This window comes from Triticum dicoccoides, chromosome 1B (assembly GCF_002162155.2).
Source record: "Triticum dicoccoides isolate Atlit2015 ecotype Zavitan chromosome 1B, WEW_v2.0, whole genome shotgun sequence".
Classification (NCBI taxonomy): domain Eukaryota; kingdom Viridiplantae; phylum Streptophyta; class Magnoliopsida; order Poales; family Poaceae; genus Triticum; species Triticum dicoccoides.
Window position 1 is genome coordinate 386,795,411 of NC_041381.1, and position 72,089 is coordinate 386,867,499.

General features: G+C 47.7%; 1 protein-coding gene across 1 annotated transcript; it reads left to right on the top strand.

Annotated features, from left to right (window-relative positions):
* Positions 1-20,760: 20,760 nt before the first annotated feature.
* Positions 20,761-25,534, top strand: LOC119336901 (U1 small nuclear ribonucleoprotein 70 kDa-like). The gene is made up of 10 exons (XM_037608990.1): positions 20,761-20,923; positions 21,031-21,145; positions 21,294-21,373; positions 21,897-21,972; positions 22,060-22,124; positions 22,236-22,298; positions 23,846-23,927; positions 24,011-24,173; positions 24,479-24,547; positions 24,634-25,534. Exons 1-10 carry the CDS (start codon positions 20,825-20,827, stop codon positions 25,265-25,267), a joined length of 1,446 nt encoding a protein of 481 aa, XP_037464887.1. The 5' UTR covers positions 20,761-20,824; the 3' UTR covers positions 25,268-25,534.
* Positions 25,535-72,089: the final 46,555 nt, after the last annotated feature.

Consider the following 72,089-nt stretch of genomic DNA (forward strand, 5'->3'; position numbering starts at 1 on the left):
ACCCCTGGCCGTGAAATATGCGAGGATCGCTCCCTCTTGCCCGGAGACGAGGCGTCGGACGGGTGGATTATGTACTTCGATGGTGCATTAGCGTGTCAGGGCGCGGGGGCTGGAGCAGTGCTCATCTCACCCACCAAGGACAAGCTTTGCTATGTTGTACAACTCTGCTTCCAGCAGGGCGAAAAGGTCTCCAACAACATTGCAGAGTATGAGGGCCTGATTGCCGGCCTCAGAGCTACATCGGTGCTGGGGGTGAAGCGCCTCACCATCAGGGGTGATTCTCAGCTCCTTGTCAACTTCTCCAACAAAGAGTACACCCCGAAGGATGAGCACATGGAGGCGTACCTGGAAGAGGGACGCAAGATGGAAAAACAATTCTTGGTCTTGGAATTACAACACGTGCCACGAGGCACAAACAAGGAGGTGGACGACATCGCCAAAAGGGCATCTCGGCGCCTGCCTCAGGAGCCAGGCATCTTTGAGGAGTGGCTCTTCAAGCCGTCATTAGCTCCCCCTGCTATGGAACCAGCACCGCCTTAGGAGGATCTTTCCCGAGCCCCTGCGGTAGGTGCCCCTGCTTGCGGCCCAACCTTAGGGGCCCATCTGCTCCTCGCGCTCGAGCCTCGGGAGGGGTGCTGGACCGAGGAGTTCAGGGTGTACTTGCTTCAGGGGACCCTGTCGAAGAAGGAGGAAGATGCAGAGCGCGTGGCTGGCCAGGCCACCGCATAATGCATCCGGGACGGTGAGTTGTACTATAAGCGGCCCAACGATGTTTCTTTGGGGTGCATCTCCAGGGAGCAGGGGCTCGAGCTGCTGGTCGACATACACAGCGGGGATTGTGGACACCACTCTTCATCACGCACCCTCATGGGCAAGGCGTTCTGCAGTGGGTTCTATTAGCCCACGGCACTCAGCGACGCCACCGAGCTCGTAAGATCCTGCGAAGCCTGCCAGTTCCATGCCAAGAAGATCCACCAGCCCGCGTAGGGCCTCCAAACTATCCCGCTCATAGGGTCATTCATGGTCTAGGGGCTGGACATCTTGGGACCATTCCCTCGAGCGCTAGGGGGCTACCGCTACCTCTACGTCGCCATCTACAAGTTCACCAAGTGGGCAGAACTGGAAGTTGTTTGCACCATCCCGGACGGCTCAGCTGTCAAGTTCATCAAGGCCATCGTGAGCCGGTTTGGGGTTCCTAATCGCATCATCATCGGCAATGGCTCGCAATTCACCAGCAATCTTTTCAAAAATATTGTGCTAACCTTGGAAGGCAGATATGCTACACTTTGGTGGCACACCCCAGGAGCAACAGCCAGGCCGAGCGCGCCAACGCAGAGGTCCTGAGAGGCCTCAAGGCAAGGACCTTCAAGAAGAAGCTCGAGGCCTGCGGCAGGGGATGGCTTGACGAGCTCCAGTCAGTGTTGTGGTCCATCCACACCACCGCAACCAAGCCGATGGGTGAGACCCCATTCTTCCTCATCTATGGAGCTGAAGCGGTTCTCCCACACGAGGTCAAGCATCACTCCAGGCGGGTCTTGGTTCGACGAGGCACGCCAGGACGCCACGCGGGGTGGATCTCATGTTGAGGGAGGAATGTCGCCGTCAAGCCTCGCTTCGAGTGGCAAGGTACCAGCAGGCGCTGCGGCAGTACCACTGTCGCAGGATCCGCCCCAGGATGCTCGAGGTGGGTGATCTCGTCTTGAGGCGGGTGCTCTCCAGGGAAGGGCTGCACAAGCTCTCTCTCATGAGGGAGGGCCCGTTCAGGATTGCCCGTGTCTCCAGGCCTGGCGCCATGCGCCTGGAAACACGGGACGGGATCCCCATCCAGAACGCCTGGAACATCCAGCACCTCCAGAAGTTCTACCCATGAAGCAAGGCTCACGCCTATGAAGGTCTCCGCTCGTGACAGAGTGGGGATGTACATGCCCCAGAGTCTCCTGAGTGTCGCCCGTGGGCCTCACGGGGGCTCCCTCCCACGTCCTAGTGGCAGCACTTAGCTCCGCGCTAGTGAGAAGGCTAGACTAGGTGCCGGACACGGCTATTCATTTGCTTGCTTTCTGTAGTTGGTTCGCAGTTTCTTAATGAATTTGGAATTTGCGTGTTTTGGTTTGCCAAGTTGGGTTTTCTCTCCTCTCGCTTCACTCGTTCTTAGCCTTGGCCAGGAAAGGGCGGCAGTTGCCCATCGCTCTTCCTCGCGCGTCCCGCGTGTGGGGGCTAGGCAGGCGTGTGCGCTCAGGTCCACCCGCATGCAAGCACGCCTCGCTGAAACCCCGTTGCCCTGGTGCTTTGGCTTTCTTAATCCTCGTGAGACACCCTCGATCGAGCTTGTGAGCATGCGTGCCCCCTCATGTATGTGCCCCTGGGGCAGCGCGACGCGGTGCATTAAGCCACTGCTAAACCCGTGGCAGGGGGCTCGCACAAGGAAGAATGAGATGCCCCGTTAAGGTTTTTTAACAACTCTGCATCAGCTCTACGGCGCCTCCGAGGTCTGCATCGCCTTCCGAGATCAACGGCTCCCAAGTCATTATGAAAGGGGGCTTTGCCAGGCATCAAGGGTCGTGCCCTCGCGAGGTGGGAAGCTACCGTGAGCATGTCAAGTCAAGTTACCCTACCCGTGCCCACTTGGAATACAAATATCACGGCATAGCATCAAGATAATAAGCATAGGATAAGGGCATAACTGCCACAGTTCATTACACACCCCAGCGGGGCACTCTACTTTTTTCAAATTGCAAAAGAAAGGAAAGGTTAAACAGAAGTGGCCTGCGAGACCGCAGTGGATCCTGAAGCCAAGCTCAACAGCCCCGAGGTCAGTTCGGTCCCTCCTCCTGCTTCACCGGGGCACGGTGGCGAGACGACCCGCCCCTTCCTTGATGCGAGCTCGACAACGTGGAGATTGGTCGTAGCCTCCGCTGCTGGAGCTCTCGCCTGAAGAGGAGCCGCCGCTGCTGGAGTAAGTGCGGACATCGTCAAGGGCAAGCTCACCCTCGTCGCCAACGCGGCTGACGTGAAGGCCAAGCTCATCGTCGCCGATGTCGTCTTCTGGGAAGCACCCCGCGTGGCGGCCGTCCTCCCCGAACACCCTCACGAAGAGGGTCGCAAGGCCATCGTACTTGAAGTGGAGGGTGCACCTCCCGCTCAGGCCTCGCGCGTGGGCAAAGAGCTTGCCAGCCGTGGGCCAAGACCACACTGTCTGCCATGGTGACCTTGATCCCGACCCACGAGGCCCTGCTGCAGCAGCCGTCAGCCTGCATCCAGAGGTCGTCGAGCCCCAAGGCTGGCAGCTCGCCGGTGAAGAAGCATGGAAGCCGGAGCAAGGTGCCGGCGGGCTTCTCCGACAACACGACGAACTCAGGGAGGGTGTCCACCGAGGGGAAGCGCGACCGAGGAGGACAGGTGACCATGGCGCGCCTCCCCTCATCGCAGGGGCTGCCCCGTGGCCGGTGGCCCCTGCCACAAGAAGAAGCACCACTGCGGACGCCAAGGGAGACACCAGCTCCGGGAAAAGCATGCATGCGCCCCCTGAAGGCCACCGCTGGGGTTGCAGCATGATTGCGGGGACGGTCGCGGCCCCTCTTGGGCGGTAGCAAAGATGGCCCCTCCTTAGGGGCCTTCCCTTTCTCAGCGGTCGTGAACCTCCTCGTCGGTGCCATGAGCTTTGCAACTACGGCAAGGCAAAGAAGAAGAAGGAACGAGCAACAAGAAGATGAAGATAGAGACGGGCAGGGAGGGCGCTGCCCCTCCCACCTCATTTATAGCCAGAGGGAGGCCAACCGCCGGCCTCCATGATCCCGCGCAATGATGGTTCTCTCTGCATGCACCAGCGACTCGTCAAGTCGGGCAGTTGCCGAGGCAGCGTGAGAAAGCGGAGACGCCCACGTCCCATTAATTGCCACGCGTCTCCCAAGGCCGCATGCGGTTAGGGCCTGCGGCGCTCCGCACTTGCCCTTTGGCTTCGCCGAGAAGCCAAGTCCGAGCGCGCCTTGGGCCCGGGGGCTACTATCGGTGTTCTGGATACGGGGGTACCCAGACTTGCCTGCCTACGGCCCGCAGCGTGGATCCATCGACAGCCTGGTATGGCCCAGTTTCGACATCGACAACCCAAGACCCTCGCGAGGGGCCAAGCCTCGTGAGGCGGACGACACCAAGACCTCCAAGAGGATCAGCCTCCTCAGGCTGGCTCTCGAGGAGCGGAGATTTCTATGCAAGGCTCACCTCATGAGGTTTGGGTGACGTGAGCCATGACGATCGAGGCCAGGCGGGCGCTAGCGGGCGCAGTGTACCGGTTTCTTCTTTGGTGCAAAGGAGGCAAGCAGCGGGCGCGGAGTCCCGAGGAAGCAGCCAAAGGTTTCCATTCCCGTGCAACAAGACCAAGACCGCTAGGACGGCAGGACAGAGGTCATCGCCGAGCCCACCGCAGCGTCACGACCAGAGGCTTTTGTAGGCGAAGACCACTTTAGTGAGGATAAGATGTACTTGTTGTCTCCCTTCAAATTTGGCCATTATGGGATCCCTTCCCGTCTTCATTTGGGAAGAGGACCAAGGCCACTATAAATAGGACCTAGCCACCACCATGGACGAGGGAGGAACAACATCCACTCCACCCCCACCAGCTCACTTGAGCCCAAGAACACACCTCCTGAGGTTGTTCTCCACTGTACTAGTTCATCCTCACCCCCTCGTGGCAAATCCACCACAAAGCAGGAGTAGGGTTTTACACCACAAGGTGGCCCAAACCTAGGTAAATTGCCATATCCCATTTCCTTCGAGCTCGACACGCTAGGTTGTGAGATTGTCGAGTCGGCAGACAGGGGAGTGAGATCTTCGCACGCACCCCAGAGTTCGAACCTCTCAAGGGTTTGCGAAACCCAAAATCCAACACACTAGCACGGAAGTGCGCCGCTCCACGGATGGGGAGTGGCTCGACGTCAAGGGGGGCCTCCTGAAGCCAGGCCGAATCGTGTTGACGAAATCCACCACCAAGAGGAAATGGGACAAGGACAATCCACCACCAAGAACGAAATCCACCACCAAGTGTCACCGAAAAGTGAGCACGCCGAGACGGATCTCGCGGCCCAAGGACAATCCACCACCGGAAACCATGTTGACAAAAATCGAAGATTGCAACCTCACCGGAAGTCGCTAAGACGCCTGCCCCATGGTGGGCGCCAACTGTCGTGGGAACAGACCTGACAGTAGAGAGAGGGGTACGTAGGAGAGGGAAGAGTCCTAGCTACGGCAAGGTTGTACACTCAGTTTTACGACTTTAGGCCCCTCACAGAGAAGGTAACAACCCTATGTCTTGGTGCCTCTGAGGCTTGTCGATTGGAGTGTGAAGTTACAGGGGGTGTGAACCCTTGTGCCAGAGGGGAGGAGTGGCTTATATAGAGTGTGCCCCCTGGCTGTCCTCCATTACGCAAGGGTTCAATGAGGAAGTAAAGTCCTGAACGTTACTGGTAACGCCCGTATTTAATTATCTTTATGGTGGCAGAGTGAATGACCGACCGTTGCTATCTACAAGTGACCTTAGGCCTTCTGTCTTCTGAGTGGATTCCTGTCTTCCAAGTGAGGTAACGATGGTCGAGTGGAATTGGGGTATCCAAGTGGAATCGTCTGTCGAGTGGATTGCACTTCAAGAGGACTTTAGTCGGTATCTTCTGTTTAACTTTGTAGGCCTTGGCCTCTTGTGTGATGTCCTTGGGAAGGGCATATAGGTCAGGCCTAAGACCCTACCCTAGGTACATGCATGTCATTGTCAATGACCGATGCCATTCAAAATATGTTGAATAGACCAATTCATAGAAAAAATTGGTGAGTGGGTTTATGCTTTGATTTAGTATATATGATTTGGCCTATGAATCATTCATGTCTATGAGAGGCCAAATCATTGATGCTTTATTATTGAACATCGGATTTATGACATGCATAATATTGATATTAACCTTGTCTTTCTAGTAATATGGAGATTATGTTTTGATGGTTAAACTCATAACAATAGCCAAGGTGTTGGTGTTGTTTATATATCTCCTTATGGTGCTATTTTGTGAAGTCTCATGCCGCTTAAAATATTTTTTGCACAATAATCAAACCCGAATATGCAATGTTATTAGGTTTGGAGCTTTTTGGTGCCATAGGTGCTACACACATTGAGGCTTTCGATGATTCGTTATGAGTAATGCAACAAATATCCAAGGGTTATCAATGTTTTGATGAATCACTTATTGTTTGCCTTGAGGTATGTCTAGATATAGAATTTACCTTGTGTTGCTTTAGTATTGCTCATATATTTCGACATGCAATTGAAGAGCAAATGAGTTGGCACAGTAAGCATCCGGCTACCATGTTGATCATGGTGCATTGCATATCTATCAATAGCTGATGCTTGGTCTCACCGACATAGGTAAGGCCGAACCAAAGCCCACCGCTTCAGCCACTAATGAATTTTTTTTATGCAAGCGAAAGCAAGGATTAGAGAAAGTTCATTATTGGCTATCCGTAAAATCCTAGCAAAGGGTGAACAATATGGTTTGGTGGATGGCTTTGAGATACGTATCTATGAAACTTTATCACCGGATTGTTAATGAAGTTGAGAAGATTTTGCCCAAGTTTGCATCAAGATGTTCACACAAGCAATGGTCAATATATACTTATCTCCCTAAGCAGACATGGCCGATGGAGTGTTGACATCGTCCTTAGAACCAACACGGTACAAGTTATTTTCGGCACGCTAGCTTTGCTGAAAAACAGGGGGGCATGTATTGACGCTCAAAAGTGGCACGATCATAAAGAGTAGCTTGAAGCTATGTCAAGATTAATTCAGACTTATTATTGAAAGTCACCATGAGATGGCTCTCTTCGAGAAGATCAAGATGGATATGAAGATGATCTAAAACGGAGCTCGGATGCAAAGGTTATTACAAGTTCAGAAATGCTCATGTTGACACGAGATTAAAGAATGGCATAAAACTCAAAGAAGATGGCTTCTGATAGAAAATGCTTCAACACTAAAGTTGTGCGTCTCCTCGAGACTGTTAACTTTGGTATAAAAATTGTCTTAATCTGAGGTCTTGGCCGGTGGAGGCAAAACAAGATCAGAAACAGAAGCTACAGAGTCATTTCGGAAATTACAGAAGGATACAGAGAGTTGGGAACGCTCACTCGGTGGCTCCGAGTTGATCCGGAAAATTACCAAAGATTCCTATCCGAGTTAGGTTAGGGTTTTTGATGTTTTGGACGGAATTTTTAGTCATTTTTTTGTACAGGAAGTCCATCCGCCTCATAAATAGATGAGAGATGACGGCCGATTGAACAACACACAATCGATCAATTCATTTACCACTTTTTACCTTTATTTTATCCCTCTCCCTTGTTCTTCTTCCTTCTCGTTCTTCGTTTGTACGGCGGCGAACCTCGAGGCCCTAGGGCGATCAAGTTGACCTAGGGCAGCCCATAGTCGTCGCGCGTCCTGACGGGGTCCCTCCCGGGCGTGTGGGGTTTCGGGTGCTTACAAGCGTCCGACGGAGCTCGCGTACCGCGCTTCCGGATGGGTCCCCTTTGACGTGAGTTACGATGCATCACCCTCGGCGTTGGAGGTACACGGTGACGTGTTCGTGTGCGAACACATGCACATACGTAGCCTAAATATACTGCCTAATAAGACAAAACCTATGAAAACTAACCAAGCAATTAGCCGCATGCACGGTCACGATCGCCTTTCAATTCTTCGCTTAGTCACTACTCGTAGATGCCTCCTTCTCCTGCCAATGGCAGCATCAATCACTATTTGCCACCTTCTCGGCAGCACGGATAGCTCAGCTGGGCCTTTGGCTCAGCCTTGATTAGCCGCCACACATGTGGCTCTTCCCAGACCAAGCATCAGGCGCGGCAAGGACCTTTTTTTTACTGTATCATCAGCCCCGACTAAAAGCAGGAAAAGAACGGAGTTTACGGCCACGCGGGCCCCTGAACGCACGAGCCTCAGAAAAGGAAGCCATTTATTTTCCTTTCTCACGTAGAGGGAGATGGAGAGAGGTGAAGGTGACTGATTGAGGTCGAGAGATCTCTGCCTCGGTATCTCAGACACCTGTTACAGAGACCGGATTGGTCCGTCGCTGAACGGCTGAGCGTCACAATGTGATTTGTGACAGAAGGCCAAAGCTTCAGTCAGTCCATGCCACGTCCAACGAAGGCAATCTTCCAGTTTCTGGGTGACTTTGTTGTTTCAGCACTTAAGCCTGAAATGTTTTCAGATGAAAGACGGTACCGCAACAAGTGCAGGGAACATGAGATGCGAGGTTGGTTCAGTCAGTTAGAGCGAGGCCTGCACCTGGCCTGCTGTTCGTTTCTAATAGTGCGGCTGGTATTAAAAACGGCGAGGTGCCAAGGACGTAACCATCAAGAAATCCCCCTCGTAGTACGTTTCTGAGAAAAGAGAGGTGATCAGTGCCGGAAGTCCCAGGTCGATCCGCGCCAAATGTTTCGGTTCTTCACGCAAGCAAAGGTGGTCAGCTCGATGGATGGGACCGGACTGGCGTTGTTGTTTACTTGTGACTGCGAGCTTGTTTAGTTTTGACGTGTGTGGACTCTGCAGTCGGATTGTCCGGAGTCAAAGATGAACAGCGCCACGTTTTGATGTGGTTGATTGCTACTAAGGCAATAGGGTAATTAATGACTTGGGGCTCGTGGTAACTGGTAAGGACCGTAGGACTGGATCGTGGAAGAAAAGATTAGGTGTTGCCGCGTAGTTGATCTCCCCCTGATTCAAGGTCTTCAGATGCACGTTTATATTATTTTTGTTGGTCTCTGTACGCAACGCTGTGCAAACGAGTCACTTTGCTTGCTGAATCCGTGTTCTGAAATTACTTTGCTACTAGGAGTACTACAGTAGTATATTTTGTGCTTACCTCTCAGTGGCAGCGATCCTCTAACAAGTATGCGTGACGTACTGACGTGAGAGTGGTATATTAAACGTGCAGTGACTGATTGAAGCCCAAGAGAAAATGACGTACGTGCGCGTGCAAACGGTGGATTGCTAGACAGCTTTGGCCAAGGCGGGAAGGAAAGAACAGGTCGACAGGATCTGCCATGACACTTGCATGACTCGACGGAGTAGTAACATGTTCCGCTACAGTGCCCACATCCACGACTCTGGAGCAAAAGTTAAGCGCAAGGGTCACCGTTCGTGTCCATGACCAGGGCTCGTCCTACACATAAGAAGGCACCTGCTGGTTCTCGCCATCCGGCATGGACCGCATTCTGCATTGGGATTAAGCAGCCAAGAAGCAACGGAGTTGCATGCCATATGCAGCCCATCATCTTACGTGCAAGTAAGTAGGGTAATTTGGCCTCTGCCAACTGCATGCCAAGGTTTTCCACGTTTGGAAGTGTTGACAGAGCTTTCGGTGAAGCTCAAACAGGCCGGCTACGTTGTCCACCGCATGGACGATACGGAACGCGGCCACGCGTTTCCTTTGCAGTCACGCATGTCAGTTCCAACCGCCTCGCCTCGTCTTCACACAAAACAGATGCGCACCTGCACACCTCTCTGCAGTAGATTCTTACCAAGCCGAGCGAGCTGTTTCGTGTAAAATCCTCGCGTCCGTCACCAGCCGTCTGTCTATTCTTCTCCGAATAAAGTCTCGGCGTGCCGGTAAACTCCACACCGAAGCGCAGCCGGCTCCGGATGTCAAACCAAATTCTACTGGTTGGCCGTCACCGTATCTGACAGTAACATCGCCCGGTCACCCTGCTCTGCTCCCCGGCCGGCCGCACGCAACGAAAAATATTTTTAACTCCTTTCATCCAAAATAAGTATTTTTTTTTTTGAATTTTCACCGGGGGCCACCACCTGAATTATATTCATTTGCCTATAAGGCTTTGCAGCCTTTTTGCATGATGGGTTCAAATGAACCAGAATTACAGGGGGACACGGAAAAAGAGATAAAGCAAAAACAGAATACTCCAAACATACAAACAAGGGAGAACAAAGAGGAAAGACACATCCCAGCACAACACAAAGCACCACCAATGTGATCGAACGGCATTGGCCAGCCGACCAAGCCAAGACACTGCACCATCGACGCAATCGAAAGGCTTCACGCATCCGAGAGTGCACAACGCCACAACATCACCTGTGCCGGGGGTGCATTCGAAAGGTCACGCGAGGCCGAGACGACGCCACGGCGCCTATGTGCCATAGGCGAAGTCAGCATCGCCAAGCAAACAAGACCATGACACTGCACCGTCGACGCAATCGAAAGGCTCCGCGCATCCGAGACTGCACAACGCCGCAACACCACCTGTGCCGTGGGGCACATTCGAAAGGTCACGCGAGGCCGAGACAACGCCACGGCACCTGTGCGCCACCGCCGCTGTCGCTTGGCATCACCTAGCAGAGAACACACTCAGGAGTGCAGGAGCAAGAACACGAGAAGAACACCCCCGAAGAAGAGCTTAAACCACCGTCGACCCCAACCCGGCCGCACCACCACCATCCAACCGCCAACACAAACACCTCAACGCGGCCAAAGGCATGGCCGAGCCAAGATTACGAAGACAGAGCACCACCTCTCCACTGCTAACGCCCACACGGACCGCCAACGGGACCACCTCGAGCCACTGGTCACCCTAGCCAAGGCAAGCTCAAAGACGAAGCCCCAAGTGGGAGTGTGACGTTGAGCGCCACCATCGTCCGATCCGGGAGACCCAAGATCCAAAGTTTCCTCCGGAGCAATTTAGGAGGGAAGACGAACACCAGCAGCACGACGCCTTCAGCAAGGATACAGCGCCCACAGGCACCGCCGTCGTTGGCTCCAACCGAAACCGGAGCCCGGCTTTACGCCGGCAGTGTCACGCCCCCCAACCTGCAGCCTGCTAGCCAAACCAACACACCAGCAAGAGCACTCGCAGCCTGACCACGGAACAGAGGCCGCCGCACCATGCGAAGCCTCCAGATCGGGAGAGCGAGCAGAGCTCGATCTAAGAGGCAGCGAGAGCTGCACCTGCATCACGCCGAGTCCGCCGCACACCTCGTGCGTAGAAGCCCAGCGCACTCACCCCACCCATCCCGAGGGCCAGCTCACCGGAGAGAGCAGGAATCGGCAGATCCGTCGCAGAAGACAGCAGACGCCCAGGCCCGCCGCGACCGTCCAAGCCGAGGCAGATGGCTCCGCCGCAGCCCCACGCCGCCCTCACGGCCGGGGAACGACCAGCCGCCACGAACGCCGTGAGGCACCGCAGGCAGCGGCCCAACCTGCCGGATTGGGAGGCGAAGCGCATCGCGCGGGCCAAAGATGGCCGGAGCACGGGACGCCCACCCCCCGCCGCAAGCACCGCCGCCCTCCCACCGCCACTGAGCACGAACGGCGCGCGCGGAGGAGCGCCGCGCCGCCGCTGCGGCACGAGTCCCCGCTCGCAGTCGGGCCGCTCCGGCGCGCCAGAGCCCCGCCGCCGCCGGATCCGCGCGGGGCTTTGCCCGGCGGAGGCTAACGGGCGGCGGCGAGGAGGGGGGAAGCAGGGGGGGCGGCCGCTGTGGTGGCGAGATGCGCCGCCGCCCGAGTCGCCCTGGGGAGGACGACGCGGGGGCCAGGTTGCTTGGTCCACGCATTCATCCAAAAATAAGTATCTTAATCTTAATACAACTTTGTACTGTACAACATTCGAACAGTTACCTGCTAGGGCGAAACAGCATGCGGAAGGTGAGTTGGAGACGACTCCGAAACGATAGCAAAATGGCAGCATCTATCACCAGGCTGCAAATCCCCGGAAGGAACACGAGGGGAAAAAAAATCCATACACAGACACGACCCCTATGTGGTCCTCTGATCAAGATTTTAGGTTCTGTCCAGGGGCAGCGCTAGGGGTATTCTTGGGTCTTCATGTGAATACTTATGAGTTTTACAATAGAGTGTCGATTTTGGCAGAACAGTGACAATTTTCAAAAAACAACAATGATTTTGGCAACACCACTGTTCTGTCTAGCTCGCGACGGTATCGAATAACTCGCCACGTAATAGCGTGATCTCGGAGGATTTGGTGTTGGTGGCAGCAGAACTTGGTTGGCATGCAAATGTTGTTCCAAAAAGGATGGCATGAGCTTTGCATGTATTCCCTGAAGAGGGATAAGGGTTAAGGTACATCATCAGCTCGCCGCTCCGTTGGTACAAGCCCTGAAGCTCGCCTTTCTTTCAAATCATATCCAAAATGAAAAATAAATATAGCTACTACTCTAGAAGCCAAAGCTGCCCAGGCTCAAGTTGCATGGAGCATTGGCACAGTAGCTTTGGGAATTTGTTAGGGAGTACCTAGAATTCATTTAGATGAGATATAATTTGGTCTCATTCACTTTTAAAACAAAAACAGATACAACCCACGTCAGCACACACGCATCTTATAACATCACATTCAATGGCTATAAAAGGTGAATGAGATCAAATTATATCTTATCTAGATGAGTTCTAGCAAAACTGAATTTGTTATGTCCCTTATCAAATCGACAAATAGATTTTAGCCGAGACGCAACTTCAGCAATCTGATAGCATTCAAAGGTATACAATGGCATGCTTTGGCTGGAAATGTATACTCGTACATAGAGAAATTCAGCGAAATCACTAATTAAGGAGTACTTCTTGCGGAGATCACTCCAACTCCCTCAGGTTGTGATAAGTGGCGCGTTGCATGTGCGCCACTTGTCGCAATCTGGGAGTTTTCCTTTTTTTGTAGATCCGTTTATTCAAAATGTTTATCTCTTAAACCGTGCATCCAAATCTCGAACCGCTTTCGCCGTTGGATTCCACGTGTCGAGATCTTCAAAACTAGATCCCATGTTGATAGGTTTTGACAAACTTTTTTTTCATGAAAAAAAAAATTGGACGAGAAAAATCGGATGAAAAAACCGAACCGGGAGCATGGGTTTTTTCCCTTTCCGAAAGAGGCACGGCCGTGCCTCTGACAAAATCACAACCGTGCCTCTCGCAGAAGAAAAAAAATAAAAAATGCGTTTTTTTTTCGTTTCCGAGGAGGCACGGCCGTGACTCTCGCGAAAGCACAACCATGCCTCTCGCAGAAGCAAAACCGTGCCTCTCGTGAAAAGAGAAAAATACAGAAAATCTTGTTTTTTTGTTTCCAAGAGGCACGGCCATGACTCTCGCGAAAGCACAACTGTGCCTCTCGCGGAATCAAAACCGTGCCTCTCGCGAAAGAAAAAAAAACAAAAAATGTGTTTTTTTCTGTTTCCAAGAGGCACGACCATGCCTCTCGCAAAAACAAAACCGTAACTCTCAGGAAAAAAATGTGTTTTTTTATGGAATTTTTTTTTGAATTTTTTTGTCAAAAAGCTAGGAAAGACCGGTGGGAAACCAAAACGTAAAAAAAAGCCGGAAAAAAACTGTTTAGAAAGCCAAAAACGCGTGCGAAAAAATAAAAAAATAAAATCTGAAGGGAGCGCCCAGAGCGCGATACGTGGCGAATGACTGAGAGCGCGACACGTGACGAATGGCTGAGAGCGCGACACGTGACGAATGGCGAGACTCCCGAAGGAGCGCTCGTTAATTAGTTGCTCCCGAAATTCAGAATATTAACCATGAAAAAGACTAGTCCACACTAGGGCCAAATTCTTATGCAATCATGGGCCAAGTTCTTTTCGAAAAAACAATTTCGGAAAAAGTCATGGGCCATATCTGAAGCCAAGGAAATTTCGGTGCTATTATCCAGGAGATCAAGGCTAGAGCATCTACCTTCATTTCATGTTCCTTTAGTCATGAGTATAGGACCACCAATACGGAGGCCCATAATCTCGCAAAGTATGATTTATCTTTAGTTTGGCCGTCACATCTGGCTCGGCCAGTCCGGTGATCTTGTATTTGTACCCATGCACATTATTGAGTAATAAAGCTTTGCGAGATTCTCAAAAAAAAAAATCTGAAGCCATCAAGGAAATGTCAAGCATCTACAAATATATATGAACTGAACTAGGTGGGCCACGATGGGCCTCAAACATTGGGAGATGAATAATCTGGCAGACCCTAATCTACGCCAAATCCTATTCGGCGCCATGGCGCCGAATACGGCCTTTTCTATTTGACGCATTTTGCGTCAAGTAGTCAATCCTTTGCACACACCAGATCAAAGTTAGCGACCGAACTGGGCCGGCCCATCGGAGACGCTAACGAGCACAGGCATCCGGTTTTGGGAACATTCTAGAAGGTTCCAAACTGGTTTTTCTTGTTTTGTGAAGATTCTAGAATGTTCCTGAACTATTTTTTGCTGGTGTTTTGTTTTCTTATGTTTTTTACTAATCTTTCTTTTTCGGTTTCTATTTATTTTTATTTCTTGTTCAATTTTCTTTTCTTTATGTTTCTGTTCAAAAAATTTAAAACGTCTTCAAAAAAATTTGGGGATTCCAATTAATAATATGTTCTTCGCTAATTTCAAAGAATATTCATGTTTCCAAATTTTGTTTGGAATATTAAAAAATGTTCTCATTTCAAAAAACTGTTCACAAATTACAAAAGAAATCATAAATTTCAAAAATTGTTCATGTCTTAAATTGTGTTCTGGAGTTTTAAAAAATGTTTCGTTTCAAAAATTATGTGCATTTTCCAAGAAATGTTCATGTTTTGAAATTTTGTTCTAAAGTTTAAAAAAAACTCCAGTTTTCGAAAAATGTTCTCTTTCCAAATTTAGTTTTGGAATTTCGAAAAAATGTTCTGTTTTTGAAAAAATGTTTGTGTTTTCAAATTTTGTTCCAGAGTTTCATAAAATGTTCATGTTTTCCCAAAAATTAAGAATTTTAAAAAATGTTCAGGTTTTATAAAAATGTTCACGTATTCTTTTTATCCCAGAGTTTCAAAAAATTGTTCAGTATTTTCAAAAAATGTTCCCATTTTTGAAAATGTTTGAGTTTTTTAAAATTTTGTTCACAGATTTAAAAAGTGTCCTCGTTTCATTAACATTTCCTTTTTAAAAAACGAAAATACTCGGATCTGCGATGGTTTTGGTTCTTGATTTATTCGCACAGCCCATTAATCAGATATGGTCGTCAGTTGAAGTGGTAATAGTATGTCTTGGCGAACTGGAGCTCTTGAGTTTGATACCTACAGAACACGACATGTGCTATTATTGTTCTTTTCTTTCTTTATAAAATGCGGAAAAGGCAACTGTTTTGCCTGTTCCCTTTTCTTTCCTTTTTTCTATCTTGTGTTTTTCTCTTTCTTAAAGTGCGTGAACTATTGCAAAGGCAACCAAATTTTCCCAAAATCGGTGAACTTTTTTTCAAATTTGATGAACTTTTTTTAAATCGATGAACATTTTTTCCAAACTTGTCGTACTTTTTTCAAACTTGATGAACTTTTTGTACAATTCGATGAACTTTTTTCATTTTTGTGATTTTTCATCAAAATTGATATACTTTTTTTTAGGGATTTCGCAAAAATAACTTTTTTGAGAGGAGTTCGATCAAGAGAACGTACCTGTGCTGCGAATCGAGGGAGCGATGCTGTCCTTTTTTAATGGGTCGGCCCAATCGCTCATGCGTGTAGGCGCCAGCAACGAAATCGGGCGCCGAGAGCGCTGATGAGGGGGTCTCCTAATCTAGTCCCTACAGTGTTTCATGGGCTTTATGCATATTTTCTGCCGAGGTGAAATGATTACCTTGCAGTAGTACAAGGCACACCTGATCAGTTGCAGCCTTCAAGATTTGAATGTTGGAGATAGTATCTGAACTAGATTTTCCATTCCATAGCCGTCAAAACTTCAAGTAAGAAATGGAAATATTACCTTGGGTGTCTGGCTCAACGAACTAAGGAGCTGAGATAGTACCTTAGTGCTTGTTTATCAACCTGTGAAGAGTAAGAAGTTTCATGTGAAACTTACCATGCCCCTGTCGAAGTCCAGAAGATACACAAATTGTAAACTTGCTTAAAAAAGTTGTTAACATAACTAAGATGGCAAAAAGGGTATTTTTATTGGCAAAATTACTCTTCAACATCATATACATTAATACATGTTTGTTGATATGGCATTTGTTTCTTATACTGTGTAAGTGTGATCTTTTCGGTTATTTCCGACTCTATGAGCATGATGTTGTCGATTTTATGGTTGCAAAAATGCACGGTACCGTAATAATATTATTGCTATGACCCCATCAGACACTATTCCTTTTTTTCTTTCAAAAAGATCATACACTCTTCAGAATTAGGATGATATATGCCTCTCAATCTTAATGGTGTAGCAAAATGATCTTTTTGGTTTGTCCTCTAGATGTGTACTGCAGGTCTACAGCCAACTTTAAATCCAGCTCATAATGCTCACCAACCATATATGTCTTCTTTATAAATATACTTTCCAGTTCTCATATTGCTTCTACCTGGTTCAAGAAAACCCTTTTACCAAGGAGAGCCTCAATAGCCTGCAATACATGCCCCATAAGCATAAATGTGGAAATAATAGTGTATAGTCATGCGAATTTCACAACTTTTAATCGTCAAATTGAAAATAAATTACATACTAAAACTGGTGATAATAATGTCAGTCTAAATATGAACAGACTTGAGTGAGCCATAATTCAGAATAAAAAGCACCAAATGGAAACGGACCACCCCTCCCCGCCCTTTTTTTGGACAAAGCACTACACACGTAAAATATCAATTGGAGTAAACTAACATACTGAACTTCCTGAATAATGACAGCCTAATGACCGATTAACTAGTGAATATATAAGACAAGGTATACCACAATCAGCGACTATTGAATTGATCAACAGTTTGTAAAGAAAGGAGAGCTTATGTCAAAACAAGAGAGTGGTGGGCTACTAGCAGAGGGTTTTGGGGACCATCCTTGGCCACCGCTCAGTTTTCCATACTAAAACCTAGATTTTTGAGCTTTTGGCCCCATTAAAATTAGTAAATGTTGTCCCAAGGTAGACAAGTTCCTTTTTCGGCCTATGCTAGCACTTTGCTTTGAGCAATCGGCCCCTCCTAGCTTTGTTGTCATGCTCTGCCACCAGGTTTGGGAGGGAGGGGGGCGCTAACTACCAATTTACCTCTATTTAATTTTCAATTCAACTTGTTTGGATGGTCAAATAAGTGAGAGCAATGTTAACTGTATTTAATGATGTTCACTAAAATAGATGGAAGGTCCTGGTTCATGTAGGAGCTTGTATGGAAGAGGAGGGACTGAAAGAGTTCACCACATAACAACCAAACAGAGAGACTTGATTGGGAAGCAAAGAAGGATCTGGAACCAAGGCACATACGATCACAACTCCTATGCATCTGAACATTAGAAACACGCATGAACAAGTAGATAAACCAAGTTAAGAAATTGTTTTTCACACTACTGCAATACAATATAAACACCTGGGATAGACTATACGAACAAGCAGTAAAAAGAAATTTCCGCACATGCGGATATGAAAATTCCTCATGAGTTGCATTAGGAAATGCCTTTCGCTTCCGTTTCCCTTTTCCCCCGATGGAAAGTTTTCGTTGTATATACCTAATTGCACAAAAAGTGATGATAGAAGGGTATAACCAGGCAAGAAACTTTTATACTAAAATTCTAAAAGAATCGACTTAATCAGACATCTTCACACAGGCATCCAAAAGCATTTCAGAACACAAGTTAATAATATTGAACTGTCAATAGTTTTTGCTAGCAAAAGAGCCCGCGCGTTGCAACTGGTATAAAGGAATGCATTTCACTACGAAGGAAACATCACAGAGCTAATTGTAACGTTTTTTGGCAATATTGAATAATCTCATAATACCTATGCATATGCATCAATAACAACAACTCGAGCGGTGAAAGGTGGCATTTGTTTTAGTCATGGAACTCCATTTCATTTATGTTTCCATCATCAACGAAAATAAATATGGACAATCTCAAGATACTGTTTCCCAACCTGAAGACATCAGGATCCTGAGTTGGAGTTATCTGTATACAGGGCGAGATAATGATTCACAAACTGAAATGAGCCCCCCTAACAGAGTTCACACGTACTTCCATACAAAAGTGTTTTATGCTATATCATCAAAAACATGAGCATCACTACTCAGCGTGTTAAACAGTTGGATAGCATGATTGCTGTTCCTAATCTTATATGGTTAAGTATCGCATATGTCACATGATTGGGAAGAATACCAACTTTACCCATCAATTGCAAGAGACTGTAAGCATCGTCCATCTTGCTTGCTCTACAAAGGCCATTGAGCATCCAATTATAGATGTGCAAATCCGGCATCATCCCATTTTCTGCAAAATCCTGTACTATACTTAGAGCAAACTCAATTGTTTTCTTCTGTAGACATGTGCTTGCTCCTCTCTTTCCCCTTGTGCTAAAAGTTATTTGGAGCAGCAGTCTAAACAACATATACCTTGCTCCCTACAGTTGTGTAGCCAAAAATGGCCTAATGTCTCGATGATTTATAGTTCATCGAATGCCATTAACTAGTGCCCCATAGTAATCATGTCCGGTTCAACGTGGTTTTCCATCATCATTTCAACAAGATCTAAACCTAACCTTAGCTCTCCTTTCCTAAAGAACTGACTTATAAGCATTGTATAAATAACAGTTTGGGTTGCAAAACCTTCCTCCAGTATTCTTTCCAGATAATAGAGAGCCTTGCTTTTTTTTTGTGTTATTTAATCAACCCATTTATTAGGGCACCATAAGCATGGGAACCAGGTTGCAAACCTCGCTCTAGCATTTCAGCAAAGACACCGCAGGCGTCCTTTGTTTGCCCCATAACAAAATGTCCATAAGTGATGTGTTAACCTCATCAGGTATCAGTCCAGCCTTAATAATTTGGCGTAGAGTAAATTCTGCTTCTTTAAGGCGCCTCACTCTACAAAGGCATGTTATGATGGAAACATAACTGCCATAGAATGATCTAGCCTGTCATTGCCATACCGTCAATTAGACCACGCACACTGTCATCACCAATCTTACAGTATGTGGTTACCACAATTGAATTCATGGACATACCAGATCTGACACCTCTGCTATGCATAAAACTAATTAGTGTCCTAGCATCATCCTCGCGCTTTTGTCTACACAGACATTTCATCACAATGTTATATGTTAAGACTGCAGGTTTACAGTCATAAGCCACCAACTTGTCCAATAGATAGTACGACACATCCAGTCCACCCTCTGAGCACATGTCAATTATCATCATATTGGAAACATCATCAATAGGGAGAAGATTACTTCTCACCATCTCATTGAGAAGGCCCTTGGCCTCCTACTGCAAACTCATGTTTGAGCAACCACTGGCCTGGGAAGAAATTTCCAGTAGCCAGCCGCTACAATCCAACTTGGCAACATCTTTCAATGCTTTCCACACATAGAACCTTCAAGCCCTTGGGTAAGAACTTTGCTACTGAAATGAACATCACATGATAAGGGAAAACACCTCTCTCCAGTATCTTATCGAACATCTGCTCATCTTCTACAAAGTTTCTTTCCTTGCAAAGCGATGCTATCAGAATAGTGTAAGACCTCAAGTACAACGGCTAACCATTGCATAGAGTGCCATTGCAGCACCAACCCACTTGCTCTTGCAATACCACTGCATCATCACGCTGTACATCACCGGGCTTGGCTCATGCCCATGGGCCATGTTCTTCATCTGCTCATACAGCTCCCAACCATGGTCTGCATACCCATGCTCAGATAAACCACCGTTCAGTGTTGTATAAGCATATCCATCCAACCCGACAACTTCATCCACCCGCATCCTATGAAACACACCCAATGCCAGTTCCAGCCGCCCCTCGCGGCAGAAGGCCCTGACAAGCGCGGTGCCCGGCACGTCTCGTCTGTCTGAGGCGAGCGCCTTGCCTTGCAGTGCGCGAACCCAAGTGACTTAGAGCATAATTGGTTTGCTACCAATATTTGGCTTGCCAAATGTTGGCACTGCCAACTATTGGCAATACCGAGAATTGCCAACTATTGGCAACTTTATGTGAGAGAGGCAAAACAACTCGTAGCCAACCAAGTAGTTGCCAATATTTGGCACAATGCCAAACATTGGCATGCCAATTTTTGGCAGCAAACCAATTATGCTCTTAGACGCGAACCGGCGGTGTCAACCCCGAACCCTGCATTGCATCGAACAGGAAGCGGGCCTTGTCGATTGCGACATTTGAACAAAGCCCCGAAACGAAACTACTGGGCGGACGACGAGCACCAGCCGAACTATCACGATGCATGATTGAACGACCCTACCTGATGCATGGACGGCTTGATGTGTACGGTCGTCTGAAAATCATCCAACATATATCGTGTGTGTAGTAGCACTCGCCCCGGAACGAGGACGTGGAACTTTGGCACTGGCAGCGGCGCGGGAGCGCCCCTCCAGAGCACAAATAGGTCCGCCGCTTCGGAGTACATGGAAGCGGCGCTCATTGCACGGAGGAGGGCCGCACTGGAGGTGACCGAGGCGATGGAAGTAAGAGAGGAAACGAACTTGTGGCAGCTGGCGAAGAGGCGGAGCGACGAGTGTAGCATGCGGCGGGCATGGCCGAGAGGAAGCAAATTTGTGCGGAGTGCGGACTCCAGCAGCGGCGAGCACACGAGACGAGACCACCGGTGGAGGGAGAGGCAACCGACAGGGTCGTCCGCCCCACGAGTGTGGGTCCCACAGGTCAGGGTTGGGAAGCAGAAGCTGACATGTAGGCCGCTCACGACTACGGGTCCATCGAATCAGTGACGGAGCCGGCCCACGCCCACAGGCTCCGTTAAAAACTGACCAAACCCTCTCCCCACAATCCCTCGAACAATCTCCTCCGAGCTCGCGAATCAGCCGCCGCCGCCGCCGCCGCCATGGGCGACTACGGGAACGCGATGATGCGGAACCAGGATGCGGGCGTGCAGTCCCGCGTGAAGGCGCAGAGCCGCGCCAACCTCCTCCAGCTCAAGCTGGTAAGCCTTCGCCCCGCCCCCTCTAGACCTAACCCTAGCCTCTCGCCTTCTCCGTTCGATCCGTCTTTCTATCTGAGATTTGATTCTGTGTTGCGGTTTGGTGGCAGATCGGGCAGAGCCATCCGACGGGGCTGACGACGAACCTGCTGAAGCTGTTCGAGCCACGGCCCCCGCTCGAGCACAAGCCGCCGCTCGAGAAGCGCAAGTTGCCGGCTTACTCAGGTAATTCCCATCGGGCATCTTATCAATTTCAGTACTCCGTAATGAAATTGGGGGCCAACCCCTTAATTCAAAAAATCCCCATCGTGCAACTCTATTTGTGCTTGATGCCAGCGGCCCTGCTGATGGACTGTTTTTGATCGGTTTGCAGGGATGTCGCAATTTGTATCGCGGTTCGCAGAGCCTGGTGACCCGGAGTATGCTCCGCCTGTCCCCACGTGCGAGACTAGGGTATGTTTTTGGCCTTGTTGCTGCAGTTTGCGCTGAATCAGCGGGCATGGACATTCTGCGGCGGTATCGTTGTCCCAAGTTGTGTAGTCAGTAATCATATAGATATAGTACCTCTTGTGTGCAGGCATTCTGTAGTGGCACTGGTATCCTTCCCCCCAAGTTGTGTGCTCATGATCATATAGTACCTCGTGATGTGCAATTATGCCAGTAGGAGTTTGCAGGGTGGAGGGGGGGGGGGGTGGGTGGTACTTGGGCTTTTTAGTGCACCTGAAATAATCAAATAAAAAATAAATTACAGTGGTGAGCTCCCAGTAATTAAGTTGTCAATGCTGTCATGTGAATTTTGATAATAAGGCTTTCTAAACAGCATGGACTTTGTGATTGATCCAATGAAATAATGCGAAGTTAATTTCTTGCATGACTACATATAAATTAGCGAGCTATAGATTCAAATATTACTCAAGTTTTATACTTATTTATTGCTAGTCTATGTATATTTTAGTATTAAATTTTATGTAAATAGGCTGAAAAGAAGGATAGAATCCATCAACTTAAGCTTGAGGAAGGTGCAGCTAAGGTTGCTGAAGAGCTCCAGAAGTGTAAGTTGTTTCTGAAGCCACACTGCCCTTTTCGTGTTATATATATATGTACTACTAACATTGTTATTTTTAAACTATTTTATGTAGATGACCCACAAAATGACCCCAATGTCACTGGAGATCCATACAAAACACTCTTTATTGCACGACTTGTGAGTATTTTTACCCCATCATTCAAATTTTCTTAATTCCTGTGAAAACAGTGCAATCAATAAGTTTTGTTTTGTAACTTAATTGTCACTGAATTTGTGAAACTGTTGCAGGGCTATGAGACATCCGAGCAGAAGGTTAAAAGGGACTTTGAAGCTTATGGGCCTATTAAAAGGGTAAGTGTACATGGTAAATCCCAGTACAGGTGATGTTATTCCTCATTGGTAAGGTTTTCAGTTATTCTGGTTGCTAAACTATCGTCGGTGAAATCTGGGGAAAATTTGCTTTTGCTGCCTTATATAGCTTCTTGGCAGTTGCTGTCACAAAGTGCTACTTGGAAATGAGGTCATTCTGCATGTTCTCTTGTTGCTTTCCACCAAGTTGGGAACCTTTCATACCAAGATAGAAAGAACCTTCGAAACACAAAACATAATATAAAGCTGTTAGTTAGCTTTGTTCTGTTTAGTGTTTTTTCGGAAGTATAGCATGTGTTCTTTGGAACTTTTTCCAAAGAACGTTGAAAAACTATCTTTCCATGTTTTATTTCCTTCCTCTTTCTTGTTCTTAGCAAATTTAGTAATGCGAGCCGACATTATATTTTCTCTTTGCTGCGTATTGGTGTACGTTTTTTTGGGTAATATATCGAATAGGCATCTTTTAATTTTGGGGGTCATGATACCATTTCTCCCTGTGAGCCATAGATGTCCATATGGAAATCGATGCATTCCTTGGTAGATAATTAAACAGAGTTCAGACGAGGCAGCAATCAGTTTGGTATACTGTATGAATCCTTGGCAAGCCATTTAATCTGTGCACTGTTAGTAGAACATTTGAAGACTGTAAATTTCTCTGGTAAAAGAAATGTGCACGCAAAGGTAATTTTGATGCTTGATTTCTTGAGAAAAATCGTGAGGAACAGAGCAAACAATTTGCTTTTGCCATGGCACCACAAGGTAGTGTTGCTTTCATGATTGGTTCTTTCCTGCCCCACAAAATCTCCCATATTGATTAACTGGAGCTGACAAAGCATGAAGATTCTTACAATGGCAGAAGTGTAGATCACTTTTGTCTTAAAGAGCAGCTTATCTGCAGGCGATTTCTATGCCCTGAGACCTAATTGGCTAGGTCCACTGGTGAGTAGTATTTGTAGTTACTTTCCATGAGCTGTTATGGTACTAGCGCTGCTGCCAAGTTCTGCTTCTCATGGAGGAAACAACACAAAAGTATAATGCATATGGCATCTCTCAACTCCTAGAGTTGAAGAGTATTCCATTTCCATATGTGTAAGGAATACTTACCTACCCTGCACTATTATCACCTTGATTCATGTAATTGCTTTGGCTATTTTGTTTTCTTCGCCACAAAGGTTGAACAAATTATAAGCAACAACGGTGAGGGCAACTTGGTATAGTATTTAGTCTCTGCAGTACATTTTTTCCCTTTGTTAAGCAAGTTCCCTGGTAAGGGGGTGTGGGATGTATTTTCCAACGTGCGCGAATCGGCGAGACTTCATGTTCATGTGTGCTGGATTTCAATCCTTATGCGGAAGCTCTACATATGCAAGGTTAGCACGGCTAGTTAGGCTAGTGCCTTCCTGTCGTGCAACAATGAAATATGTTTTTAGCAACAAACTAGTGTATGTATTGATAGCCAGTAGTATTTCTTAATTTGAATGCAGGTTCATTTCTAAAAAATCTTTAATTACTGTTTTTGAGCTTTGCAGGTACGGCTCATTACTGACAAGGTAACAAATAAACCTAGAGGATATGCATTTGTAGAGTATGCGCACACTCGGGACATGAAAAGTAAGTTCATTGGTCATTCAAACTCAATGTAGGCTTGCATGGCTTGTTGATGCCTGACCCATTTCATGCTTTGTTGTCACCAGGTGCTTATAAGCAAGCTGATGGGAGAAAAGTGGATAACAAAAGGGTGCTTGTTGACGTAGAGCGTGGTAGAACTGTTCCAAATTGGCGTCCTAGGAGATTGGGTGGTGGACTTGGATCAAGCAGGATTGGTGGTGAAGATGCTGCCCAGAAGCATTCTGCTAGGTAAGAATACTTAATTTTCTTGTTACTGCATTTCTCTACTGTCTGATATACCTTTATATGTATTAATGGTCTGTAATGAGTTTGACATTGTTCATCCACACTGATGTTTGATACTGCATTATTGTTGATATATCAGGGTATAACACGGTATTAACATGCGTATGATAATAACCTTGGTTCTGTTTCTGTGTATAGCTGGTGGTGCAGAACGTTTTGGGGGGCTTTAGGGTATTATGGATGTTGTCCGTATGTTACATGATGTAATTAGTATCTTGTGCTAATATGTTTTGGTTACCACTTATCAGAGAGCAACAGAACGCTGCTGGGCGACCCAGATCAGAAGAGCCTAGGAGGGATGATCGTCCTGCAGATCGGTAAGCATTTTATATCCTTATATATTGCTCACTGTTACCTTGATGATTATATTATTTGCTTCAGTGACATAATACTTTTGCTGCAGGGATCGTGAGAAATCTCGTGATAGGGTACGGGAAAGAGATCGTGACGAGAAAACTCGTGAACGCTCGCATGACAGGACCCGTGATCGTGATCCAAGGGAAGATAGACACCACCATAGAGATCGTGAGAGAACTCGTGATAGGGACCGAGAACGGGACCAGGAGAGAGACCGTGGGCGTGACCGGCGGGATAGGGATAGGCACAAGGATCATGGCCGGGATAGAGACCAGGATAGAGACAGGAAACGTGAGCGCTCTCATGGCAGGGGTAGAGACCGTGACAGAGATTACGAGCGTGCAAGTCACGAACAGGACCCTGGCAGGGACCGAGATTACAAGCGTGCGCGCCATGAACATGATCGTGGTCATTTGCAGGAGAGTGAGGCTGATTATGGTAATGGTGAGCTTGGCTATAACCAGCATGAGCACCACAGAAGTCATGAACAGTATGGTTATGGCCTAGATGGACATGAGCGCTCAAAGCGACATGAGCATTACCGGGATGATCCACACAGTAAAATGGCAACCAACCATCAGGGGCAACCTGAAAATGCAGAACCTGCAGTCCCTGAGGAAGGGGAGGCATATGAAGAAGGGGACTACCAGCATATCCAAGTGGGTGAATACAGGAACTAAAACTTGATAGTTGTGGTAAGGCTTTGTTAACGCAGTAATATTCGTATCATTTCAGCTGTTCCCAGTGGTTCTCTCGCCTTTTTCTTGTTGGCACTTCCAGTCTTATCCTACTTATTTTTGGTGTGTTTGTTTGTTGTATGCTATTTGTAATAATTTGCTGGATAATGCTTGTGGTTTGCGTTCACTTGTTAGTGATGTTCTATGTAATTTTGAAGCCAATGGCCAATCAATGTGAACTTGTTACTTGCCTAATGTGGATTAAGTTTATGCATTTTTGTGGGTTTCGACAGTTCCTGTAGATGCAAGCGTAACATGGGCGTGGTTGCTGGTTATAAAGTGGACTGTGGATCAAGTTAATCATTTCTTTTACTTTGTTTCTCATTTCCTTGTAAATGATTTTGTTGATCATCTGAGGAATGAAGTTTTTGCTGTTGAAAAAAAGGCTATGGACTTTTACTATACTAAATGTTCTTTTTTTTTGCTGTTGCGTTTTTGCAGTTTGCTCCTGTAAACATTGTAAATAATTACAGGCCTCTGAGAAGTCAGAGGCCTTGAAATGGCAAACGGAGCTTAGAGCATCTGCAACTCCTTTTGAATCCTATAATAGGCTAAGCAGTGTAGCCTGATTTCTCTACTGTTTTGCTGAACTTGCCTTTTGGGGCCTTTAGGGGGAACTTGTCAAGCCTTTGGGCCTTCGCTGTTTTTTTTTTGAAGAAAATGGTAGTAGTTGTAGCCCGATTTCTATGGTTTTGCTGAACTTCAAGCCTTTGGGGCCATTTAGGGAATTTTGATGGATGGTGGCACTAAGAGCACAAAATTGTGGTTGGAGTAAATTTTGGGGCACAAAAATGTGGTTTTTAAGGTACTCCCTCCGTCATAATTTAGAAGGCACAGTTAAATTTACGTGCGTTTCCACAATAGACAAGGTTTAGGGCGCATTGCATTTATTTCTAGTAGCTAAGCAATATTCCGATATACTATTCTTATATGTATGTGTAGTGCGAATGCTATTTTTTAATCCATCTCACAACTAATAGATAACCACTAGGTCCCAGAGAATTTCCAAGTGCGTCTTCTAAACCGTGACGGAGGGAGTATAGGAAAATGTACATCTCCAACACAGCCCGAAAATTGGTGCCCCAAAATGCGCTGTTAGAGCAATGTAAACACAAATAACCGTTTTCTCGTGGTCCTACGTGATCCTCCGCAACAAGCAAAGTTTTTATATTTGTAGCATTAATTGTTGCATTTCAGGGCTGTTTCACAAATAGAACAACATTTGGATCTCCTTTTTGGCTCGAAAAGTGGGAAACCATGACTACTGGGTACTTTGGGCCCTTCGAACTAAGTTATTTATAATGAGGGATTTATGGGTTTCTCCTGCTAATTACTTCAAATCATGAACAGAGGAAAACAAGTGCCTGCGATCCGTTATCTGTGGTCTCTGAGCTTGATTGCACATCTTTTCGCTTGAGACCTTCTCTTGTGCTTGGCCATCCGAGGAAAGATGTCTTACGAGGTGGTTAGACAACATACGTAATTTTCAGGATTGTGTGTGTGTGTGTGCGCTCTTGTTCTTAAGGAAATGTGCAAATCACCCAATCATATTAGGATGGATCCAATGGGTGTGATTTGGCTGTATTGATCTCTTTTACCCATGCTATAAGAAGGGCGCCATGGAAGAGTTTGGGGGGTCCAAAGCCACACCTACTTTCTCCCATAGGAATATAGGTCAGGAGCTGCCGGCAGGGTGCTACATTCAATCTGACTGATGGCTCAAGATAAGTGAAAGTGCAACTAATCCGCTAAAGATAAGTGAAAGTGCAACTAATCCATGAGTGTTTTTAGTAATTCATAATAACATATATGTCAGTGAACTAATGCTTATTCAAGATAGATTTCAGAAAAGTTTAATGATTGACATGGCAAGGACATGTGGACCCCTCAAAATACTAAGCACATGGATTGGCAAAGCTTCCACACTTTATATTTTTGGTTAAGTTATCCAAGATCACATTGAGTTTATAGGAAAGTCAATACTATTAAAAGGGGATGCGGTTTTGATCATGACTCAAACTCAATTGCTAAGTACTTGATGATGTTGCTTCAAAAAACCCTCTACCACTTTCTCCAAATCATATATGTCCAAAACCCTAAATAGCCAACTCGGTGCCATCAAAAACATCTACTCCGGACCCACCAAGTTGATCCTATACACTGCCAGAGCCAAACCCTAGAATTTTGGTCTCACCAAGATTGCGATCGGTCTCACCAAGTTGCAGTGACCAAGTTTCTGTAAGCCAGTTCGTTCACTTCGCAATCATCGAGTTGAACTGACAGGAACTACCGAAACCAAGTCTTGCCTAGGTCATCGCATTTCGGTCTATCCGAGATTTCCACTTCGGTGCCACCAAAAATCCCAACATTCATATCTTTTACACAGGTTGGTCTCACCGAGTTTTTGGATCGGTGTCACCGAGTTTAGTCAAAAGTGTGTAACGGTTGAATTTTCGGTGAAGGCTATAAATACCCCTGCACCGCCTCCTACTCTCTAAGAGAGCCATCCGAACGTATCTACACTTTCACCATTGATTTTTCGAGAGAGAACGCCCTACTCACGTGTTGAGATCAAGAGATTCCAATCCAATCATTTGAACCTTGATTTCTAGCCTCCTCAAGTTGCTTTCCACTCCAATCCTTCTCCTACCCAAGCCAAATCTATGAGAGAGTGATTAAGTGTTGTGGAGACTATCATTTGAAGTACAAGAGCAAGGCGTTCATTGTCAACACCACCATCTATTACCTTTTGGAGAGTGATGTCTCATAGGTTGGTTAGGTGTCACTTGGGAGCCTCCAAGATCTTGTGGAGTTAAACCAAGGAGTTTGTAAGGGCAAGGAGATCGCCTTCTTCATGAAAATCTACCCCGAGTGAGGTGTAAGTGCATCAAGTGCCCCCTTAGTGGTTTTGGAGTACTGAAGACAAATAGGTTGAGGGACTAACGTGTTTGTGAGTGTACACAGGAGATGTAGTCCCTGAAGATTTGGTTTGACCCATGGAAGACGACCCCTAAAAATGGATTTCTTCAAGTGAAGAATTTGGTGATGAAATTGGTACGACCTTTGAGGAAATTGATGTGAAGACTTGAAGCTTGGAGACTTTTGTTTTTGTAGTTTCTTTCTTCTTATTTTGAGTCATAGGAAAAACCGTACTGTTAAAGGGGGTCTAGGTGAATCATAGTTCACATTTTGAAAGTGATGCTCAAACCTATACATACACAAGCCGTTTCAAGTGAAGCCTTTGGAAATCTCTGGAACAGCTGATGCATTTTCTAGCAACAGTGACAAAGTTCATCTGGTCGTTGATGAATTTGGCCAGGCTGAGGAGTTAGGATTTCGCCAGTGTGGTCTGCCTAAAAGTGAGGAAATTGAGTGCCCCGATAAATTTTAGAGTTCAAATTTTGACCGTTGCTACGTCACGGGCCATCTGTCGAGTGGATTCTTATCCTGATAACGGTCATATCAGAGAAGGGCATTTATGAAAATTCATGTTGAGTTGCCCCTGGCTATAAATAGCCGCCCCCACAACCACTTGTTGGTTGGCTGCTCAAAGAGAACTTGACACTTGTCATTTGAGAGGAACCCATCCTCTGACGACTTTGAGAGAATCCTAAGTGAGGAAAAACCCAGACCCAAAGTGATTGAGCATCACTTAAGAGATTGATCGGTGTGATCCGACGCCTTTTACCTTTGAAGACTGTCATTCTTCCAGATGGTTAGGAGTCATGTTCTGAGCACCCATGAGTCATTCTGTTGTGCCAGTGAACAAGTTTGTGATGGTTTTGGAAGTCTACCTTGAAGACTTACCACGAGTGATTGGGCGAGGTCTAAGTGACCTTAGCTCAAGAGGAATACAGTGACGACTGTGTGTCCTCTGAGTTCGTCTCAACCGCCTCAACCAGACGTACAGTTGATACAACAACTAGAACTGGTCTACCGAATCATCGTGTCTTCATCGAGCCAACTTGGTTTCAAATTCCTCACCCTTCCTTTATATTATTCCACCGATGAAGAATTTGTGATCTACTTTCTGAAGAACTTGAACTGAAGACTTTCATCATGTTGTATTTTATTTCTTCATTTCATCTTCCTCATGCTTGTATGCCTATATGATTGCATGTTCTTCATCTGTATGTATCTTGTATGCATGATTTTCATTTCTGTGATGATTTAGTTCCCTCGTGTTTCTGTTTCTTCACTTTAATCTTCGTCAAATTCTTCAGAGTTTGACGAATTTCTAAAAATCTCCCATTCACCCCCTCTGGGAGTAAACCCGCGCTTTCAATTGCTATCAAAGCAAGGTACTCTCTTATTCTGTGTGATTTTGGTTTAACCACCTGGAGTTTTAGTTATGTCGACCGCATGTATGATCAAGGTCTCCGCTACGTGCCCCATCTTCGATGGCACAAACTATTCTTACTGGAAGAACAAGATGCGCATGCATCTTGAGGCAATTGACAACAATCTCTAGTTCGTTGTTGAGAATGGCGTCCCACCTGTTGGCCCTAGCATCAGCGCTGCAGATGTGAAGAGATTCAAGCAACTCAATTGTTTAGCGAAGCACATCATATGTGGACATCTCAACAAAGGACAGTATGGTAGAGTGAGTGCACTGGAAACATCAAAGTTTATCTGGGATAGGCTCTCCAAAGTCAATGAGGGAATTTCCACTCAATGTGACTCTCAAGTTGATGTGCTTCACAATCTCTTCAACCCCTTCAAGAGGCTCGACAATGAAAATTTTCAGCAAACCTTCGATCGCCTCACTAATATTTCCAATGAGCTACATGCTCTCGGTGCTACTGACATTACTGACCACGAGGTGGTGAAGAAATTGATGAGGTCTCTTGACAACTCCTTTGACATCTCGGCCCGGATGATTCAAGAGCGTCTTGATTACAAGTCACTTGATCTCGCTATTATTATTGAGAGGCTCAGCACTCATGAATTTCAGCAAGCTGAGAAGAGAGATATGTATGGTCCCAGCTATGGACGACCCCGTACTCTAAAGGCAAAAGCTAAAGCTAAGGTAATTTCTTCATCTGAAGAAGAAGAGTCGGAATGCAATACTGATAGCGCCGAGGAAACTGGCAAATAACTGGCCATGCTTGTGAGGAAGTTCCAGAAGTTTACCAAGAGGAATCTCTTTGGAATGTCTTCAAAGTATTGACATACAATTCTTTGATGCTTTGCAACCCAAGAATTTCTGTATCAAGTTGTGAGAGTAAAATATGGTGTCTAGACAAAGCATCGGGAACAACATTATCTTTTCCTTTCTTGTACTTGGCAATATAGGGAAAAGATTCTATGAATTCACTCCATTTTGCATGTCTACAGTTCAATTTTTGTTGACCCCTAAGGTGCTTTAATGATTCATGGTTGGAATGTGCAAATTCTTTAGGCCACAAATAATGTTGCCATGTTTCCAAATATCTCACAAGTGCATATAATTCTTTGTCATAAACTGAGTAATTTAGAGTTGGACCACTTAGCTTCTCATTAAACTATGCAATAGGCCTACTTTCTTGCATTAGTACGCCTCCAATACCAACACCACTTGCATCACATTCAATTTCAAAAGTCTTACCAAAGTTGGGTAGTGCAAGCAATGGTGCAGATGTCAATTTTTCATTCAACTCTGGGAAGGCCTTCTCTTGTGCGTTTCCCCACTTGAAGGGAACATCTTTCTTGGTTAGCTCATTCATTGGGGCACCAATGGTGCTGGAGTCCTTCACAAACCGACGGTAGAAACCAGCAAGGCCAAGAAAGCTTCATACTTGGCTTACATTTTATGGAGGCATCCACTCATGGATGACTTTGACCTTCTCTTCATCTACCTCCACACCTTTACCTGAAACAACAAAGCCAAGAAACACAATTTTGTCTATGCAAAATGTGCACTTTTCCTTGTTAGCATATAATCTCTCCTCTCTTAGGACAACAAGCACACACCGGATGTGTTCAACATGTTCATTCAAAGTTTTGCTATAAATCAGGATGTCATCAAAGTAAACAACCACAAACTTGCCAATGAACATTATAAGCAGATGATTCATTAATCTCATGAAGCTACTAGGTGCATTTGTCAATCGAAATGGCATAATAACCACTCATAAAAACCAGACTTTGTTTCGAAACAATTCCATTCATCACCCTCTCTCATTCTAATTTGGTGGTAGCCACTTCACAAGTCAATTTTAGAAAAGATGGTGGCACCACTAAGTTCATCAAGCATATTATCAAGCCTAGGTATGGGGTGCTTATACCTCACGATGATGTTGTTAATAGGCCTACAATCACAACACATTCGGGAAGATTCATCTCTTTTTGGTACTAAAAGAATGGGTACAACACAAGGAGAGAGACTTTCCCTTACATAACCTTTGTTTAGTAGGCCTTCAACTTGTCGCTGAATCTCCTTGGTTTCCTCCGGGTTCGTGAAGTATGGTGGTCGGTTCGGCAATGGAGCTCATGGAACCAAATCAATTTGGTGTTCAATACCTCTTTGTGGTGGCAGCCCTCGTGGTATTTCCTCAGGGAACACATCTTCATACCCCTGCAAAATTTCAAGAACAACACTAGGAGTGGTAGAGGATGATTCGTTAGTAGAAAGAAAGTTGTCCTTGTACAAAAGTACAAAGAACACGTAATTGGGTTCTCTCAACTCTCTCATGTCCCTTTTCCTAGCCATCATAACTAATCCCTGTTTTCCCATGTCTTGGTCAATTTAAGCTGTGGGGTTTTATTTGGCTTTGGATTCTCTCACTCACTATGCTGGTGGATGTCACTCAAGTGTTTCTAGCTCACTCTCTCTCTTTCTTTTTCAGATCATCCATCAATATTTCTTCAGGTGTCTAAGGGAGCAAAGATATGCGCTCTCCCTCGTATTGGAACGATAGACGATTAGCACGACCGCTGATTTGCACATCACGATCATACAACCAAGGTCTTCCCAACATCAATTGGCATGCTTGCATTGGCACCACATCACATTCCACTTGATCTCGGTACTTCCTAGTGGAAAACCGAATGGTGACTATGCTGCTTACTCGAAGTGTACCACAATCATTGAGCCATTGCATCTTATATGGACTTGGATGCCTTCTTTGTTTCAGTCCCAATTTCTCTACTCAATCTGAACTTGCAATGTTGTTGCAGCTGCCATTGCCAATGATAATTCTGCAAACCTTGTCCTTGATGGTGCCACGGGTGTGAAAAATATTATGGCACTGCCCTTTATCTTCTCTAGCCGCATTGACACTAAGCGCATGACAGGAAACAAGGCAATCTCCGATGTCGGCTTGAATATCACAACCACTCTTCTCGCTTTCTTCATCCTCAGATCATCTGGTGCTCCACTATCTTCATGTTCACTCTCAGATTCCCGTTCACCTTATTCATTGATAAATAGAACTCTCTTGTTTCGACATTCAGAAGAAATGTGACCATGCCCTTTGCACTGCCAACACTCAATATCTCGTCTTTGAGATGATGGTACAACTTTGGGTTTAGAAGTACTTCCAGTAGTAGAGGGATCATGCTTGTCAACATTCCTAGGAGCCGGTGATGATGCCGCTGTTCGCTGGGTGGTAGTAGGGTGTGAAGTATGCTAAAACTGAGAACCACCATGAGACACACTTGGCTGCAACGTTTTCCATGGTGCGGTGGTGCGGTTATGAGATATTCGTCCATGACCACTCCGCTGCACCTTCCTCTCCGTGCGCTTTGCTTGCTCCAGAATATCTTGTAGAGTGTCAACATATCCACAAAATTAGAAAATTCATTGTTGAGACCATGCAGAAATATCACCATCTTTGACTCCTCAGCTTCATGAATACGAGTACGAACAAGCAGTAATTCCATCTCTTTATAGTACTCATCCACCGTGCACGTACCTTGGCTGAGGTGCTGCAATTTGTTGCGGAGATCTCTTTGATATTGTGAAGGAACAAACCTTCGCCTCATGGCTTGTTTCATCTCTTCCCAAGTGTCAACGTGGTCACGGCCTAGCAGCAACTGATTTTCTTGTAGTTGATTCCACCAAGTGAGTGCATAACTAGAAAACTCAACACAAGCAAGATTTACTCTCTTTGGATCAACAAGGTTATGGATACGAAAAATCTGATCACACTTTTCTCCCTAGTAAAAATATGCATCAGGGTCTTCCTTTCCTATGAACTTGGGGACGTGCAACTTGATTCTTGCCATGTCATCTCGACCATCTCGATCACAACGTTCTACACGACGCCCATCTTCAGCAACACGACGGTATGGGACACCATCATAATCATCAAAATCATCTCCATGACCACGAGCAATACGCTCATGAGGGTCATAGTAGTGCCCACGAGGACCATGGCCCTGCCCTCGAAGTTGTCCTCCTCGCTGCCCCTCCATGAGCAGCAGCACCACACCCATGAGCAGCAGCCACATGTCCACCATAGCTGTTGTTATCATCCTCAAGGCACCGTCAACAGCAGCATGCACGGAATTCTCATCGCCAATTTTCGCAAGTGGATCAATAGGGCATTTTCGGTGTCGAACCCTATCACCACCTGCTGGAGGATGCTCACGAAGCATCCTTTCCATGGCTTGGAGTAAGTTGTTCTCGAGTCGCTGCAGCTCGACACATGTGACCGAGGCATCTTCTTCCCCATGGTTTTCTCCATGAACACTTGATCTAGATCCTGCCATGTTAGTAAGACCAAAAGTGGAATAGGATAATTTTGTGGAATTACACAACCTCACCTCTTACTCACCAAAGTTCTTATGAGTTCACATCACATTGTGCTTCTCCCGGATGTGTTAAAGCGATTGAAAGATAGGGATCAAAGAACTAGCTTCGGTTTTCAATGGAGCTCAGTGGGGTAAACAAAAAGGGGGTTGTGCTGAAATCAAGTTGATGCAAACCAAGAAAATATGGGGATAGATCTGCTGCACCTTTGCACCAAGATTAAAAATACACAACACACAAGCTTCTGAAATTTTTCTACCAAGCTGAAACTTTTGGATCTTACACAACACTTTCTTTTTCTCTCTTGATTTTTTCTGCCACTCTTTTCTTCCTCTCTTTGATTTTTTGCCACTTTTTTCCCTCTCTTTTTCCAAGGCACAACAACCAAATATGAAAACAACTATGAAGACGAACTTGGTGCAGATCTAAAAGATGAAGAACATGCAAGGTATGCAACGACAAGATCTCAGCACCAACAAGGCTTGGATTTATTTTTGGCGGGGCTTTGGACTTCGAACTTATAAAATATAGCATGAAAAACACTCGATCTAAAGGGATGATAGCAAGATAAACTTGAATAACAGATCCTACCGTGTCAACAAAGGCTCTAATACCAGATGATAGGTGGGAACCCGATAAACTTGAATAACAAATCCTACCGTGTCAATGAAGGCTCTGATACCAAATGATAGGTGGGAACCCAATGAACGAGTTCATGCCCGAGGGTGGCCCAATCTTCATGTCGTAGGATTGAATCGGGAGGGATAACTATCTGTAAGCAGTCGGGATAACTAGCATTATACCCGCCAAGGTTGGATGCAACCCGTAAGTTGGGGATGGGTGATCGGAGCTACAAGAACTCCAACCCGTTGTCCGAGCAATCTTAGAACCACAAACCGAGACTAAACCACACAAAATGGCCAGAACTATAGAGCACGAATTGGGGGGAACCAGAGGCTCCTTCTCGCTAATCCAGATGAACTCACAAGAGCAAAGTTAGCTCAGATCTCTCTAGAAGTCTTGCTGCATAAGCTTGTACCTGAATGGTTTGACAAAAGGTTCCGAAGAGGAAGGGGGAGATGGGGTTTTATAGCAGGGACAACCCACATTAGCTAGGTGTGAAAATGGTTTCAAAAGTAAGCAGGTTTGCATGGCTTCCTTGGGGGAATAAGAAGTCAACTTTGGGAGTTGTTGGAGAGTTCCTCGGAAATTCGCAAAGCCTTGACAGCCTAGACACCTTATACAAGAATGACCAGAGCTTTTGACTCACGATTCCAAATGATGTGAGGTCTTTTCATTGGAAAGAAAATTTGATATAGCTTTTGGTGATGTACCCCTATGGCCCCGTATCTCCACCACATGGGTGTGGCACAATGAAACATCAGAGGAAAAAACTGATAGCATCAACTTCACTTGAAACTTGTTCCTCCAAACCGGTTGCTTCAAGTGCTCATAGGTTGTTGGATTCTTCCATGTGATACCTAAGTTCAACCAAAAACAATGGGGATGAAAGCATAGTTGCGTCATCAAGGTTACCTGGTAGACTTAAGTTAGCATTCACCTAGTCACTTATTAGTCTAGTGTGACTTCTTGTGATTCGACCTATAATTGTTGGAGTTTTGTCGATGGTTCTGGTGTCCTCATCACTTCCTAGCAAAAAATTACTAGGGGTATTGAATTGTAGTGGATTCAGTTCACTTATCGACATTCATGAGTGACAAACAACTCAGAACATGGGGAAAACCTATAATTGGCGAGAAGCAATACTTGATGAAGAACTCATAAGAAGTAATGCAGTTATGTAATATTCTCGAGATACCAAAGGGGTAATACTCGAAGGTAGATCATAATATAAGTTGAACTTTGTCTTTGACTTGCGACAAAAGATACTTTAACCTTGTCGAAAAATAGATGAGGCACTGGAATGGATTTCTTTCAGATATATTGAATAAGGTCAGCTTGGTCGAAACCATAACTGCACGGGATCATATTTAATGATACCAGAAGGATTAGTCGAATGATTAAATATTTTACAAGAAGCTTCTATCACGGTCTACATCGTTTCCATGGGCATGAACACAAAAGGTCAACTCCCACTTCTTCAACACATAACCTTTCATTTACTTCCTTCTTTCAAATAAGTTGTAGTGTTGAAATTTTATTTGTCGAAACAACAGTAGATTATGACCCATAGACGTTTCCGGGTTCACACAGATTAGGGAAGGCATTGGTTCAACCCATCAGGGCATCTCAGGAACATATACCACAAACTTCAAGAGTAAATAACACAAGGTCGATAGTAGAGTATGGTTGTCAAAAGTAGAGGATACAATTTACCAAAGGCATTATGTATCAAGAGGAAGAACTCACAAGATTTTGAATGTGAAGGAAACTGTCGGAAAATAACCCAGCAATGGGTCTTGCAGTCCACAGTGGAGCTGATGTGAGTACCGGTACTCAATCAGAGGAAGAAAGAATGCAAAGGAATCAGATTATAGAAACATCTGAATAATTCAATGCTTTCATACAAAGAAATTATGATTTCCAGATTCGTGTGTTAGAATCAGAAGCTCTGGTCAAAGATGAGTAAGTTCAATAGACTTAGAGGCACAATCGGTCAAGGTTTGATTGGTTGAAAACCAGCTCATATCCGAAATGATGTCAGAGCTGGAAGGATGAATTCTAGGATTCGATTGAGGATTGCGAGCATTTGCAACATATTGAATCAAGGAACTCAAAATGATAGAGACAAAGGATGCCAATAACACTAGATATATGGGATTTACCACAATGCAAGCAGGAAAGAATTTTAAGAGCAATATGTTGTAGAGGATTTCGTAATGATCGGATAGTATTTTGAATAATTTTGTGAAAGACATGATCAATTGTGGATGAATGAATCCCCGGTAAGTGTGAGGAATTATTCTTAGGTGTATTCATGAGGAAGGAGCTGCAAGGCAGTAGGCATTATGGATTCTCAGAATATAGGAAAATGTTTCGGGGTATCTTGTAATAACAAGAGCAACGGGAAATGATTGTATGAATGGCAAGTGTATGTAGTTACCCATAGAGACTTATCAGTGGTAGGGAATTGCAAAGGCGGTGGGCACAAGGGTCTCGGGAAAACATCAAGGAGTATCTTCGGAATTCTTCTGGCGCACCAAGTGATCATCCAGAATGAGGGAGATCAGAATCACAGAGTATATGAGAGGAATAAAAGATCATAATACCACCAATTTGTGATGTGGGCCCGTAAGCCACACAACAATGTCAGTAAAATAGTTTTTCAAAGACTAGACTCAAGTTCAGCCAAGGAGTTAGAAAGGGGCTTCCCACAGGCAGTCGGCTCTAATACCAAGTTGTGACGCCCCCGACTTAATCATGCACTAATCATACAAGCAATCGCACATGATCAAGATCAGAGACTCACGAGAAGGTATTGTCGGTGTCAAAACCGGCGGATCTCGGGTAGGGGGTCCCGAACTGTGCGTCTAAGGCTAATGGTAACAAGAGGCTGGGGACACGATGTTTACCCAGGTTCGGGCCCTCTCGATGGAGGTAATACCCTACTTCCTGCTTGATTGATCTTGATGATATGAGTATTACAAGAGTTGATCTACCATGAGATCGTAGAGGCTAAACCCTAGAAGCTAGCCTATGATTATGATTGTTCTCGTCCTACAGACTAAACCCTCCGGTTTATATAGACACCGGAGGGGGCTAGGGTTACACAGAGTCGGTTACAGAGAAGGAGATCTAACATCCGAATCACCAAGCTTGCCTTCCACGCAAAGGAGAGTCCCATATGGACACGGGACGAAGTCTTCAATCTTGTATCTTCATAGTCCGACAGTCCAGCCAAAGGATATAGTCCGACTGTCCAGATACCCCCTTATCCAGGACTCCCTCAGTAGCCCCTGAACCAGGCTTCAATGACGATGAGTCCTGCACGCAGTTTTTATTCGGCATTGCAAGGCGGGTTCCATCTCCGAATACTCCAAGGTAAATTTTGAACACGAAGACCGTGTCCGACTCTGCAAAATAAATTCGACATACCACCATAGAGACAACAACTTTCCACAAATCTAATCTGCTGACAACCTTAGGTAACGTGACATCACACCATGGCCAGGTCATTATTCAAACCGTTTTCCCTACAACCAGCAACCGCACATATTGCGAGGCGGTTTCCCTGGCACGTCTTGTCGAAGCAGAGATCGTGTCCTCTTATCGCGGGATTCTCATCAATACGGGTATGGGTAACCCAACCGTGCCATCAATTGCAGCGCTTGGAAAATGAGTGATTTTGACAGGCAAACGGGGAGGCACGCAGCTTCTACCGCCTTTATAAAGGGATAGGATCCCCCGTTTTCACCCACGCCTTCTTCCTCCTTTACTCATCCATTCTCGCATCCTGAGATCCAGCGCCCAAGTCCTCACCTTCTCCGTAAGACCATTCGCTACATGCCCGGAGCGGGAGGCAAGTGGATGGCCTCCTCCGTCACGGAGGAGGACATTACCAAGCTTCGAGAGGCCGGATACCTGGCCGCAAACGTCACGCACAGGCTTCTGACAGAGGGGAAGATCACCCCCACTCCAAAATCTCGGGAAAGAGTAGTGTTCCTCTCTCATTTCGTCCGCGGACTGGGATTTCCACTTCACCCATTTGTCCGCGGGCTCATGTTTTACTATGGGCTAGATTTTCATGATATAGCCCCAAATTTTGTCCTCAACATCTCGGCGTTTATCGTCGTGTGCGAGGCCTTCCTCCACATCAAGCCCCACTTCGGCTTGTGGCTACAAATCTTCAGCGTGAAGCCAAAGATAGTAAGCGGCCAACAAGCGGAGTGCGGAGGAGCCATGGTGGGCAAGATGCCCAACGTCACCTGGCTCGAAGGCTCCTTCATGGAGACCATGAAGGGGTGGAAATCGGGGTGGTTCTACATCACCGAACCACGCAACGCCAACTGGGTGGCGGCCCCCGAATTCCGATCTGGCATCCCCATGCGGCTCACCTCCTGGGAAAAGAAGGGCCTGGCCTGGGGCGCACCTGCGGAGCTGACCGGACTCCGGAGCTGCATCAAAAATATGAGAGACAAGAAGATTAAGCTTGTCAATGTGGTCTAGGTCATGCTCGTCCGCCGGATTCTCCCGTGTCAAAGACGGGCGTTCAATATGTGGGAGTTCGACCCGGCCGAACACCAGATGCTACGAGAGCTTTTTAACACGACGCATGAAGACGTCTGGAAGGTGCTGTTCAAATCTGCCGAAGTACCTCCTCCCACTTTCGAGGACCGCGGACTCAGCGCAAAGCACCCCGCCAATCCGGTAAGTCCTCTAAACATCACAAGCTGTACCTTTCCCAACATATTCGTGGGAGGATTTTAAGTCACCATGCTGACAAAACAGGAATATGTGGCAACGACGGAGCGGATCGACTGTCCGGCTCCGCTGCCCGAAGACCCAGCAATCGTACTCCTGACAGAGATGCTGGTTCTGGCGTCGTACAAGGTGCCAGAGAAGAAGGCTATGAGGACCGGGAAGGGTCTCCGACACAAGGTTACATCGGGCGCCTTGTCCAAAGACGAAGAGGCGCACTCCTCCCACGAAGACGAGGGGGAGGAGAAGAAAAGGAAGGCCGCCCCATATGGGGAGGCCGAAGGGTCCAAGAAGGCGGCCGCGGGGACCAGGAAAGGTCTCCGGCGCATGGCCGTAATTGACTCATCGTCCGAGGACGCCGAGGTAGATTCCTCCCACGGAGACGGGGGGAAACATGAAGAAATTCCCCCTCCCCGCATTGGGGAGGAGAAGAAAAGGAAAGCCGCGCTGCAGGGGGTGGATAGGACGCCGAAGAGGGGAAAGACATCCCTCCCGGACTACTCCACCACGACCGCCTATAGCGAGGAGGAGTGGCTGCCCAGGGGCAAGCCCGTGGCGAAATCGTAAGTCCGCACTCTATAGTACTTTTAATGTGTTTTAGCTTCGCTGTTTGTCATAACGCCAAACATGCATGTGCAGTCCGGCCGGGTCCCATCTTGAGGTATCCTCTTCGGATGGGTCCCTGAGTGAATCGAAGATGAATAGCGATTCATTCCCGACGGCCACCTCCCCACGACCCGCGGACGACACCAAGGTGCTATCCCAAAGGATACCGGAACAGGGGGTGACGGTTCTGGAGATGCCCAAAGGCGAAATCCCAGACGCCGGGCTCATGGGGGGTAAGATCCCCATGGATTATGCTGACGGGATTCGTAGCAAGTCTGGCTCCTAGCCGGATACTGTGCTGGAACCTCCAGAGGTTCCGGATTCAAGTAGGCAGCCCCTCACTAAGGAGGGCAAGTTGGCCGTGCCGATGACCTCCGTCCAACCGGAGGCATCGGATAATTTGTTGGAAGTGCTTCACGGCGCTTCCATTGACGAAGAGCACCGTACTCTTATGAGTACGGTGATTGAGAAGGTTCAGTCCGTCAAAAGCGGATTGACCGAAGCCTACGTCAGCCTCCTAACGGGCTTTGAGATAAGTAATCAAAAGTGTGGGAAAATATCATCCGATAGACAGTAGCCCATGATACTCTGTTTGGTGTTCGGGAAGAAAAGCCAACCGGAGGGTCAACTTGTATCCGCAGGAGTCTAACAGTAAATGTCTAAATGAAGTAAGCAGGCGTTGCTACTGGCCGCTGCCGCCCGTACTGCGAAGGTCGCCGGACTCAAGCGGGACCTGAAGCAGGTCGAGGAAGAGCTGAGCCTCACAAAGAGGCAGCTCGAAGAGAACGAAGGTAAGTGATCCCCCGTCTGTGTGTAGTATAAAGGAATAAAAATGGGTGATGCTAACGAAAGCATCGTGAATTTTTAATAGGGGCCACGACCGAGGTGTCGGCCCTGAAGAAAGCGCTATCCGAGGCTGAAGACAATGCGACTAAGGAGCGCACCGAGCGTGAAAAACAAGATGCTCAGGTAGGCGAGGTACATCAAGAGCTCCAGGACTTCGGCAAGAAGTTCGAGTCCTTGGGGCATGACTTCAAGACACAAGAGTCCGAGCTTGCAAAGGCCCTCCAGAGCGTGAAAGACGCCAAGGCCGAAGCCCAAAAGGCCCTCCAGGAAATCCAGGCGGCCAAGAAGATAGCAGCGGGCAAGGCATTCATTATGCAAAGCAAGCATGTGGAGGAGACATTTCTTTTACTTACCCGAATTCGGAGCTCTCTAGGGGCATTCGCAGATCTGCCACGCAGCATATCGGATGCCACGGAGTTCTACCGTGCCGAGGAGGGGAGCTCGATGGAGAAGTTGTTTTGGTCTCAGTATGCTGAGGCCGAACACCCAATGCCCTTGAGTGACCAACTGAAGCAATTGGTTGAACTCCACAAGACGGCCGAACTGGCCATGAAGGACTTCATAGTCCGGCTATGGCCTGTCGAGCCCCTGCTTGACAGCTACTTCGGCCTTATAAAGCGGATGGTAAATGCCTGTCCGCGGCTGGAAGTTATTAAGCACTCCGTCTGTATTGAGGGTGCCCGCCGGGCCTTTGCCCGCGCGAAAATGCATTGGGCCAAGATGGATGCGGAGAAGCTGGTGAAGGATGGACCGCCGGTGGGTAAGTCGCATCGCTACCCCGAGAAATATTATGATGGCGTTATGAAAGGCGCTCGCCTTATGGCCAATGAATGTACCAAGGACATAATTTTTGAGCGAATGTACTCGTGTCGTTCTGTAATATGAAAACGAATTCGTGTGCGTTATGTAACACTTTTTGATTTAAAATATTACCTTCTGTGCGGCTGTTTATAGAATTATGAAAGTAGGCCAGTCGGCGGCTTCCGCCCCCGTGTAACTAGTACTGGGTTGTTCGTGGAAAACCCAAACACCCTTTATCCAAATGTTTGGTCCTTTAAGGAGGTGTTTAGCGCAGCGAACCAGGCAATCGGACTATGCGGCTTTATAACTCTCACTTAGCCATAGAAGTCTACAATTTTAAATTTCGGTGAAGCCCCTAGTATTCGGAAGGCCGAACTTGGGGCGCTATACACGCCTAAATTGGACAACGCCGATTCCTCGCCTGAAGCGGAAAAAATCTTTAAGGATTTAGGACCTCTCGAACAGCGACTAGCTCTCGCCGCATCATGACAGTCAGTTTTCGGCTTTCTCTACTGAGGTGCTCGTCCGGAAGAACCGGGACACAATCGCAGTAGTTCTCCCTGCGCTACCTTAGTCAATACAACGGAACGTAAGGTACCAAAACAAAGGAGCCAGGCAAACCCAACTATTGACCTAAGACATGATTCAGAGTTGATGCGTATAATGCTATAAGTTCAGGGTGTCGCACTGTCGAAAGTGTTTGGACTTTTCTTGCCGTATTATGGGGCGCAATAAAAGCCCCTGGCGAGCAGAACGTACCAAAGTGTACGGGTGCAATATTAAATAAGCATTCAAGGGAAAATATGGAGAAAATAAGCCGATGCTATATATTGTTTCCCACTGTTATTTAAGTAATACGTCAAGGCGTATGTGTACAATTAATGCGATAAGAAAAAATAGGACTATTTGACATGTCATATCCAAGGGCAGGCTACATGTGGGTATGTAAAACAGGTATAACGATCATTAACAGAGATCACCTGGGTATTCCCTTGTACGCAAAGTGATGCGGAGCATCCCACGTTCATCCGCATGTACACTCCCACTACTCCCCAAGCCCCAAGTGGACATATGACGAGACCTCGAACAAACGCCATTGGACACAAGGTGAACTCGCTCCTCTCCGAACCTTCACTTCCCACATGTGAGACATGGTTACTACCTCAAATATATGTGCTATGCATGACCAGGAACAAGGAGTAAGATCATGGACAAGACGGCAAGGACACCAAGTATAAGGACCAAGAGAAGAAGTTGCCCGAAGCTACAGCGGCCGGACGTCCGACCAGGACCGGACGTCCGACGACTCCCAGGCTCCGGACGACCGACCAAGGCCGGACGTCCAACGACCATCAGCCACCGGACGACCGACAACGTCCGGACATCCGACAAATCCACACCCGAGCCAAATAGCCGGACGTCCGACTAGTACCGGACGACCGGACCCTCGCGAGCCACCGGACGTCCAGTACCCGTCGGACGACCGGCGCCTGTGCGCTGCCATGTGTTGGGCCGCAGCCCATGTACCCCTTCACTTACCCCTTCGTGGCCCTAGACTATATATACTCCTCCACCTCCTAGTTAGGTTTAGCGTTGATTTAGCTCAATTAGAGATAGAGCTTCGCTCATCCACTGGATCTCCTCCTCGTGAGAGACCGCGGCCTCCTCGGAGAAGATCCTATCGGATTCAAGACCCCCTCGTGGGAAGATCCCCTCGTGGATTTCAAGGCCTCCTCACGGAGAAGAACGGTTCCTTTGTATCCTTACCTTTGTTGACTTTGTATCTCGTGCTACTCGTTCTTCGATGATCTAGACCTTGTGTGATTGATCTCTTGTCGGTTGAGTGTTTCTCTCGTTCCTCCCTGTGTTTTCCTCGTGTTCTTCCGCGTGTTCTTCGTGATTCCCCGTAGGACCCACTCCAAACGTGAAAGATCATACACATAGGGTTCCACCCTACATCATATGGTATCATGAGCCACGTTGATCACGTATTTGGAGTCCCTCCCACCGTTTTCTAGCCTTCTTTTGCTTGATTTCGTCCTAAATTTTGAAAATCCCCACCAAAAATAGCCCCAATTTTTTTTTGTGATTTGTTGGTTTGATGATGTTTTGTTGATTTTGATCCATGGATTTGCTTGGTTTCGAGTGGATCTAGCATTTTCCCAAGTTTCCCCATCTTCCATCCACAAAATCTCGTGAATTTTGACCCCGAAATCACCAATTTCCGCCCAAAATCGCGTCCCGGATCTGAAATTTCGCGTTGACCCCGACCCACCGGACAACCGGACTTTTACGGATGTCCGGAGCCCCAGGAACGACCGGACGTCCGACCTTTTCCGGACGACCGGAACCTCTAACCCGAACCGAATTTACGGATTTCCGACTTTTCCGGACGTCCGACGCTCCGGACATCCAACCTTTACGGACGTCCGTAACCTGTAGGTTTTGACTTCGGCTGATTCTTGTTTCGGCCATAACTAATTCATCCGAACTCCAATTTTGATGTTCTTTAGCTCGTTTTGAAGCTCTTGACATCCCCCTTACCACAAAAATACCACCAACATCATTTGAGTCCATCAAAATTTTGGAAATTTGGCAAGTTTGCCTAGGCCCTCCGCCACATCATCCGCATAGCCACCACCGACTTCCGCAACCTAACCCATTTTGTTTCCCATAGCATCAGTGGTTGCTTGAGTAGTGATTCGAGTCTCCTAAGGTATTTTGGCTACTTAGGGACAATTGCTTCTTCATCAATCACCACCACCACTTCCGCATAGGCTTACCCACCATACATTTCGCCACCCCAACTTAACCCAATTTTGTTTGAGCTTGTTTGAGTTGTGGCTTGTGTCTCCTAAGGTGTTTCGGCTACTTAGGGACGGCAACTTCAACTCCGACACGTGTATAGCCATCATTCCACTTCCGCATTGCCAAGTGCAAACCACCACCGCTTTCCCGCTACGACCATTTGACATTTGTCATTTGAGATTTTGAGTTCGTGGTTTTTCCGTTTCCTAAGGTGTTTCGGCTACTTAGGGACGAGTCTCCATCATCTTGGTATCTACATCAAGAACACCGCCACTCATCATCGCAAAGGACAATAACCTCGACGACACCTTTGTATATTCCCCTTGCCATTGCATTGTTAACCCCTAGCCCATTTTGCGTTACTTGCCTATCGAGACTAGCCATTTGAGTATTGCCGGCAACGTTACTTGTGCACATTAGTGATCATACTTCCCATAGCATACATACCATATCATCGTGGTGCATATATTGGTATCATCTCTTGTGTCACAAGATTGTTCCCGCATATACACAATTGCTATCTTGGTTTGTGCATTGTGCAAAAGTGGCCATAGAAAAAAAAGAAATAAAGCTTTTAAGCAAAAGAAAGAGAGCAAAGAAGCTTGTAAGCAAGTGCCATAGCATCATACCACATTGCACATAAGATTGTCATATCCGATCATCTTGGATCATCTTGAGAGAAACACCGGGAACCATACATACATAGCATACTTGGGATAGAAAGTATATCCATTTTGCATCTTATAGGTTGTGCACAAGTGTCGTATCCGTCTATAGAGCAATCGTGCTAGCGTCTCTCTTGAGTTGTGCAACACGAGCGTTTTCCGTGGATTCCACATTTTGTGCTCATTCCTTGGTTGCACGACCCCATTTATCTATCCGTGTGTGTGTTTCCGTGTGCCATTCTTTGCTATTGGTCCATTTGTTTCACTCGCGAATTTGTGAATCTCTTTCAACATTATTGACTCTTGCTAACATTTTGCATTAAATTTTTGTGCCACTATCCTCACCGAGATCCACCATAAGCTTTACTTGTGTAGGTGTGAGAACCGACAAGGATTGGTACCAATAGTGCTATTTCATTGTCCGCATTTGAGTGAACTTGATTCATTGTCAACATCGGTCAAGGTACATTGGTATAAGTTCTTCTCTTTCTCCCACTCATATTTGCTCGAGTCTTGTGATGGATAGGCAAGGCACTTCCTCTCCGGTCCTCGACGACAACGACGGCGTGAACAACTACATCACCAAAGCGTCTATCCTCGATCTACAACGACAAGTGCAAGGCGCACAATCAAGATTGCGAGAGCACATCTATAAGAAGCTTGCCGCACATAAAGAGGAGCAAGATGCAAGGATGGAGGAGATTAGAGCCTTGATCAAGTCTTCTTCCCCTTCGTCATCTTCAAGGCGGCGACATTCAAGCCACAAGTCTTCGGAGCGCAAACAAGATGCAAGCGCAAGTCGTCCAAGTCAACATCTACATGGCGACCATCACCACGTTCGTGATCAACATCGTCATGAAGGGCAAGTCACCTCCAAGCATCATGTGCATGACGACGACAAACACCTTCAAGCTCAAGCGCGACAACGACACCATCATCATGAAGATGCTCCATAAGCACAAATGCACAAGTCCCAACACACCAAGTCGAAGCTTCATGAGCAAAAGAGAAGACCGCGAGACGAGCACCACCAAGACGGTGCTACGGCTACAACAACCACTTTGGCATCTTCGCCAAGTGCTATCACGGCATCTTCGCCTTTGGACGTATGACATCTTTGCCTACTTCCCATAAGTACGCCCACATCGACTTAATCAAGTCCAAGGCAATTACCTTCGAGCGAGGGCGACACTTCCATCTTCAGAAGCCCCTCAAGGAAGATGGTCGAGCATGGGACACTCCCTTCGGTCATGGAGACGAGCTACGAGGTGCCACATCAAATGGGCCTCCAACAACAAGACGGCGACAAGACGGTCGAGCAAGGGCCATCCCCTTCGACCATGGCGACGAGCGCGAACCTCTTCAACAACATGAAGACGACGCCCACTTTGGACTCATACTCCGAGTCAAGCTACGCGACCGCGCATGGATACATTTGCACCAACATCTCTCCTACACCCACATATGTTGAGATGCCCCAAGTGCCATGTGAGGAGAGCCACCACCACATGAGTGACATGAGTGACTCCACCATACGTGACATTGAGAGCATTTCCTATGAGAGGATGAGTGTGACCACCACTAGCCCCACACATGAGAGCATGCCACACATCCTATGTGAGGTTGAGCGCCATTTGAGTGACTCCACCAACCATATGAGTGAGGGCATCCTTGAGGGAGTGAGTGAGCCACAACACTTAGTGAGTGAGGTAGTTGACACGGCATGTGAGGCCACTATGATTTCTAACGACTTAACCTCTACTCCTAGTGTGTTTTCTTCTTTGGTGCTAGGTCTCCTACATGACGACACGCCTATCCGCGACGAGTCCATCCCTCCAATGGAGAAACCGATGGCCATGGTGGACGATGATGCACCCCCACATGGTTCCATCAAGATGAAGATGACAACGAGACGATCTTCAACACCTCACCTACAACACATGAGCGACGCTCCAAAGGTAACATAGGTGATGGTGCTTCTCTTGTCCCACTAGCGGACTATCTTACCAATGATTGCTTGCATGATTTTGATCCACCTATTCCCATGCTTCATGCTAGTGAGACTTCTTCATGCCTAGACTTACCTATTTATGATGAATATGATGGCGAGCATGTTGAGTTGCCTAGTTGTGATGCTATGCTCCATAGGATATCATGTGAAAATTCTATTGGTCACATCATGTTTGACAATCCATTGAACTTGTCATATGCTATGAGTGAGATCTCCCATATTGCATCATTTCAATCTCAACATAGTAACTATGCATGCCCCATTAAAATAAATCCCATTTGCACTTATCGCATAGATGACGAGATGATGGTCATTGGCTTTTGCTTCTATTGTGATGATATTGCCATGCTTCCTTTACATGATTTGCGCAATTCATCTACTATGCCATGCCATGATCACATTGTTTTGAATATGCTTTTTTTGGATGTTGTCAATATTCTCCATGTGATGTTTCCGTTAATGCTCATGAGGAGACCCCCATAGTTTCCTCATACATATTAGGAGATCTTGATGCATGTCATACTTTGCATGTTTCTCATAATTGCTTGCACCATATGCTTTCCAGGAATAACAATGCTCTAGATATTTCTCATGATGCATCACATCCTTTGAGTCTCCATTATGCCATTCATAACAACAAACCTATCATGATGGATGACATGTTTCTATATCACGCATCACATTTATTTGAGCATTGGCTATTTTGTGCTAACTGACACATGCATGTGCGCATCATGATGGATGATGTGTACATATACCATGCACACACAATTTTTCCTTTGTCTTTGTTTTGTGTAGGTACTCATGTATACTCGTCGACCTCTCAATCCCAAGAGTTGACGAAACGAGCTCTTGAGAGCAACGATGCTTTGGGATCCCGTGGACTATCCTTACCACCGTTCCCTTTGCGCAAGGACTACACGCATCTCTTCTACTTGGCTCTCAAACGGCTATGGGCTATTTACCACTTGTCACCTTATGCTCATTTTCCCGTGTTCAGTTTGCATGTTATACTTGCTTCTATGCATTTGCCATGCAATTGTGACCCTTGCTTGCATCTACCCATGATTCACCATTATGATACTTCTATGTGTATTTGCATGCTTGGTGGAGATCCTTGTTGCTATTGCCATGTTTATCATGTGCCTCATACTATTGTTGATTCTTGTGTTGGGAGAGTCATGATGTTACATTGCTATTTACATAGGACTTCTTGCCAACACCATGAACCTACTTTCCTCATATGTTGCTTTCATGCTTGTGCTATGACATGTGAATTATTCATGCCCACTATTTGCACACATGACATGCTTGCCATGATTCCTTCTAGTATGTTGCATCTTCGCACTACTAGCATGCTTGACTTGATCGATATGATTGCTTGCTATGTTGCATCACCCATGTTCCAATATCACTTGCTTTCTTGGGTTGATGACATATATGTTCATGCCTCTCACTTGATTTGTCATGATCATTGCCTCTTGTCTCCATTAGTTGCATCTCTCATATCACCTTGTATTGAGTGCCAACTTGCTATGCTTATTGATCTTGGAGACTTGGACACTTTACTTGTGATGCATGATTGTTTGATTGAGCCTCTTGTATTTGGTTGTTCTTACATCATAAGCCTTCATACTATGAAATGCTCCCTTGTCCATTCTTATGATGAGCATGATGCATACACTTGTTGGGTATCTTACCACACGAATGATAGGTTTTGCACTTCCGCTAACCTCATTTGTTTTTCCAAGTGTTTGTCATGTTCTTTCATTTTGAAGGATTCACAAGGCGGTACCATCACACGACATATTGGTTATGTGAAGGCATACAAGATGCGCAACTACATCATCCTTGAGACACTCCTAAAGGTGAAACTCCTTCTCTATGAGCCATCCTCAAATGCGCATATTGGATGGGTCACTCTTTCATTGTTGTTTCCTTCTTGTTGTCTACATGATACATCTCGTGAACGGAGGAGCGACATTGGAGATTGGCTACATGGACCTTCACATTGAGGAGCACTAGCGCTTATTGGATGCACCTTCAAAACTCCACTCATGCCTTGACATCGAGCCTTGGTACACCAACACCTCCATATTTGTTGATTGTGCTCATACATGTCATGCTCGATGGACATATCATACTCACCACAAGTTTGCACCCTATGCATGGATTGACTCACATTATGCTTGTCTTGTTGCATCTATTTCCATGTCATGCATGATATATGAGCTTGTTCACTTCCTTAGCAAATTTGTTGTGATCTACCTTGATGGCATTTTCATACACCATGATCATTTTGTTAACCATCAATTGCATGATGACATTCACATATTGAAAATCCATTGCTATATTCATGCTTTTGATACACCATCTCATTATGACATCATTTTGCATCGTGGTTGCATTACTCATATTCATAACACAATTGTGTGCACAATGATTGCATTTCCTCCCATGAATGCTTTGCATCTCATTCTAGATCATCTTGATAAGCTTCATGCGCTTTGTCACGACCAATCTTGCCGCACGGACTCATTCTTACATGATGGACACTTTGTGTGCGCTAATCATTGTATTTCCGAGTGTTGCTTGTGTTTGCTCTTTTTACATGTCTATCACTCCGGCGACACCTTGGACTACTCGGATGGCGCCATGTCTTCAACTTCATCCAACTACAAGTCCGTCTACGACAACCGTTTCCATGGTGATGAGGATCACGATCCGAGGTCGGATCTTTCCCAAGGGGGGGATATGATGTGGAGCATCCCACGTTCATCCCCATGTACACTCCCACTACTCCCAAGCCCCAAGTGGACATATGACGAGACCTCGAACAAATGCCATTGGACACAAGGTGAACTCGCTCCTCTCCGAACCTTCACTTCCCACATGTGAGACATGGTTACTACCTCAAATATATGTGCTATGCATGACCAGGAACAAGGAGTAAGATCATGGACAAGACGGCGAGGACACCAAGTACAAGGACCAAGAGAAGAAGCTACCCGAAGCTACAGCGGCCGGACGTCCGACCAGGACCGGACGTCCGATGACTCCCAGGCTCCGGACGACCGACCAAGGCAGGACATCCGACGACCATCAGCCACCGGACGATCGACAACGTCCGGACATCCGACAAATCCACACCCGAGCCAAATAGCCGGACGTCCGACAAGTACCGGACGACCGAACCCTCGCGAGCCACCAGACGTCCGGTACCCGTCGGACGACCGGCGCCTGTGCACTGCCATGTGTTGGGCCGCAGCCCATGTACCCCTTCACTTACCCCTTCGTGGCCCTAGACTATATATACTCCTCCACCTCCTCCTAGTTAGGTTTAGCGTTGATTTAGCTCAATTAGAGATAGAGCTTCGCTCATCCACCGGATCTCCTCCTCGTGAGAGACCGCGGCCTCCTCGGAGAAGATCCTATCGGATTCAATACCCCCTCGTGGGAAGATCCCCTCGTGGATTTCAAGGCCACCTCACGGAGAAGAACGGTTCCTTTGTATCCTTACCTTTGTTGACTTTGTATCTCGTGCTACTCGTGCTTCGATGATCTAGACCTCGTGTGATTGATCTCTTGTCGGCTGAGTGTTTCTCTCGTTCCTCCCTGTGTTTTCCTCGTGTTCTTCCGCGTGTTCTTCGTGATTCCCCGTAGGACCCACTCCAAACGTGAAAGATCGTCCACATAGGGTTCCACCCTACATCACAAAGCCTCTTGCCTCCTTGGTTTTCCCTCCTGTGATGAGTCCGATGATCAGGTTCTCTGAAGGGGCTGCCCGAAAGTAGGTTCCTGAAAAAGGATGATAAAGGTATGCGGGTCTCGTGACGGTTGAGCCGCACTGTGGACCGCATCATCGTTGCGCCTCCGCCTATGCCCATGGTATTTTGAGTGCATAATTGTGTGCGCGCGGCACAGCTGCCGCTTGAATTGGACTGGGACGGAGGCCGGATTGCTAGTCGAGCTCTTGGCGTGCCTGATGATCCTGTTGTAGAGCACTCCGAACTCACTTGACGGTGTCTGGGGTTGTCATCACCGATTTGGCGGTCTGCCGAAGAAGGCTGCTTTGTACTTCTACCGCGAGGGCCGCAGTGTGCTCCTCCATACAAAGAGAGCGGTCTGTGTTTCCATTGACTGTTATGACCCCGCGAGGTCCTGGCATCTTGAGCTTGAGGTATGCATAGTGTGGCACCGCATTGAATCGAGCAAATGCGGTTCATCCAAGTAGTGCATGATAGCCACTACGGAAAGGGACGATGTCAAAGATTAACACCTCACTTTGGAAGTTATCCGTAGATCCGAAGACCACTTCCAGTGTTATTGAGTCCGTACAACAGGCCTCTACACCTGGAATTACACCTTTAAAGGTGGTTTTGGTGGGTTTGATCCTTGAGGGATCGATACCCATTTTGTGCACTGTGTCCTGATAAAGCAGGTTCAGGCTGCTACCACCATCCATGAGGACTCGCGTGAGGTGGAATCCGTCAATGATTGGGTGAAGGACCAATGCGGTTGAACCGCCATGACGGATACTGGTAGGGTGGTCCCTGCGATCAAAAGTGATCGGACAGGATGACCATGGGTTGAACTTTGGGGCGACTGGCTCCATCGCATAGACGTCCCTTAGTGCACGCTTTTGATCCCGCTTGGGAATGTGGGTGGCATAGATCATATTTACCATTTTCACTTGGGGAGGAAATTTCTTCTGTCCCCCTGTGTTCGGCCGCCAGGGCTCCCGTCGTCCTTGCTGTGTAGCCCCTTGTCCTTGTTTTCGGCATTCAACTTGCCGGCATGTTTGAACACCCAGCAATCTCTGTTAGTGTGGTTGGCTGGCTTATCAGGGGTGCCGTGAGTTTGGCACGTGTGATCGAGTATGTGGTCCAGACTAGACGATCCCGAATTGTTTCTCTTGAATGGCTTTTTCCGCTGACCGGACTTGGAGCCGCTGAATCCGGCATTGACTGCCGTGTCTTCGGTTTTGTCGCCATTGTTTCGACGCTTATGCCTGTTGCGCCGTGGCTTGCTGTTACTATCACGGATATCCGAAGTGCCGGAGTTTCTTGGTGTGGTGTTATTGTGAGCCAGCCAGCTGTCCTCGCCCGTGCAAAAGCGGGTCATGAGTGTTGTGAGGGCTGCCATGGACTTCGGCTTTTCTTGGCCGAGGTGTCGGGCGAGCCACTCGTCGCGGATATTATGCTTAAAGGCCGCTAGGGCTTCAGCGTCCGTACAGTCGACAATCTGGTTCTTTTTGGTTAGGAACCGAGTCCAGAATTTCCTGGTTGACTCTCCGGGCTGTTGGGTTATGTGACTTAAGTCATCAGCATCCGGTGGTCGTACGTAGGTGCCCTGGAAGTTGTCGAGGAATGCACCCTCCAGGTTTTCTCAACTGCCGATGGAGTTTGCCGGTAGGCTGTTCAGCCAGTGTCGGGCCGGTCCTTTGAGCTTAAGGGGAAGATATTTGATGGCGTGTAGATCGTCACCGCGGGCCATGTGATTGTGGAGAAGGAAATCTTCAATCCATACCGCGGGGTCTGTTGTGCCATCATATGATTCGATGTTTACGGGTTTAAACCCTTTTGGGAATTCATGATCCATTACTTCATCAGTGAAGCAGAGGGGGTGTGCGGCGCCTCTATGCTGGGTTATGTCACGACGTAGTTCGACTAATTCTGGTCGGTTGTGTTCGGCCCGGCCAGACTTATTGTTAGCATATCCGGTATGACGGTCATTGTCACGCGTTGTTGCGCGCCCCCGCGATCCATATATCGATCTTGACGGTCCTGCTTTGTTTTCCAGTATATCTCGCAGGTCCTGCGTATTGCCCCAGGCCGTAGTGTATGGGCGTCAGGGTGCGGGCTGGTTTTCAGGCTGATATGCCGCTTTGTCTCGACAACGAGGTGGCCGGTCAGCCTCGTCCTATGCTGGTAGTTTAGGCTCTAGGGCCTCCTCCTCGAATTGAGGTAGCAACTTGTGCTTTGGGTAACCTTTGGTTGGGCGCTCGAGTCTGTATTCCTCGGCTGCCAGGACCTCAGTCCATCTGTCTGTGAGCAGATCTTGATCAGCTTGAAGCTGCTGCTGATTTTTCTTTAGGCTTCTTGCAGTGGCTATAAGCCGGCGCTTGAAGCGCTCCTGCTCAACGAGATCCTCCGGCACGACGAATTCGTCGCCGCCGAGGCTCACCTCGTCTTCGGAGAGAGGAATATAGTTGTCATCCTTCAAATCTCCGTCCGTCGCCTGTTCATATGGGCTAGCTTGCCCGTCCTCCTGTTCGGCCAGCTCGAAATTGGGCTGGTCGGGATTGTATTCGTCTTCGGCACCATCCGGATTACTGTTCTCTCCTGTGCCGGTATTGCTGTGGCGGGACTTAGAGCAGCACCGATGACACCCATGCTTTGATTGCTTCCATAAGGGGTTATCCTCTGTTGCCTCATTGCCATTGTTTTCTTTGGGGGTGTCCACCATATATATGTCATATGAAGAGGTGACTGTCCAGCGCCCTGTGAGCGGTGGTTCCTGTTCTTCTCCTGCATCGTCGTCCATACCGTCGATGTCTTCGGAGTCGAAGTCGAGCACGTCGGTTAAATCATCGATAGTGGCAATGAAGTGGGTGGTGGGTGGGTAACAAATTTCTTCGTCATCTGCTTCCCACTCGAGCCGGACATAGTTCGGCCAAGAGTCTCCTGACAAAGAGAGAGTCCTTAATGAATTTAACACGTCACCGAAGGGCGAGTGCTGAAAGATATCCGCGGCGGTGAACTCCATGATCGGTGCCCAATCAGATTTGATGGGCACGGATGCACACGGTTCGGAACCTAAGACTGGAAACAAGTCCGGGGGTCCGGTGACACAGATTTCCTTAGAGGTGGAGTCTGTGCTTGGCTCCAACGTCGCTGAGTGAGCGGCCTCCGTGGCGGGGTCTATCCACCCGTCCTCGGATGACGCGATCTGCTCCAGATTGAAGCCCGGAGATGCAACAGGTGCGATATCTTGAATACAGTTCGACGGTAGATCTAATTCATACTCGTCGTGACCGTTCGGTGCTCCTGACACAGGCCCGAATCCGTCGAAGATCAAGTCTCCATGGATGTCGGCCGTGTAGTTCAAGTTTCCGAACCTGACCTGATGGCCAGAGGCGTAGCTGTCGATCTGCTCCAGATGGCCAAGCGAATTGGCCCGCAGTGCGAAGCCGCCGAACACGAAGATCTGTCCGGGGAGAAAAGTCTCACCCTGGACCGTATTGTTGTTCAGGATTGAAGGAGCCATCAAACCTTGAAGTGACGACACAGAGGAACTCTCAATGAAAGCACCAATGTTGGTGTCAAAACCGACAGATTTCGGGTAGGGGGTCCCGAACTGTGCGTCTAAGGCTAATGGTAACAGGAGGCTGGGGACACGATGTTTACCCAGGTTCGGGCCCTCTCGATGGAGGTAATACCCTACTTCCTGCTTGATTGATCTTGATGATATGAGTATTACAAGAGTTGATCTACCACGAGATCGTAGAGGCTAAACCCTAGAAGCTAGCTTATGATTATGATTGTTCTCGTCCTATGGACTAAACCCTCCGATTTATATATAGACACCAGAGGGGGCTAGGGTTACACATAGTCGGTTACAGAGAAGGAGATCTAACATCCGAATCACCAAGCTTGCCTTCCACGCAAAGGAGAGTCCCATCCGGACACGGGACGAAGTCTTCAATCTTGTATCTTCATAGTCCGACAGTCCGGCCAAAGGGTATAGTCCGGCTGTCCGGATACCCCCTTATCCAGGACTCCCTCAGGTATCACAACACAACTCTAGAGACAACTACAAACATAAAGCTTTATATTACAAGCCAGGGCCATGAAGGCTCGAATTCGTAAGTCAGCGGAAGCAACAACATATGAGTACATACATAAGTAAACAAGTTTGCCTTAGGAAGGCTGAGCAAAACAACGACAACTAAATCGAAAAGGCGCAAACCTCCTGCTTGAGGCCTCCTAACTACTCCTGGTCGTTAGGGTCTCCATGTAGTAGTAGGCTTCATCGGGGTAGTAGTAGTCATTGGTGGGATCAACTAGCTCCTGGGCTCCGTCATCTGATCGTTGCAATCGGGTAAAGGGAAAGGGGTTGCAATCGGGTAAAGCAACCGTGAGTACTCATCCAAAGTACTCGCAAGACTTACATCAGATCTATGCTAATTATGCATCAGTAACAAAGGGAAGGGGTTGTATTTGTGTACTATACTACAGAATGCCAGAATAGAAGGGAACACCTAGCCTAACGAAGACCAGCATCTTGCAGAATCTTGCAGCAACAGAAGAGAGTAGGGTAACATATATATAGTAACAAGTATATAATAGCAACGCCCGAAGATCCTTCCTCGTCTACCTTGCGAGGAAGCGATCCGAGACCATCATCTCCGTTTAGTGTCTCCAGTATCCAGTTCTAGTTGTAATAGATCGGTATACAACTTCGAGTGTCCGTTAGCGTGGACACAACTATTTGCATAGATATACTTCCTTGTAGGGGTGCACCAACTTACCCAACACGCTCGATTAACTCCGGTCAGACACATTTTACCTGGTCATGTCCAGCCTCGGCTGATCGACACACCGTAGTCCTAACTAGGCTCAATAGAGAGGCCAGCACGCCGGTCTACATCCTAAGCGCTCAGGGGTCTTGGGCCCATCGCCCTTTGCACTCCTATGTGTTGTGTACGCGTCTTGGAGCAGACCCACCCCCTTATAAATGTGCAGGTGGTTACCATCCAACTGGGCGTGCACCACTCAATCACCAACGTCCGAAGAACTTTTGGAGAATCGTATGATGCCGAGTTCCCACTTTTATTCCCGCGTGGTGGTTTGTGGGAAAAAGGCCAGAGGCCTACTCACATCACATATCCAAACGCGTTAATGTCTTGGGAGCGCATGGAGACGATCAGTGATCTTGTCGCACAGTCTCGAGGACATACGACAAGGGTCGGGCTCATCCCTTTCTAGAGCGGTCTGCCTACCCGGCCGTGCCTCATAATTATCTCGCAGGTACCCTCCAGGTCAACCCGACTCACAAGAGACTATTGGGAACTCAGGTCCACCTCTACCGGGGTGGTACCGCCTGTCCCTTCAGTCCCACAACAGCAGTAAAAGGGGCAATAGGTAAAGGTAACAGTGTGTCCGTGTCATCAAGGGGGAAATCTGAGGAATCACCCTCAATGGATTCCCACTCGATGTAACCGTCAAGGTGAACTTGGAGGAATCACCTTCGATAGGTTCACACTTGAGGGGCTGCATGACAGAGGCATCATCGGAGGTGGTGAAAGAGGAATCACCCTCGGTAACCCACAACCGACTAGCTACGCTACAGAGGTATCATCAGGAGTGAGGTAGGAGGTGTCACCCTCGGCACTCGATAGTAGCTCCGCAAAGTCGTACGACTAAGGAGGGTGTGCGGTGATGTGTCGGTCTCTTCACATCGATCACGTTGAAAGATTCACCGGCAACAAAGCGGGGTAACGAGGAGAAGGATGAGGGACCACTGATGGATCACTAACCAACCTATACTAAACATCTAGGATAACAGGTAAAGTAACACCAGCAGGTTACAAAAGCAGGCTATGCATGAGAATAGGAGCTGTCGAACAACAGTAGCAAATTCTATTGCAAACATAAGATAGAAAGAATGGGCGATATGGGAATGATCAAGGGGGTTTTGCTTGCCTGGTTGCTCTGCTGAGAAGGAGGGGTCGTCGTTGATGTAGGCGATCACAGGGGTATCAGCAACGGTCTCAGGGTCTACCAGAGAAGGAGGGGGAGAAACAATAAATAATATGCATACAAATGCAACATTATGCATGACATGACAATATGCTACGCTAGGGGTGAACTAACACAGTGCTAAGTGTTATAGGTGGAATGGATATTTCCCCGGCTTTAGGCAGTTATCGGACAAACGATCCAGAGGGAAAGGTCCCATGTTTACTGTGTTGGAGGCATGTGATAGGTATGTGGATAGCATATTCAGATTCGTCTTATTTTTCTGAGCAACTTTCATATATAAATTATTTCATCCGAGTTACAGATTAATTTCTATGATTTTTCAAAGTTTTAATCATTTCTGGAATTTCTGGAATTATTTTAATTATTAAATTCAAATTATCCAGAATAGTAATATGCTAAGTGCACCCAGAGTTGTACCCAGTCAACACACACAGGGGCTGACATGTGGGCCCCGTTGACTGGGTCAATTGCCCAGTCAGTAGAGGCTGATTGGTGGGCCCAACTGCCCCGTTAGTAGGCTGACTAGGCCAGCCTTATCCACTAGAATATATATTGGCTGGCCCCACCTGTCAGTGTCACAGGGGCAAATCAGTGTTTATTTTAAGTAAACTGCGCTTAGTTAGGGGTTGGCCCCGTGTGTCAGCGACAGTTAGATTAGTTTTAATTTAATCTAGGTTTTTTTTTTGAAAATAAATTTAATCTAGGTTAATTAGCCACGGTGGGGCCTAATGTCAGTGGGGGTTAGGTTTCGGGCTAGTTCCTAATTAGGTCGGCCGGTTCCCACATGTCAGCAGGCCGGCCGAAGTGTTTAAACACGTGCACGCCTGAGAGAGGCCGGCAGCGAGGCCCGACATGGAGGCGGTCCACCGGAGCTACGCTCCGGCGACCAAATGGGACGACAAACCACACCAGTAGGGCTAGGTGAAGCGCCACATCCATCCACGCTACTGGTGGAACAGGGGGACGACCACAATGCCGGCGACGATGGGCAACAACGCGGCTGGAGCAACTGAAAACGAAAACGATGCCAGAGCTCGGAATCATGCTCAAGCTATGGGGGAAATGGCACGGTTTCTCACATCGAGGGTGTTGCCCTGCTCGAAGTGATGCGAGGAGGCCGGAGTTGAGGGGATCGATGGGGAGAAGCTTCGGTGGCTGTGATGGGGAAACCGGTCGATGCCGTCGATGTGGGGCAACCCCGGTCGAACGGGCGCACGGGGTCGGTGAGGACGAACTCCACAGAGCTCTAGGACATGCTCCGGGGACATGGGGACGGCGGTGGCCGCAGCTACTCCGGCGCCGCGGCCGTGGGAGCACTCAGGTGAGCTCCCGAATGGGAGGGAGAGCGGGAGAGAGGGAATGAGAGGAGGCACTAGGGTCCAGGGGGTCGCGGGGTCCTTATCCATCACCAAGGTGGGTGGATGGTCGACACGAGCGAGATCCGCGCGTGGACGGCGTGCGTGCATTCGCCCAACGCCATGGCCTCTGTCTCGGCAGGAGGTGGGTGAAAGGCCGGTGGGGCTATGCTGGGCCTCACTGTGGCAACTCAAAGCCCGGTGCAACAGTAGGCCTTAGCCATTTTTCATTTTTTTTCTATTTCTATTTTTAGTCTTTGTTTTGCATCTCCTTTTAGCATCAAGTGACTTTTGTTAAATGTGGAACTTTGCCACATAAATACTATGCAATATTATGCACTGCCACAAAAAGTTTGAGGATTATTTGAATTCATTTACATTTTGTTTAAATATAAATGGTATAAATGAGGCTGTTTAGGCACTGTTTTAAATGCTTGAGCCCAAAAGAGCAAACATGTGATGTTGTTTTTCTTTATCAATATTTGTTTGGAATATTTGCTAAATGGTGAATCCCCCCCCCCATGTTTGTGAATTTAAATTCTCACTTAAAATTTGAATTTAATTCAAAGGTGGAATTTGAAAAGGGATTTGAACCAAGTGATCAAGCACTGTTAATCAAAGTGACTTAGCATAATCAGGGATGATTACTATAGGTTAATACATGGGGGTGTTACATTGTGCTTGGGAAGCCACCCATCAAGAGGTGCTTGCTTAGATTGGAATGCGGGATGTGTCCAAATTTTTGGGGAACGTAGTAATTTCAAAAAAAATTCTACACACACGCAAGATCATGGTGATGCATAGCAACGAGAGGGGAGAGTGTGTCCATGTACCCTCGTAGACTGAAAGAGGAAGCATTATGACAACGTGGTTAATGTAGTCGTGCGTCTTCACGATCCGACCGATCTTAGCACCGAACATATGGCACCTCCGCGATCAGCACACGTTCAGCTCGAGAACGTCCCTCATACTCTTGATCAGATTGAGGTCGAGGGAGAGTTTCATCAGCACGATGGCGTGGTGACGGTGATGATGAAGTTACCGGCGCAGGGCTTCGCCTAAGCACTACGACGATATAACCGAGGTGTGTAACTATGGAGGGGGGCACCGCACAGGGCTAAACAATGTCAACTTGTATCTTAGGGTGCCCCCTGCCCTCCGTATATAAAGGAGCAAGGGGGGAGACCGGCCGACCCTTGGGGCGCGCCAAGGAGGGGAGTCCTCCTCCTCCTAGTAGGAGTAGGACTCCTCCTTTCCTAGTCCAACTAGGAAGGGGAAGGGGGAAGGAAGGAGAGGGAGAGGGAGAGGGAAAGAGGGGCCGTGCCCCCTCTCCTAGTCCAATTCAGACTCCCCTTGGGGGGGAGGGGGCACCTCCTGGGCTGCTGCCCTCTCTCTCCCCTAAGGCCCACTAAGGCCCAATACTCCCCCGGGGGGTTCCGATAACCCCTCCAGCACTCCGATTTTCTCCGAAATCACCCGGAACACTTCTCGTGTCCGAATATAGCCGTCCAATATATCAATCTTTATGTCTCGGCCATTTCGAGACTCCTCGTCATGTCTGTGATCACATCCGGAACTCCAAACTATCTTCGGTACATCAAAACACATAAACTCATAATAACAATTGTCATCGAACGTTAAGCGTGCGGACCCTACAGGTTCAAGAACTATGTAGACATGACCGAGACTCATTTCCGGTCAATAAACAATAGCGGAACCTAGATGCTCATATTGGTTCCTACATATTCTATTAAGATTGAGGGAGTCCTGGATTAGGGGGTGTACGGATGGCCGGACTCCCGGACTATGAAGATACAAGATTGAAGACTTCGTCCCGTGTCCGGATAGGACTTTCCTTGGCGTGGAAGGCAAGCTTGGCGATACGATATGTAGATCTCCTCCCATTGTAACCGACTCTGTGTAACCCTTGCCCTCTCCGGTGTCTATATAAACCGGAGGGTTTTAGTCCGTAGGACGAACAACAATCATACCATAGGCTAGCTTCTAGGGTTTAGCCTCTCTGATCTCGTGGTAGATCAACTCTTGTACTACCCATACCGTCAATATTAATCAAGCAGGAGTAGGGTTTTACCTCCATCGAGAGGGCCCGAACCTGGGTAAAAACATCGTGTCCCTTGTCTCCTGTTACCATCCGCCTAGATGCACAGTTCGGGCCCCCCTACCCGAGATCCGCCGGTTTTGACACCGACATTGGTGCTTTCATTGAGAGTTCCTCTGTGTCGTCACCTTTAGGCCCGATGGCTTCTTCGATCATCAACCACGACGCGGTCCAGGGTGAGACTTTTCTCCCCGGACAGATCTTCGTATTCGGCGGCTTTGCACTGCGGGCCAATTCGCTTGGCCATCTGGAGCAGATCGAAAGCTACGCCCCTGGCCATCAGGTCAGATTTAGAAGTTTAAACTACACGGCTGACATCCGGGGAGACTTAATCTTTGACGGATTCGAGCCGCAGCCGAGCGCGCCGCGCTGTCACGATGGGCATGATCTAGCTCTACCGCCTGACAGTGCCTAGAGCGCTGCTCAGGTGTCTTCTCTGACCCTCAACTCGGAGCCGACTGCGCCGGTCGAGGACGGGTGGCTAGACGCCGCCTCGGGGGCTGCAATCTCTACGGCGATCGAGCCAAACACCAATCTTGTCCCCCGCGGAGCTTGTGACTCCAAGGTGCCAGACTCCTTTCCGGACTCCGAATCTTCCGCACCCCTTCGGATCAAACCCAATTGGGCTCCGATCATGGAGTTCACCGCCGCAGACGTCTTTCAGCACTCGCCCTTTGGCGACATCCTGAATTCACTAAAGTCTCTCTCTTTGTCAGGAGAGCCCTGGCCGGACTATGGTCAGCAAGATTGGGATGCGGACGACGAAGAAATTCGAAACCCACCCACCACCCACTTCATAGCCACTGTCGATGATTTAACCGACATGCTCGACTACGACTCCGAAGACATCGATGGTATGGACGCTGATGAAGGAGACGACTAAGAACCAGCACCTATAGGGCACTGGAAAGCCACCTCGTCATATGACATATACATGGTGGACACCCCAAAAGCAGGGAATGGCGATGAAAAAACGGAGGATGACCCCTCCAAGAAACAACCTAAGCGCCGGCATCAGCGGCGCCGCTCTAAATCCCGCCAAAGCAAAAACGGCGAGTCCGGCACTGGAGATAACAACACCCCGGACAGTGCCGAAGACAACCCCCTCCAGCAGGATTCAACGCAGGAGGACGGAGAAGCCAACCCTCATGAGAGAGCGGCAGACATGGAGGTCGAGGATGACAATTATATGCCTCCCTCCGAAGATGAGGCAAGCCTCGACGACGACGAATTAGTCGTGCCTGAGGATCCCGCTGAACAAGAGCGTTTCAAACGCAGGCTTATGGCCACAGCAAACAGCCTCAAAAGAAAACTGCAGCAGCTTAGAGCTGACCAAGATTTGCTAGCCGACAGATGTACTGAAGTCTTGGCGGCCGAAGAGTACAAACTCGAGCGCCTCTCCAAGAGCTACCCAAAGCGCAGGCTGCTACCCCAACTAGAGGAGGAAGCAACTAAACCTATATCACCAGCGTATGATGCGGCCGATCGACCACCCCGTGGCCATGACAGAGAGGCCTCTCGGCCCTCAACTCAAGCCGCACCCCAGCGCCACTCAAAAAATACCAGGGCACGGGGAAACGCACCAGACCTGTGAGACATATTGGAGGACAAGGCAAGGCAAACAAGATCAATCTACGGACCGCGTGGGCGCCCCACGTCACGTGACGATAACCGTCACGCTGGATGTGGCAAATACGGCCAGGCCGAACACAACAGACAAAGCTCATCCGAGCTACGTCGTGATATAGCCCAGTACAGAGGCGCAGCACACCCACTATGCTTCACAGACGAAGTAATGGATCATCAAATCCCCGAGGGTTTTAAACCCGTAAACATCGAATCATACGATGGCACAACAGATCCTGCGGTATGGATCGAGGATTATCTCCTTCATATCCATATGGCCCGTGGTGATGATCTACACACCATCAAATACCTCCCGCTCAAGCTTAAAGGACCAGCTCGGCATTGGCTTAACAGCCTGCCAGCAGAGTCAATTAGCTGCTGGGAGGACCTGGAATCCGCATTCCTTGACAACTTCCAGGGCACTTATGTGCGACCACCAGACGCCGATGACCTAAGCCACATAATTCAGCAGCCAGAGGAATCGGCCAGACAATTCTGGACGCGGTTCCTAACCAAGAAAAATCAAATAGTCGACTGTCCGGACGCAGAGGCCCTTGCAGCCTTCAGGCATAACATCCGAGGCGAATGGCTTGCCCGACACCTAGGACAGGAAAAGCCGAAATCTATGGCAGCCCTCACGACACTCATGACCCGCTTTTGCGCGGGAGAAGACAGCTGGCTAGCTCGTAGCAATAACATGACCAAGAGCCCTGGTAACTCAGATACCAAGGACAACAATGGCAGGTCGCGTCATAACAAGCACAAGCGCCGCATTAACGGCGATAATACTAAGGATACAACAGTTAATGCCAGATCTAGAGGCTCTAAACCCGGTCAGCAGAAGAAGCCATTCAAAAGAAATCCTCCGGGCCCATCCAGTTTAGACCGGATACTCGATCGCTCGTGCCAGATACATGGCACCCCCGAACAACCAGCCAATCACACCAACAGGGATTGTTGGGTGTTCAAACAGGCAGGCAAGTTAAGTGCCAAAAACAGAGATAAGGGGCTGCATAGCGATGACGAGGAGGAGCCCCGGCCGCCGAACGGACAAAAGGGCTTCCCCCCACAAGTGCGGACGGTGAACATGATATACGCAACCCATATCCCCAAAAGGGAACGGAAGCATGCTCTCAAGGACGTCTATGCGTTGGAGCCAGTCGCCCCAAAGTTCAACCAATGGTCCTCCTGCCCGATCACTTTTGATCGAAGGGACCACCCCACTAGCATTCGTCACGACGGATTCGCCGCATTGGTCCTAGACTCAATCATTGATGGATTTCACCTCACTAGAGTCCTCGTGGACGGCGGCAGCAGCCTGAACCTGCTTTATCAGGATACAGTGCAAAAAATGGGTATAGATCCCTCAAGGATTAAACCCACAAAGACGACCTTTAAAGGCGTCATACCAGGTGTAGAAGCCAGCTATACAGGCTCAGTTACACTCGAAGTGGTCTTTGGATCCCCGGATAATTTCCGAAGCAAAGAGTTAATCTTCGACATAGTCCCATTCCGCAGTGGCTATCACGCCCTGTTCGGACGAACCGCATTCGCAAAATTTAATGCGGTGCCGCACTACGCATATCTCAAGCTCAAGATGCCAGGCCCTCGCGGAGTCATTACGGTCAATGGAAACACCGAACGCTCTCTCCGAACAGAGGAGCACACGGCGGCCCTGGCGGCGGAAGTACAAAGTAGCCTCTCAAGGCAATTCTCCAATCCGGCTGTTAAACATCCGGACAACGTCAAGCGCGCCCGAAGTAACCCACAACAAAACCGGCTGGCACGTTCCGAGCAAGCATAGCAGTGCGGCCCCAACCCCAGCCCTCGCGAGATTGCAATAGCAGTACCACACGTACATAATTACGCTCTGGAAATACCATGGGCATAAGGGGAGGGGCACAACCACGGCACGCCCATAATGCGGCTCAACCGCACTAGGGGCTCCCGATTTTGCCATTTCTTTTTTTTAATATATACTTTCAGGACTCCACTATTCGGAAGGCCTGTCCGGCAATACAATCGCCGAACACACGATGCAACAGCCAGGGAGACAACAAGCCACGTCAAATGTCCAGGTGGTCTCTATAACGAGCTAAATACCTGTCTTACTTAAAGTCTCGCAGCTTGCCCCTGGAGGGGGACATGTCAAATAATCCCATCTCTTGCGTATTGCACTATTTGTATCGTCCTGCTCTGATAGCAGCCCCTTTTAATAAATAATACATAGCTCTTGTTTGTTATTGTATTCATTTATTTTTATATAAATATGTTCAGTCATGACATTATGCAACCGTACACTTTGGTACGGCCAATACACCAGGGGCTTAAGTAACACATAATACGGTGTGAGAAGACCGAACACTCTCATGAGTGCAGCACCCCGAACTTATAGCACTATATGCATCGGCTCCGAATCATGTCTTGGGTCAATAGTTGGGTTTCCCCGGCTCCCATGTTTTGGTACCTTACGTTCCGCTATGTTGGCTAAGGTAGCGCTGGGAGAACTACTGCGATTGTGCCCCAGTTGAGCTGGGTTAACACCTCAGTAGAGAAAGCTAAAACTGACCGTCATGATAGGGAGAGAGACCGGTCGCTGTTCGAGAGGTTTTTCGAGTCCTTAAAGACTTATCCCGCTTAGAGCGAGGAGCTGTCTTTGTCCAGCCTATGCGTGGATACCGCCCCGAACTCGGTCTTCTGAATACTAGGGGCTTCGCCGAAATTTAAAATTGCAGAATTCTATGGCTAAGTGAGAGTGATAAAGCATTATAAGTCCGATGGCCTTGTTCGTTGTGCTGAGCGCCTCCCTCGATGGACCCAAAAATGGGAACAAGAGCGCTCAGGTTTATCCCGAACACCCCAACACTTGTGGCATGGGGGTAGAAGCCGACGACTTGCATCTCTCAGATTTAATAAACGGCCGCACAGAAGGTAATATTTTAAATTCAAAAAGCATTGCTTAGCGCATATGAACAAGTTTTCAGCGCACAGGATAAATACGAGCGAGTTTACTCAAAAATTACATCCCTGGTACATTCATCCGCCACATGACGGGCACCCTTCAGGACGCCCTCATAATACATCTCGGGCCTGCGATGCTCCTTCCCCTCCGGTGGCCCTTCTATCACCAGCTTCTCAGCATCCAGCTTGCCCCAGTGCACTTTAGCACGGGCAAAAGCCCTACGGGCGCCTTCGATGCATACGGAGCGCTTGATGACTTCAAGTCGGGGACATGCATCCACCAGCCGCCGCACCAACCCAAAGTAGCTCAAAGGCATGACCTCCCCAGGCCACAGCCGGCCTATCAGGCCCTTCATGGCCTGTTCGGCTGCCTGATGAAGCTCGACCAGCTGCTTCAGCTGGTCGCTCAGGGGCACCGGGCGTTCGGCCTCAGCATACTGGGACTAGAACACCTTCTTCGTCGAGCTCCCTTCCTCGGCCCGGTAGAATGCGGCGGCGGCGGATACACTGCGGGGCAGATCTGCAAAAGCTCCTGGAGAGCTCCGGATTCGGGTAAGTAACAGGTAATTTACTTTCGCGTGCTTGCTTTGCATAAAGAATGCCTTACCCGCCGCAATCCTTTTCATCGCCTCAATTTCCTGGAGGGCTTTTTGGGCTTTGGCCTTGGCAGATTTAGCGCTCTCAAGTGCCGAGGCAAGCTCGGACTCTCGAGTCTTCGAGTCAAGCTCTAACCTCTCATGTTTTTTCACAAGAGCATCGAGCTCTTGCAGCACCTCTGCCACCTGCGCCTCTTGCTTCTCTCGCTCCAAGCGCTCCATGTCCGCATTGTCTTCGGCCATGGAAAGCGCTTCCTTCAGGGTCGCCACCTCGGTTGTGGCCCCTGTAATATTCACGTTGGTCCTGTCATCATTTGCAACTAGGTATTTATATATACAATTACATAAGGTACTACATACCTTCTTTGTCCTCGAGCTGCTTCTTGTAAAGGCCGAGCTCATTCTTGGACCGCTCAAGGCTCTGCTTCAATGCATCGACCTCTGCAGTTAGTGCGGCAGAGGTCAGCAGCGCAGCCTGCTTTCCCATATTGACATATTTATGTTAGACTCCTGTGTATATCTTTTTAGATCCTCAGTCCGGCTTTTCTTTCCGAACGCCACACTGAGCATCAGGGGCTACTGTCTATGCGGTAACATTTTTACATGTTTTACATACATACCTTGAAACCAGTTAGAAGACTGGTACAGGCTTCCGTCAGTCCGCTCTTGGCGGACTGAACCTTCTGGATCACTACACTCATAACAGTGCGGCGCTCTTCATCGATGGAGGCGCCATTAAGCACCTCCAGCAAGTTGTCCGGCGCCTCCGGTTGGACGGAGGCCGCTGGCGTCGTAGGCTTGAGAGGGGGCCGCCTGCCGAACTCCGGAATCACTGAAGGTTTTGGAGCGGTGTCCGGCCCAGGGCCGAACTTAGATCCCTCTAGGGCTACGTCCCCTTTGGGCCTGGGGAGGTCGCCTTGTGGCGCCTCCAGGACCACCTCCTCCTGGTTTAGCCCCTCTTGGGACTCCACCTCGGCATCGTCCGTAGGGCGGGGGGAGGTAGCCATAGGGAGTGAAGCGCTATTCACATCCGACGAGTCCAGGGAGCCGCCCGACGAATCGCCGAGCTGAGCCTTGGGTGGACTGCATAATTGAATTCGGCATCAGAAGGTACTGTACAATAGAGGAACGTCATAAGTTATTCTGGTATCCGGATACTTATGATTTTGCCAGGGGCTTGACCCTGGATGGCCATTCCTCTCCGCCGTCGTCGGTGTCGGAGGCGTAGTCCGGAAGAAGGGTCTTCCCCTTCTTGGACCCTCCGGCCTCCCCAGTTGGGGCGGCCTTCCTTTTCTTTCCTCCTCCCGCTGGAGGGGGAGAGGCTTCTTCTTCCTCCTCCTCGTCTTCGGAGGCGGAGGGCGTCTCGGGGTTGTCGGGCGATGAGGCCGATACCACCAGGCATCGGGAACTCTTTCGAGTCCCCGTGGCCTTCTTCTTGGCCTTCTTCTCCGGCACCACGTGGGGTGCCGGAACCAACAGCTTTGTCAAACGGGCGTCCACTGGGTCTTCGGGCAAAGGAGCCGGACAATTGATCTGTCCGGCCTTCTTCTGCCAGTCCTGTTAAAGGGATGGGAGTTTAGATCCCGCATAGAGTCAAACCATGAAAAACAAATACCCCGTGATGGGTAAATTGAGCTTACCGCGCTGGCTTGACGCTTCGCGCAGAATCCGCGATCCTCGGTAATGGGAGGGTGAACCTCAGAGCTCTTGAAAAGCACCTTCCAGGCATCTTCGTACGTTGTGTCAAAGAGCCTGGACAAAGTTTGGTGCTGGGCCGAGTCGAATTCCCACAGATTGAAAGCCCGTCGTTGACACGGGAGGATCCAGCGGAAGAGCATGACCTGGACTACGGTGACGAGTTTAACCTTCCTGTCGATCAGGTCTTTGACGCAGGTTTGAAGTCCGGTCACCTCTGCCGAATTACCCCATGACAGGCCCGTCTCTTTACATGAGGTGAGCCGTGTGGGGATGCCAGATCGGAATTCGAGGGCCGCTGCCCATTCAGGGTGACGCGGCTCGGTGATGTAGAACCACCCCGATTGCCACCCTTTGATGGTTTCCATGAAGGCGCCCTCGAGCCATGTAACATTGGCTAGCTTGCCCACCATGGCGCCTCCGCACTCCGCTTGTCGGCCACCCACAACCTTCGGCTTGACATTGAAGGTGTTCAGCCATAAGCCGAAGTGGGGCTGGATGCGGAGGAAGACCTCACACACGATGATGAACACCGAGATGTTGAGGATGAAGTTCGGGGCCAGATCGTGGAAGTCCAGGCCGTAGTAGAACATGAGCCCCCGGACGAACGGGTGAAGAGGAAAACCCAGTCCGCGGAGGAAATGGGGGACGAACACGACCCTCTCATGGGGCCTAGGAGCGGGGATGAGTTGCCCCTCATCTGGAAGCTGGTGCGCGATGTTGTTAGACAAGTATCCGGCCTTCCTCAACTTTTTGATGTGCCCCTCCGTGACGGTGGAGGCCATCCATCTACCTCCCGCTCCGGACATGGTTGGAGAAGTTTGAGGTGGGAAGTGCGGACTGGGCGCTGGAGCTCGAGTGCGCAGGAATGGATAAGCGAAGGAGGAAGAGGGTGTAGATGGAAAGGGTGGATCCTTATCCCCTTATATGGGCGGCCGAAACAATGAGCCCTCACCAGCCTGATAAAACTCGCTTATTTCCCAAGCGTCGCAATTAATGGCACAGTTGGGTTACCCACGCCCATATTGATGAGAATCCCGGAATAAGGGGACACGATCTCTGCTTTGATAGGACGTGCCAAGGAAACCGCCTTGCTACACACGCTGAGGTGGGACAGTAAAACGAATAAAGGCTTGGCTGTGGCATGATGTCACGCCGCGGAATGTGTCAGCAGATTAGATTTGTGCGAATATTATTCTCTCTACGGTGGTATGTGGAAACTACTTTACAGAGCCGGACACTATCCTTGTGTTCAACATCTTCTATGAAGTATTCGGAGGAGGAACCCACCTTGCAATGCTGAAGACAATTTGCGCGCCGGACTCGTCGTCATTTAAGCCTGGTTCACGGGCTACTGAGGGAGTCCTGGATTAGGGGGTGTCCGGATGGCCGGACTATGACCTTTGGCCGGACCCCCGGACTATGAAGATACAAGATTGAAGACTTCGTCCCGTGTCCGGATAGGACTTTCCTTGGCGTGGAAGGCAAGCTTGGCGATACGATATGTAGATCTCCTCCCATTGTAACCGACTCTGTGTAACCCTAGCCCTCTCCAGTGTCTATATAAACTGGAGGGTTTTAGTCCGTAGGACGAACAACAATCATACCATAGGCTAGCTTCTAGGGTTTAGCCTCTCTGATCTCATGGTAGATCAACTCTTGTACTACCCATACCATCAATATTAATCAAGCAGGAGTAGGGTTTTACCTCCATCGAGAGGGCCCGAACCTGGGTAAAAACATCGTGTCCCTTGTCTCCTGTTACCATCCGCCTAGACGCACAGTTCGGAACCCCCTACCCAAGATCCGCCGGTTTTTACACCGACAAAGATCTTTATCGGTCAAACCGCATAACAACATACGTTGTTCCCTTTTTCATCGGTATGTTACTTGCCCGAGATTCGATCGTGGGTATCTCAATACCTAGTTCAATCTCGTTACCGGCAAGTCTCTTTACTCATTCCGTAATACTACATCCCGTAACTAACTCATTAGTTACAATGCTTGCAATGCTTATAGTGATGAGTATTACTGAGAGGGCCCAGAGATACCTCTTCGAAACACGAAGTGACAAATCCTAATCTCGATATATGCCAACCCAACAAACACCTTCGGAGACACCTGTAGATCACCTTTATAATCACCCAATTACATTGTGACGTTTGGTAGCGCACAAAGTATTCCTCCGGTATTCGGGAGTTGCATAATCTTATAGTCTGAGGAACTTGTATAAGTTATGAAGAAAGCAGTAGCAATGAAACTAACACGATCATAATGCTAAGCTAACGGATGGGTCATGTCCATCACATCATTCTCCTAATGATGTGGTCCTGTTCATCAAATGACAACACATGTCTATGGTTAGAAACATAACCATCTTTGATTAACGAGCTAGTCAAGTAGAGGCATACTAGGGACTATAGGTTTTGTCTATGTATTCACACATGTACTAAGTTTCCGGTTAATACAATTCTAGCATGAATAATAAACATTTATCATGAATTAAGGAATAAATAATAACTTTATTATTGCCTCTAGGGCATATTTCCTTCAGTCTCCCACTTGCACTAGAGTCAATAATCTAGTTTACATAGTAATGATTCTAACACCCATGGAGCTTTGGTGCTGATCATGTTTTGCTCGTGAGAGAGGCTTAGTCAACGGGTCTGCAACATTCAGATCCATGTGTATCTTGCAAATCTCTATGTCCCCTTCCGACACTTGATGACGGATGGAATTGAAGCGTCTCTTGATGTGCTTGGTTCTCTTGTGAAATCTGGATTCCTTTGCCAAGGCAATTGCACCAGTATTGTCACAAAAGATCTTCATTGGACCTGATGCACTAGGTATGAAACCTAGACCGGATATGAACTCCTTCATCCAAACTCGTTTATTTGCTGCTTCTGAAGCAGCAATGTACTCCGCTTCACACGTAGATCCCACCACGAAGCTATGCTAGGAACTACACCAACTGACAGCTCCTCCATTCAATAAAAATACGTATCCAGTTTGTGACTTAGAGTCATATGGATCAGTGTCAAAGCTTGCATCCATGTAGCCGTTTATGACGAGCTCTTTTTCACCTCCATAGACGAGAAACATATCCTTAGTCCTTTTGAGGTATTTCAGGATGTTCTTGATCGATGTCCAGTACTCCACTCCGCGATTACTTTGGTACCTCCCTGCTATGCTTATAGCAAGACATACGTCAGGTGTGGTACACAACATTGCATACATGATAGAACCTATGGCTGAAGCATAGGGAATGACTTTCATTTTCTCTCTATCTTCTATGGTGGTCGGGCTTTGAGTCTGACTCAACTTCACAGCTTGTAACACAGGCAAGAACCCTTTCTTTGACTCATCCATTTTGAACTTCTTCAAAACTTTATCAAGGTATGTGCTTTGTGAAAGTCCAATTAAGCGTCTTGATCTATATTTATAGATCTTGATGCCCAATATGTAAGCAGCTTCTCCAAGGTCTTTCATAGAAAAACTCTTATTCAGGTATCCTTTATCATATCTAGAAATTCTATATCATTTCCAATCAATAATATGTCATCTACATATAAGATCAGAAATGCTACAGAGTTCCCACTCACTTTCTTGTAAATACAGGCTTCTCCAAAAGTCTGTATTAAACCATATGCTTTCATCACACTATCAAAGCGTTTATTCCAACTCTGAGAGGCTTGCACCAGTCCATAAATGGATCGCTAGAGCTTGCACACTTTGCTAGCACCCTTTGGATCGACAAAACCTTCCGGTTACATCATATACAACTCTTCTTCCAAAAATCCATTCATGACTGCAGTTTTGACATCCATTTGCCAAATTTCATAATCATAAAATGCAGTAATTGCTAGCACGATTTGGACAGACTTAAGCATCACTACGGGTGAGAAAGTCTCATTGTAGTCAACTCCTTGAACTTGTCAAAAACCTTTCGCAACAAGTCGAGCTTTGTAAACAGTAACATTACCGTCTGCGTCGGTCTTCTTCTTAAAGATCCATTTATTTTCTATGGCTTGCCAATCATCGGGCAAGTCCACCAAAGTCCACAGTTTGTTCTCATACATGGATCCATCTCAGATTTCATGGCCTCAAGCCATTTTGCAAAATCTGGGCTCATCATCGCTTCCTCATAGTTCGTAGGTTCATCATGGTCTAGTAACATGACTTCTAGAATAGGATTACCGTACCACTCTGGTGCGGATCTTACTCTGGAAGACCTACGAGGTTCGGTAGTAACTTGATCTGAAGCTTCATGATCATCATCATTAGCTTCCTCACTAATTGGTGTAGGAATCACAGAAACTGATTTCTGTGATGAACTACTTTCCAATAAGGGAGCAGGTACAGTTACCTCATCAAGTTCTACTTTCCTCCCACTCACTTCTTTCGAGAAAAACTCCTTCTCTAGAAAGTATCCATTATTAGCAACAAAGATTTTGCCTTTGGATCTGTGATAGAAGGTGTACCCAATAGTTTCCTTTGGGTATCCTATGAAGACGCACTTCTCCGATTTGGGTTCGAGCTTATCAGGTTGAAGCTTTTTCACATAAGCATCGCAACCCCAAACTTTAAGAAACGACAACTTCGGTTTCTTGCCAAACCACAGTTCATAAGGCGTCGTCTCAACGGATTTTGATGGTGCCCTATTTAAAGTGAATGCAGCCATCTCAAAAGCATAACCCCAAAATGATAGCGGTAAATCAGTAAGAGACATCATAGATCGCACCATATCTAATAAAGTATGGTTACAACGTTCGGACACACCATTTAGCTGTGGTGTT

Bases quoted from the DNA above. Each gene is read 5' to 3' on its own strand.
- LOC119336901 (XM_037608990.1), top strand. From the start codon at position 20,825: ATGGGCGACTACGGGAACGCGATGATGCGGAACCAGGATGCGGGCGTG. The intron at 21,374-21,896 runs GTATGTTTTTGG...TTATGTAAATAG, and splicing joins TCCCCACGTGCGAGACTAGG to GCTGAAAAGAAGGATAGAAT. The intron at 24,174-24,478 runs GTAAGAATACTT...ACCACTTATCAG, and splicing joins GCCCAGAAGCATTCTGCTAG to AGAGCAACAGAACGCTGCTG.